Source organism: Crinia signifera, chromosome 3, assembly GCF_055691185.1.
Source record: "Crinia signifera chromosome 3, ASM5569118v1, whole genome shotgun sequence".
NCBI lineage: Eukaryota > Metazoa > Chordata > Amphibia > Anura > Myobatrachidae > Crinia > Crinia signifera.
This window is the reverse complement of record NC_139219.1, coordinates 254,640,464-254,712,552: the sequence shown is the minus strand read 5'-3', so window position 1 is coordinate 254,712,552 and position 72,089 is coordinate 254,640,464. Positions and strand designations below refer to the sequence as shown.

Below are 72,089 nucleotides of genomic sequence, written 5' to 3'. Positions count from 1 at the left end.
CGGGCGCCTGCGAAAGTGTGATTGGGGGGCTGAGCGCAGGGTTGGCAGCCGGAGGCAGCGGGCGCTCTTGCGGGGCTCAGCGCAGGGTTAGCAGCAGGAGTCAGCGGGCGCACGACTTTCTCAGCACAGTGTGTGTGTGCTGAGCGTGTTCCCATGAGAGTTTGTTTGTGACGCGACACTGACTGCCCTAAGCACAGGAGCCGGGGCACAGTGGGACCGTGTTGGTGGCTTTTGGTGCATTGCTGGTGTGCGTTATTGCGGGGGTTAGGTGGGCATAGGTGTGTGTGGCATGCAGGGTTCTCTTCTTCTGTTATATATTTGGCTATGATTTTGCAGGCTGGGTGGTGTGTGACCCCGCCCAGCGTTACAGCCGCAGATGATTGACAGATGTAGCCAAATATATAAGAGATATTAGAACATTAGAGATTTATATAAAAGCTGTATTTTATTACATGAAACTTCTTTTATTAACTTCAGGTTTAACTACAATTTTTGAATGCAAAATTATTTTATTAACAATCCATTCCTGTGCGAGGAGTGGAAATAATGTAGGAGAGGAAGTCTCCTATGCACAACAATGCAGTATCCGGTAGTATTGAGTACTACCATCTAGTATTTATTACTTGTATACCAGCTGTGTTTATTACATGCGGACAAATATATATTGGTAAGACGAAACGGGTCCTTAAAATAAGAATATTAGAACATACCAGGAACATCAAAAATAAAATCACAAATCATAGTGTACCGCAGCATTTCCTGCAATGTCATGGAGGGGATGCGAGCGGTCTTAAGTTTAAAGGTATTGAGTTGGTCCTGCCGGATAAGAGAGGCGGTGATCTTGACAGACAACTACTACGAAGGGAAACCCATTGGATATTGACTTTGGACACTATTATCCCCAATGGGTTAAACGAAAATTGTGAGATAACCCCCTTCATTGATAATACGTAAAGAAAGCTGTCAGAATAAGAAAATATCTAGAATGCCTGCTTAGAGTAAATCTACTGTCCCTGTAAGATAGCGGAACTATAAGAAACCGCTTTCAAGTTCTATTCTTTTTCCCCTTTTTTTGCTGTGATCGGTCAAAAGATGTTTATAACAACACTCATTCCTGCTCAGTGCAGGTGTAGTTTTTATCTGTTTTGCATATATATGCATGATCCTATGATGTAAATATATCTGTCCTGTCTTTTGGTACTTTTTTGATGTGAAATTGAGGGTAAAATTCTAAAATTGCCTGGTGTGTATGAGTCATGAAAAAATTGTAAAGTCTCGCTGACCCAGGACAGGGTAAAATCATTAGCAAAATGGCTTTAAATAATAGCAAGACACTGACACCTCGATCTAACTGGAAATATCCTAGTAAAAAGTAAGCGAGTCTGATAAGTACACTTGAGTGCAGTCCATAAGTGACTGATTGAAACTAAGTATACAAAAACCCTGTGTATAGGGTAATTTGCTGTTTTTTCCTCCTGCTAACTATATTTATTCGAAAAAACCTTTCCCGCTTCTAAATATTTGTGTGTATTTTGTGGTTGTTTTTTGTTACACGTTTTTAGAGTAAAGCTTTTACAGGCTAAATTACACACAAGCCGCAGTCACCAGAAAGTGATTGAGCCGTGTCCTGAGTGAGCGGGGTTAACGTAACAGCTGTAACTAATTGTGAAGGTAGAAAAGGACCGAGATAGCGTCAGGTAGGACAGCCCACTGACGAAGCCACAGGCGAAACGCGTCTGGGTGTGTCTTACCTGACGCAAAACCAACACACCTAGCCTCAGTCCCGCTGCAGAGAAGGAGAGGGTAACCGCTGACTTGTATCGTGGAGCGCTGAGCACGCAAGCGAGACAAAGCGGACCCTGCCAGGAGGCAGCTTCGTGGATAGACGGTGACCGGGTGACCGGGTTTATTATCTAAAAACCATGTGGTATTTTTAGCCCACAGAGTTGAAACTAATGGTACGAGCACTGTATCAACAGCTCTATTTTTATTGCCTTGAAATAAATTCATTTTTATCAAAATAATATTGCACTATATAGCGCTTCCTTCCATCCCCTTTCTAGATACAAATTGGTTCTGTTTGGATCCCAGGACCCCATCCCGGTTGGAAGCAGCGGTCAATTAAACTATTGATCTAGTGCCTGTTTTATGAAATAAGTGGGACAATCTTGTCTGGAGAACTGACTGACTTAACGTACTGGTTACTTTGGACTTTTTAAAAAAAGAAACCCAGGCTGATAAGCTAGCGCTCCCCCAAAGTCTTCTTGCAAAATATATATATATATATATATATACAGAAGCGGGGGTGGGATGGCGACACTCGGCAGAAAAAACTCACACCACACCGGGTTACCGTTCCTGAGCACCTGACGGTGATGTCACTTGTGAGGGTGCTGCAGGACGCACGAAGGAAGCCCATGCTGTGCAGCTCCATGGCAACCTATCATAACAATGTTGTCATAACAGGAACCCAAAAGCGGCCTAAACAAGTGAAAAAAATACAAATGAAAAAGCATTCTGTACATAAAGTACTGACATACAAACAGCTAACTCATTGTGTCATTATGACAACATTGTTATGATAGGTTGCCATGGAGCTGGACAGCATGGGCTTCCTTTGTGCATGAGTCACATCACCGTCGATGGAGACGGCGGGCGGCACGAACACCCTGATCAGGTATTTAAGGTCTATGTTAGTATGTTCTTGTTGTTCTTCCTACACCTTGATAAAAGATCCAAGGAGCTCAGAAACGTTGGTAACCTTGTGTGGTGTGAGTTTTTTTCTGCCGAGTGTCGCCATCCCACCCCTGCTTTTGTATTACAGCAATTTGATCTGCACAAACGGAGGGCACCGGATTGTAAGCCGTATTCAAAGATTGTTCATTGCAAGAGTGCCTCCAGCACAAGAAATATATATATATATATATATATATATACTGTCCAGAAAGGGATGTCACTCGGAGATGAATCAATGCAAAAAGAATATGCGACAACAGTTGTCGCGTATTCTTTTTGCATTGATTCATCTCCGAGTGACATCCCTTTCTGGACAGTGTATCAATTTATTGGATGTGCACCGGAGTCAGTTGTGTCCTATCTAGGAGTGCCGGTCTCCTTTGACTCGTATATATATATATATATATATATATATATATATATATATATATATGGAGAAAAAGGAGTTTCAGAGTGCGCCAATTCATTTACATATACAACAAGTTTGTTGAACCAACAATACAATAGTCCGAAATAAATTTATATAAAAGTTTATTCAGGAGTCTTCCAAATGATGATAAAGGCCCAACGCGTTTCGTCAATCGCTTGACTTCATCAGGGGCATTGGAAGTAGAGCAGTACAAAGCAATTTCACACTATAGATTTTCCATTGTTTAATTTAAAAAAACAGCAGAAGTTTTCTTGCGAGAAACAATACTGGAAATGGCTTATGCTGGTATCACTGAAGAACAGCAGAAGTAGTAGAGCATGGTATAGTAGCAATCCAATGATCTCCAAAGTGAATCACAGTTTAGGTGTTACGCCACCCCACGATCAACGTGAACCCGAAGCGTGGCGAGCGCAGCGAGCCCGCGAGGGGCGGCGGTACGCGTCCTCCGACCTTTTCATACCCCCACTATCCACGTCGGCGTGGAGTTGAGAATAGAATAGTGTGGCGAGCGTAGCGAGCCACTGAGCCCGAAGCGTGGCGAGCGCAGCGAGCCCCGCGAGGGGACGCGGATACCTTCACAGCTAGACGCGTCCCCTCGCGGGCTTCACGCGGACACCTGTGAAGCCCGCGAGGGGACGCGTTTACCTGTGAAGGTATCCGCGTCCCCTCGCGGGGCTCGCTGCGCTCGCCACGCTTCGGGCTCGGTGGCTCGCTGCGCTCGCCACACTATTCTATTCTCAACTCCACGCCGACGTGGATAGTGGGGGTATGAAAAGGTCGGAGGACGCGTACCGCCGCCCCTCGCGGGCTCGCTGCGCTCGCCACGCTTCGGGTTCACGTTGATCGTGGGGTGGCGTACAAAATTGGGGGGGCCATTTCAGAGTTCAGGGTAATTATTTGGGCTCTAAGGCCCATTTAACATTGTTTCCTATGCTAAAATCGGGTCCATTGAGCCATTTAACATTAAAATCGTGTCCATCGGGTCTTTTAACATTAATTCCTATGGCAAATCGTGGGCATCGCGGCCATCGTGTGCACATTTATAGCCGGCCGCGACCGACACGATGTCCATGTTTAACATGGGTTTCAATGGGAAATCGTGAGCATCGCGTCGCGTGCGGGCATGTTTAGCCCGCATACGACGCGACCGACACGATTTTTTACCTCACGATGCCCACGATCAAGATCGTGGGCGCCGTGCTAGGTAAAGAGTACCAAACTAACTTTCCAGACGACGTATATTTACTCTGCATTATTGTGATTCTTAAAAGATTGGACCCCAGAATGGGCCATTTTTGGCCTTCTACCTACAGGTACTAGGATTCCTCGAGAAGTTCAGAAATGATTATTGCTGGTCTCATCTGTTGCCCGTAAAACCATATTACAAATGTTGATTCAAAATACTCCTCCAACGCTAAACTTTTTAAAAGATTTATTTTTTTTATCATATTTCGTATGACTAGCTCAAAGCTTCTCTTCAAAAAAGAAGTTCATACCAAGAAATTTATAGCCACTTGGGGAAGTTATAGAGATCTTACCACTTTCTACTAGAAAAGCCATATTTCAATGTTTTAAAAATACTCTACGGTATGAGACACATCTTCTCAATGACCTTCCAATATCTCTTGTGTAATAATACCTATGTGATCTGGATTAGAACAATGATTGTAAAAAAAATTTGTCATTATGACTTTGCATATTTGTATTGATTGTGTGATACTTATACTGTATTTGTTGTACTGTCACACCTTGAAGCTTTAATAAAAGAAAGTGATAAAAATAAATAAATAAAACCTTTACAACTTGGTGGAAGTTCCTTGACCACCTATTTGCATAACCCGAATTAGTTCCTGCTATCAAAAATATCTCTCAAGAAGCGCACAGTAGCTTCCATTGCAAATCTATTGCATTACTGAACAGTTTAAGACTCCTCCCCACAGCAGGTGATCTGTGAAAACAGAGGCATTCTGAACAATTTTTTTGTCCACTCCTGAAGCCAGTATCGGCTCTAATGGGATGTATTTAGCATCTTGACAGCGGGACGCGCTTGACTGGAAGGAGACTGAACACAGTCTCCTATGCAGCTGCACAAATGTGGCGGGGCCACAAACTTTGGGTCCTACTGCAGCATGCTGCGTTTTGACAGGATGGCAGGACAACTGGATTTTAAGGTGAACACATATATTTAAATTTATGTGTTCGCACAGCGAGGCTATACCATACTGTGTTCTACTTGAAATGCAGTCAGTAGTGAGGAAAAGAGTGGAACTTACAGTGGTGGTCTGGTGCTCCCAGCAGCCGCAATCCGGGGCCCCCAGCGGCAGTAGCAGCAGCGGTCGGAGCCTACCATCATCTGCCACGGAAGTCCAGGTCTCCCATCATCATTGGTGGCAATGGTCCAGGTCCCCTTGCGATGTAAAGTGTGGCAACTTTTATTTTGTTATTTCAAAATGGCCATGGCCAGCCAATCACGGCTCGCCGCATCATTTCCCTACCCCCTTGAGCTGGCTATATTTACTGGTGCTGGTTTTAGAAATATGCGAGAACCTGAACATTTTTGGCCCCTCAATTTCTAAGACTAGGACCGGCTCTTTGAGCCCGGGGCTGGTTATAGAAGTGGGGGGACCCCACGACTTTTTTATAATTCATTTATTTTTATTTTTTTTGTTACACAGGGCAGCCTGCATGGATTTGACTGATCCATGCAGGCTGCCAAATAGGAATATGAATTGATCAGGGAACAGGGGTATATTACCACTAATGGGGTAAAAATGAAATTCCTGGGGGTAATGGACGGTTGCGCTGCCGACACACAGCTGGGCATACATATGAATCTATATGCATGGCTGGCTGTGTGTGTTACAGTACTGTAGTGTACAAGGACCTGACGCAGTGCAGTATGTCAGGCCCTTGTGTATAACACGCTTCCCTGCGTGAAGCCCCGGGCCCCACCTCTAAGTCCGCCCTTGTCTTTAGTAGAGTCAACTAGTTGCTGCACCATCTCAGCAGCGCACAGTCTGTACTCCCACTGAGCTGTAGAGTTTCTTTGCCTGGTTATAGGCTCCTGTCAAGGTATACCCATCTCTGATAGGGTTAGGTAGTCAGGATAATGGCGTTTGTATTCTGAATCCCATCATCATAATGGCAGCTATCCCATACCCAACCTGCACTGACAAATACATGACTTAGAAAATATGCATAGAAGAAGGATATCCTGCTGATATTGATGCAACAAAAGCTCACAAACGCTTCTGCATGTGTAAATCCTTGTGCATTTACATTATAAACAAGCATCAGTGATCTTAAAAATCTAACAGTAACAATCACTCTAAAATACATACCTAATAAATACCTTAAGTCAGCTGGACAGGAACATAACTATGGATTTAAAGAAGAAAAAAATAGGCATAAGCTCTTGTATGTTCTCATCCTAAAGGTGGTAGTCAATGCTGCTGGCGAGGGGTTTTCTGCGGTGATAGTGGTTTGTTTTCGGCGACGAACGCTGAAAACATGCCATCCTCCCCGTCTAACCCCCTCACCATCTGCTCGCCCTATTCTATGCCCTGGGGAAATCCACACTTTCAGAGGACATAGAGGATTTCCCTGAATGGCGATGTTCGCCGCTAATGTAGTGAGCCTCGCAGTTTTGGCGGCCGCCCTTGCCGTTTCCACCTCGCTGAAAAGAACCAGCAAGGTGGAAACGGCAAGTGCAGGGGGGTCAGTTGAATACTGACCCATGAGCTATGACGGCGAGCTATCGGCATTGCTCGCCGTCATAGCTCACCATGTGCCATTAATACCCTTAAATCTAAGCCAAAAACAAACATGTAGAAACAGTATAGAAGCTAAAAAACCCAACAACATTAGATAAAATACTTTTTATACAATTTAGTGACCTAAATAAATGACTAGTCTCAAAAAGATAGATTAAATGTAAAGTTCATACTGAAAACCTTAACATTTTTTATGTCATTTTTTTAATCGATATTTCCAAACTGTGGTTACAAAACTAGATGCACAACTAAAATGTTCATACAGGAAGCACAAAAGGCAATATACATTGTTCAATGCAGTCCACATGGGCCTTTAGCTGATGTGTTTATGAAGGCCCTATAGTATGCCACTGATCAAACCTGAGGCGAGTTTTCAGGAGTCACCTATAACAGTGAGAATCCCAAGGATCTAGCCAGTGGCTGGAACCGTTGTACTGTAGGTAGAATCACACTAGGGATGGAACCTAAGGACATGCATAGTCCGGTCCCACCCCTATAATCGCCCACCTGCAATTTATCCCCGGGCTTCTTCCAGAGTGGGAATTAAAAAGAAAAGTCCCCCACACACTTATGTGATTTCTCTGACGTGAGAACTCACATACAATCTCCATTGAACTGTCAGGCAGCTTCCCAAGGATCAGGATGGCACACAATACACTGTATGTGGTTCTGTTGCATTGAATGTATTGTATGCGACCCCAGCGAAGGCTGCTGAATCTGATAAATCTATAATGTAGCCCTTGCGATCTCTGGCTAGGATGCTCACGGACTGTGCATCAGATCTGTGCTAAAACACATAAAATTTGAAACAGGAGACTTGACACTTTTCATCTGATAATTCAAAAAGCAAAAATGTTTGATTTCAGCGCAACCCCCTTAAAAAGATGTTAATACACAATCAATGATATAAATTGATTTATTGTGACAGAACATGAAACAAGTAATAAAAAACAGATGATAGTTACAATAATTTCCACTGACAGGATTCAGGGTTTCTTGATCACATCAGGCACAACAATTAAGAAGACTTTCTCTCACCATATATTGGGATTGCGGTGGGCTAAACTTCCGTTTGAAGATCTGCCGCCACGACGCAGATGGCTTGCTATAGGAGAGTCCTCAGATTAAAGTGCTGGTGCGTCCATAAAGTGTCCAGTGGTCAGTGATCTTCCTCAGGGCTCATCTGCGAAGCGTACGCCGGCAATGCTAGCCGTGCGGGCGCTCTGCATGTATCACTTGACTCCTGTCACTAGTCCTTTTAAGGACTTTAATGTATTACTGTATGAAATAGTGCTCTAGATTATTGTTGCTCCGCGGACTGGGTTGTTAGGAGATCTGTGAGAGCCTCCCCACGGAAAGTGGACTGCCAGAGTCGGGAATGCTTGTAGATACCCACCTAGCAGCGGCTTACACTCAATTTTACACAGAGAATCCCACTAGATGGTCCTGTTATATTTAATCCAAAGGATCCCGTTACTCAGCATGTGCAAGCTGGGGCGTGACACAGCATATGTACTACAGAGTGACATATCTATATAAATATACAGTATTGCTATGTGAAATTGCTACAAAATAAACCAAGTATTAAACGAAATTGCAACACTGTTTAAACAGCTACACTGCTCAAATACGTTGAACGATGCAGGGAATGTATGTCAATTCACAATCCTAGGTCCTACAAAGGACCACCATATGAAAAATAATATGTGTCATTTGTGCCCAGTAAAATGTGCTATACACTCAGCCAACTATATATTTAAAGACCCCGCCAATACACAGTAAACAAGTGAATTATTCACCTCTAGATTCACTTGGAATCCTACTGAGCAGGCAATAACTATAAGGACTAACAGGGGATATCAATCCTGAAATAAAGTACACTTCCTCATACCTCCCAACTTTGGCCAGTTAGTAGGCGGGACGCTGTTGCTGCGCGCTGAATTTTTCAGGGGGAGTGGCCTAATTGGGGGCGTGGCCTATACTCTCGGCTCCCCCCACGAGGCCACGCCCCCATTTTGACGCTATGGGGGCATGACCCAGAGGCTCTGTGAGCCTCTAGCCATGCCCCCAGCCCCCTGGCTGCGGGAATAGACGCTGTGCGCATGCGCACAGCGTTTATTCCCCGCTGCTTAGCATCTGACGGGGGGACTCCCAACAGCCCCCCCACACCGCGGGACACTGCCGCCCGCGGGTGGGACAGCGGGACAGGCCCTGACAATCGGGACTGTCCCGATAAAATCGGGACTGTTGGGAGGTATGCATCCTAAGAGCTGAAACACTGGATGCGGTATACGCAACAATATCAATAACCGCGGACATCTGGTGACATAATCTGATGTGGGGTTAACCTCTACCTACTGTACTACCCAAATAACTAATCCTTTGAAGGGAAGTAAGCACAATTGGAAATTGCCCAAGTAACGTACACACTGGGAGATCTAACAATTGGGACTTATCTGAAATAAGAACCGACATATAAAAGACAAAAATAGAGTAGAGCGCCAAAGGGATTGAGTTTCCCTAAAATTAATTAAATCTGAATAAAAATTGGATCAATTGGGTATCACAAATTAAAAATACATTTAATCAATCAGAACATATTCAATGTAAATACACATTATTACAAATTAATTATTGCACTTGTAAGAAATATGGCATACAGTAAACCACTTCTCAGAGAATATAGTTGTGTTGGATACTTAAGTGAGTCCCGCTTGTTCCAGGTTCTGCTACCTTCTCAATGGAATTGGATGGTCCCCAAGGTGGAGGGGGACAAGGAGGGGCAAGATGGAGGGAATCCAAAATGGCTTGATCCTGCTGGAGGCCTTGGTCTCTGTTTCCACTGGTGGGCAAGATGTAAAATACCTCACTGCTCGGATGAGAGGCTCCAAATAGTAAGCAGGTGCTGAGTCCCAAATTTGTACATCCAGGTTGAGAATAATTAGCACAGTGCTGGGTCCATGGGAAGAGAAGTTGGTAGCTGGTTCAAGGGGTGATGGTGGGTATCCAAAGTGATAATTCACAAAGTGCAGACAAGGGCTAACTGACGCGTTTCGTTGCGCTCTTGCAACTTTCTCAAAGGTAATACCCATGGACCCAGCACTGTGCTAATTATTCTCAACCTGGATGTACAAATTTGGGACTCAGCACCTGCTTACTATTTGGAGCCTCTCATCCGAGCAGTGAGGTATTTTACATCTTGCCCACCAGTGGAAACAGAGACCAAGGCTTCCAGCAGGATCAAGCCATTTTGGATTCCCTCCATCTTGCCCCTCCTTGTCCCCCTCCACCTTGGGGACCATCCAATTCCATTGAGAAGGTAGCAGAACCTGGAACAAGCGGGACTCACTTAAGTATCCAACACAACTATATTCTCTGACAAGTGGTTTACTGTATGCCATATTTCTTACAAGTGCAATAATTAATTTTTTATAATGTGTATTTACATTGAATATGTTCTGATTGATTAAATGTATTTTTAATTTGTGATACCCAATTGATCCAATTTTTATACAGATTTAATTAATTTTAGGGAAACTCAATCCCTTTGGCGCTCTACACTATTTTTGTCTTTTCTGTGTACCTACCTACGTGTGAGCTGCCATACAACACACCCCATCTCTTTAGCGCCTTTTATCACCTGGTGGTGATTAAATTTTTTCATTGTAAGAACCGACATATCCCTTAGATTGCGTTACTCAAGTAAGCTGTTACACGCAGACTTGATCCTGATAATTGTAAAACCAGCATTATTTAGCCCTATCAGATTGAATATAGGCAGATATAGCCATCAATAAGAATGCGATTTAAATAATAGCTTTGAAACAATTTAATCAAGAGATCTTGCAGACAGGAGATCAATACATGCAGACACCGCAGGTGCGTCTTTTAACATGCACTGTATTCACCTTGTTTAATGTTTTATGTAGTTCGTCATATTTCGCAGTTTTAGTTAAATCCCAATAAAAGGTAAATTTTATTGTGTATCATTTTTTCTTGAAAGGTCCCCCACACATGTGACACACTATATTCTTTCCCCAATTTCCTGTTGATTCTTTGTCCGTGGTAGCACACCCCTGAATGTCTATGAAAGAAAACATTCTTAACAATACATGCATTTACAGGGGGCCGGAGATCTATATAATTGTAATTTAACTCCTGTAGTCTAGTGCGACTGAACCCCCCCCCCCCCCCAAAAAAAAAAAAAACACTTGTAGGTGACAATATAAGCAGGGACAGTACAGTTTATCACACAGGGAACACATACCCAACGAGCTGCACATCGCCTAGGCAGCCATCCATGGCACCACTGGTCGTTGCAGCTGCCAGGTAGGTAACAATATAAACAGGGACAGTATAGTTATCACAGGGAACACATACCCGCCAAACTGCACAGCGCCTAGGCAGCCATTAGCGGCGCCACTGGTCATTGCAGCAGCCAGGTAGGTAACAATAGAGCAAAGACAGCACAGTATAGCAGAAACCGTACAGTTATCACACAGGAGACATGGAGTTACATAGGCTGAGTGCACATTTCCTTGACAGGCATTTGCAGCACCATCTTGAAGGCCTCAACAGGCCATCTTCCTGTAGAAGAACCAGCTTGTGCGGTGGTGGTGGTGGTGGGGGGGGGGGGCTGGGGGGGAGAGAGAGTCAGCTGAAGTTATTTGTGAATTTTTCTTTGCATCCCGAACAATTTTCCTATCAGTTGTGGCTGAAATTTTTGTTAGTCTACATGACCGTGATTTGGTTTCCACAGAATCCCTCATTTTCCACTTCTTAATTAGAGTTTGAACGCTGCTGATGGGCATTCTCAATTGCTTAGATATCTTTTTATATCCCTTTCCTGTTTTATACAGTTCAATTACCTTTTCCCGCAGATCCTTTGACAATTCTTTTCCTTTCCCCATGACTCAGAATCCAGTGCAGCACTGGACAAAAGATGCAAGTGTCTTTCAGGAGACCAGAAACTCACTGACCTTTTATACACACACACACACACTGATTACAAGCAAACAGATCACAGGTGAGGATGGTTACCTTTAGTAGCCATTCAAACCCGTTTGTGTCAACTTGTGTGCATGTTAACAGGCCAAAATCTCCAGGGTATGTAAACTTTTGATCAGGGTCATTTGGTAGTTTCTGTTGTCATTATGATTTAAAAAGAGTAAATACAGTTGTTTGACAATAAATGGCTTTACCCAACCACTAACCACGAGTGAAAGAAAAGTTTGTGAGTTATCATTCCTATTCTCTGACAAATGGCCAGAAAATCACAAACTCTGCTAGGATATGTAAACTTATGAGTACAACTGTATATAAAAATTGTAGGCAGGACTTCTGGGACAGAGCTAATTAACTCTGAAACAGCAATGGGTGCACCGCAAAGTTCCACTGGAAGTTACACTTGGATCCCACTGTGAACCACACAGGTGCTGCTGTACATGCAGGTGCCCCAACAGTGCTTGGAGCCCGGAGGCAGGTGTCTCCATTACCTCTAGTATTTTCACCTCTGCCTTTCTCATTACAGACATAAGTCGAAAATAAAGAAACATGCCCTTACTCCAGATACCGTGGACCCTACACCACTGTCTGTATTGGAACCTTATTTATTTATTTACAGTTTCTTATATAGCGCAGCATATTCCGTTGCGCTTTACAATTGGAAACAACAATGATTAAATAAACTGGGTAGATACAAACCGACATTGAGTTAGGAAGGCCCTGCTCGCAAGCTTACAATCTATAGGGATACTAGGAGGGATACATAGGGGGAAATTTACTAATATGAAAAACTGAGTTTTTCGTATTAGTATTTTCCCTACGACTGCATACGACTGTTTCAGTCGTATGCAAAGTCGTGTTCCGGAGGATCAGTTACAAAGCAGTCAGATACGACTGCTTTGTAACCCTCCGATGGTGTAATGATTCGTATTAGCGGCCGTATATACGGCTGCTAATACGAATTATTTCTAGCAGTCTGCACGGATCAGTCAGATCCGTGCAAGGTGTAAAAAAAAATAGGAAAATAAATAAATTTAAAAAAAAAAACGGTGTGGGGTCCCCCCCACAGCCGAAACCAGCACCAGGCTGACGGAGCCTGGAGCCGGTAATTAAAAATCAGGGAACCCGACAAATAGGGTTTCCCCGATTTTTAACAACCAGCCCCAGGATCCAGGTCTGGGGCTGGTTCCCAAAATACGGTGGACAAAATGACTAGGGGTCCCCTGTATTTCAAGAACCAGTCCCAGGCACAACCAGCCAGCAGGGTAATGTCACAGCCGGGGGACACTTATAATATAAGGTCCCGCGGCCAAAACATTAACCCTACCGACCAGTCAGCCTGGCCAGGGGCCCTGGGGGAGTGGGGACCCCCCCAATGAAGGGGTCCCCCCCCTCCAGGACTTACCTGACCAGGCTGAAGCCTGGTACTGTCCCCGATGCCCCTGGGCGGTGGGCATCGGGCTGATAAATGGTGTAAAAATAAGGATAAACTATTGTTTTTTACTGTGGCACTACAAGTGCCAGCAAGCTGGGACTTGGAGAACCACAAGTCCCAGCCTGCTGGGCATTAAAGGGCCCGCTGGCACTTGTAGTTCCACAGTTAAAAAAATAGTGCACAAAACACACTGACACACTTTTTAAATAAAACTTTAATACATACATTACACACATACTAATACTTACCTATCTTCTTTCCGTAGGTAGCCCTGGTCCTGATGTCATCCAGTCCTGTGTCGGTGTTCCTCTTCATGTCGACGTCCTTCTTGAAGTCGACGTCCCTGTCGGCGATGGCGTCCGGTGTCCGGGTCCGACGAAATCCATTTGGGAAGCTGTGGAAGGAAATCCTACTCATTATAAGTCTCCTACCATACCCACTAGGCCACAGCCATCTGCATCGAAGGAAATCCTACTCACCTGTCCCAGCGCGACGTAGTCCAGGTAAGGGTCTTGTCAAAAAAACAAACCGAACACCCGAATCCAGCCGGACACGGAGACGCACGGTACTGTGTGTACATTGTGCGGCTCCGCCTCCCGAATGCCGCTATTGGCCGCCTTGCGGCCTAGCGGCCAATCAGGAGCCGCTAGGCCGCAAGGCGGCCAATAGCGGCATTCGGGAGGCGGAGCCGCACGATGTAAACAAACACCGTGCGTCTCCGTGTCCGGCTGGTTTCGGGGTGTTCGGTTTGTTTTTTTGACAAGACCCTTACCTGGACTACGTCACGCTGGGACAGGTGAGTATGGTTTCCTTCCACAGCTTCCCAAATGGATTTCGTCGGACCCGGACACCGGACGCCATCGCCGACAGGGACGTCGACTTCAAGAAGGACGTCGACATGAAGAGGAACGCCGACACAGGACTGGATGACATCAGGACCAGGGCTACCTACGGAAAGAAGATAGGTAAGTATTAGTATGTGTGTAATGTATGTATTAAAGTTTTATTTTAAAAGTGTGTCAGTGTGTTTTGTGCACTATTTTTTTAACTGTGGAACTACAAGTGCCAGCGGGCCCTTTAATGCCCAGCAGGCTGGGATTGTGGTTCTCCAAGGCCCAGCTTGCTGGCACTTGTAGTGCCACAGTAAAAAACAATAGTTTATCCTTATTTTTACACCATTTATCAGCCCGATACCCACCGCCGAGGGGCATCGGGGACAGTACCAGGCTTCAGCCTGGTCAGGTAAGTCCTGGAGGGGGGGGGCCCCTTCATTGGGGGGGGGGTCCCCACTCCCCCAGGGCCCCTGGCCAGGCTGACTGGTCGGTAGGGTTAATGTTTTGGCCGCGGGACCTTATATTATAAGTGTCCCCCGGCTGTGACATTACCCTGCTGGCTGGTTGTGCCTGGGACTGGTTCTTGAAATACGGGGGACCCCTAGTCATTTTGTCCCCCGTATTTTGGGAACCAGCCCCGGACCTGTAGCCTGGGGCTGGTTGTTAAAAATCGGGGAAACCCTATTTGTCGGGTTCCATGATTTTTAATTACCGGCCCCGGCTCCTTCAGCCTGGTGCTGGTTACAGCTGTGGGGGGGACCCCACACTGTTTTTTTTTTTTTTTTTTCTATTTTTTTACACCGCAGCCTGCACGGATCTGACTGATCCGTGCAGGCTTAAAGCAAATAGAACAGAAAAATGGTGTTCTATTTTCCTGTCGTATTTGCGTGCCTGTTTTACACCACTAAGCAGCCGTATTATCAGTACGGCTGCTTAGTTAATCAGAAACCACCATTCTTTTGAATGGTGATTTCTGTCGTATCCTATCGATGGTGTAGACATTCGTATTTGTAAATACAAATACGAATGTTCCATCTTTAGGAATACGAATTGTTGTATTTTTGGGATTGTAAATCCCGAAAATACAAATTCGTAAAAAAAAGGTGTATTTCTCCCTACGAATACACCTTTTTTCTACGAATCCATTTTGGTAAATGTCCCCCAATAGGATAGAATTCCATAGCATGGTCCTGATGGGATGCAATTAGATATGAATGCTACTGGAGGCAGGGGCGGATCCAGACTTTTCTTCTAGGGGGGGGGGGGGGGGTTTACTGTTTAATTTTGCCCCTCCCCATCCAGTCTGACTCCCCTTCCTTCCTGACCAACAAGTTTAACTTGTAGGACAGTAAGTTGCACTTAACCAGTTGCACGCAGATCCCGGAGATGCCCTTCCATACAATACACGGAGCGCACAGCAGTCAGCCTCCCGGTGATGAAAGGCTTGCTGACATTCGTCACACAGGGCTGGACGCTCCGGGTCACTGGGAACTCGTGTGCTGCGGCTGTCTAGCTGCCACCCAGCCACTGACACTCACTGGCCGCTCCGGGGCTCCCAGAAGATTGTGTGCTGCAGTTGTCTGACTGACACCCAGCCGGCCGTTGATGTGCTGCGGCTCCCTGGCTGACACTCCGCACGGGGCTGGGGCTGGCTGCTCCCGGTCATCTGTAAACTTGTGTGCTGTGCAGACTTTCAGGGGCAGATATAGACTTCCTAGGGGGGGCGATCACCCACTTCGCCCCTCCTCTGTATCCACGCCTGACTGGAGGTTGTGTGGGGGTCCTAAATATGATAAGCTAGCTTGAATAGGTGAGTTTTCAGGGAACGCTTGAAATTTTGGAAGCTAGAGGAGAGACTTAATGTGTGTGGAAGGGCATTCCATATGGTGGGTGCTGCCCGACAAAAATCCTGCAAGTGTAAGTGGGAGCGAGTAATGAGTGTGGATGAGAGACGCAGATCTTGTGTCGGTGTAGTCAGAGTGATGGCTTTGTATGTATGTAGAAGTATTTTATATTGAACCTTCTGACAGCATTGCAAAGGGAAGCCTACAGGATTCTGCGTTACCCTCCGTGACAGGTGCAGGGGCTTTGGAGCATGAGAAAAGAGTTTAAAAGGGTGAAAACTGTTTTTTTTTTTTTACCGTATTTTCACTATAATGCATCCCATCCCATGAACAAGCCATAGGGGGCGATTCTCTAAACTAAAAATGCCGTAAAAACCCTGTTATTGGGTTTTTACCGAATTTTGGGATGCACTAAGCATCCCCCGCCGGGTTACCGCGACAGGGGGCATCACCAGAAAAATCTGGCGATGCCCCATAGAAACCTACGGGCTTCTAACGCGACCCACCGCCGCGCCGCACCGACCCCGCCTCACCTGTGTTCTAGATGGCGTAACCCCATGGAAGCCTATGGGCTTCCCTTCGCGTCCCACGGAGCCCTAACTGCCGTGTGAGGGTTCAGGGAGGGAGGGGGGACCCGCTGCACATCGCCAGCCATCTCTTTTGAGTTAATAATCGCATATATTACTGCAGGGGTGGCCAAACCGGTCCTCGAGATCTACCAACAGTCCACGTTTTCCACATTACCTTAGGGATGGCCATTGTCCATCGATGATTCAAAATCATCTATGGTTCATGGCCGATGTCGAATACTTTTGCCATCGATGGGGGAGAACCACATGGAATAGCAAAACAATGTTTTGCTTTTTTTTTTTTTCAAAGTGTCGGGACACGGAGCATAGCTCCGCCCCTGACAGCCACGAAGCCCCGGTCCTTGCGTTTTGATTGGCCCACAGGCCAATCAATCAAACAAGATATACAAAAAAGATTTCAATCCAAAAAATCGTGCGCTTAATTAAGCAGCCCTAGTAACCACTTTCACGGATTTTGAAGAACCACTTCAAACAAGGGGGTTAACATACAATACCAATAGATTGTGAATAGGTCTCCTGGGCGCTAAGGCAAACATCCAATTGAGTCCAGAAGATATACCCAAAAAAGAAGAAATGCTACAATAGTGTGATATTGTTTTAACATAAATTCAATTCTGGCAGTAATCAGATGCTGGACTCGTACCCTAAGATGTGGTCTACATATGGTGTAGACAACTGCGCATATGGGGGGCGACACACGTCACACTGGATAGGATCCTCTCCTTTCCTCCTCTGCAGTATGCGATATTTGTCTCAAATATATAAAAGAGACTTCATGGTGTAGTATGTACACACTTTAATAAAACAATTTAAAATTACATGAACAATGAAAAGGGAAACAGGTGGACTCTCACCAAATGGTTTTGTCTACAGGCAAAGTGCAGACAAAAAAGCATAAGATGTTAAAGATTCCAATGCAGGCGTCCCTGGATCCGGAAACTGGTTAGTAGTCCCACTGGGTCCCCTTCTCTTGTTCCTCCAAATGGCCCCAGCCGACCGGTTTCGATATCCTGCGATATCTTTTTCAAGGCATACAAAGTAAGGCCACTGGGAGGGGTATTTATACGTCATTGCTGAATTCACAAAAGAAAGTCCTAATTCCAGACATAGAATAGCTAGCCTCTACATTCACATTAAACATAGGTATAAACATAGCACAATCCAGTCCATATTTTCAATGTGTTGGAAACCAGGTGCTTCTCCGGCACCTGTATTTCATTTGCGTTGCTGCACGAGTGTTACCGCGACTTCCGGGTGGTAGCGTCATCACCGGAAGTGACGCGTGCGTTCCAATGTTCGTACTTCCGGTATCGCAACACGGAAGTGAAATCCTCCACCGAGTGGAACAACGGAGGTGATTAAGTGTTCCTTTCGTCATTGTTGTTCATTCTTTAAAGTGCAAATGCATGTAATTGCACAGAATCCTCGGGAATAAATGGATATAGTCAATATTATGAAAAAAATACATATTTATAATGACGCATTATGGATAAAAAATTCAAGATAACAATATATTAAATAAAAGCAGATGATAATAAAAACAAATAAAAATGAAGTCATATTATAAAAACCATTTTGTCTCAAAGTCCTTATTCAATCCATTTGGGACTAAGGTATTGTAATTAAAAATGGTAGACATTTCGCACTTAGCTAATTTTTTGGCCAAATCACCTCCTCTAATACTAGGTACAATTTTTTGTAAAATATAAAAATTCTTTATGCCAGATACATTGCATTGATGGTGTAATCTAAAATGATCCGACAGGGCATGTACTTCTAAACCTTTTTTTATGTTTCTTAAATGTTCTCCCAGTCTTACCTTAAAGGCTCGACTGGTTCTGCCAATGTAAAATTTATTACACTCACATTGTATGGCGTAAATTACACTGGTGGAATGACAGGTAAGGAAATCATGTATAACGGACATTTTTCCATTGATATCAATTTTGTCCACCTTCATCCCAAAGTTATTAGGGATGTTTTTACACCCCAAACATCCTCCGCATCTGTAGAAGCCCTTAGAGGTAATTGAGGGTTTGTTTGGTGAAGATGGACACAAGCTGTTAACCAGTTTATTTTTTAGGTTAGGTGCCCGTCTGAAGATCATTTTAGGAGTTGGAGGGATTTTTGTACCAATAACAGGATCTTTCCTCAACAGTCCCCAATGTTTTTTGAGGATTTTAGTTACTTCAGAATGTTGGGCTGTGTAATTGGTAGTGAATGACCATTTGTGGTGTTCTGATTGATTTTTTAGGGTTTTATCTTTAGGAATTAATAGTTCTTCCCTCGTTTTATTTTCTACCAGATTTAGAGTCTTGTCCAGGCTTCTCTTGTCGTATCCGCTCTGGACAAAACTTTTACTCATCTCTTGTATCTGTTCATGAAAAACAGGGAGGTCAGTGCAGTTTCTTCGTAGTCTCTGGTATTGGGAAAGTGGGACAGTTTCCAACCACCTTTGGTGGTGGCAACTGTCCTTACTTATGTATGCCCTTGAATCGGTGGGCTTAACATAATTACGTGTCTTTATTTTGTTGCCTTCGATATAAATCACTAGATCCAGGAAATTTACTGTGGTTTGACTAATATCAAAGGTGAGGTGAATACCCCTATTGTTATTATTTAAATAAGAACAAAATTGGTCCAGAGTGTCTTTGTCTCCTTTCCAAAAAAACAAAATGTCATCAATGTAGCGCCGCCATGATACCAGGTTCGCCCCATATGGGTGGTGGGACCAGATGGTATCGGTCTCCCACTCACCCATAAAGATGTTAGCATAACTTGGGGCGAACCTGGTACCCATGGCGGTCCCTCGCTTCTGTAAATAATAATCATCTTTAAATAAAAAGTAATTATTATAAAGAATAAATTCAATACCCTCCACCAAAAAATTTTGGAGATTTTTTTCCACATTTGATTTCCCCAGGGCATTTTTAACAGCTTTGATTCCCTGTTGATGTTCAATAATAGTATATAACGTGGACACGTCTGCAGTGATTAAATAGCAATTTTCATGCCATTCTATTGTATTTAAGAAATTAATCACATCCAGCGTATCTTTTAAATGTGACTTGTTTTGAAGAACTATGGGCTGAAGGTGGAAATCGATGAACATAGACATATTAGATGTTATGGAATCCACTCCGGCTATTATCGGCCTCCCGGGTGGTTTGAGGGGATTTTTATGAGTTTTTGGGAGGATATAGATGGTTGGTACTATAGGTTCATCTATATACAAAAATTTAGACTCATTTGTAGTCAAAGTCCCATTTTTCTCATATTTTTCAATTAGGATTTTCATTGTGCTATTAATTTTTTGTGCCGGATTATTTCTGATTTTTTTATATGTAATAATATCAGATAATTGTTTTTTTATTTATTCTTCGTAATCCTTTTTATTTAAGAGCACAATCCCCCCCCCCTTATCTGAGGGTTTGATTATTAAGTTCTTGTCTTCTGTTAGACTTTTTAAACCCTTTTTTTCTTTTATAGTTAAATTGTGTTTGATATTTCTAGGTTCTAACTTTTTAATATCGTCCATAACCATGGTGTTGAAGGTTTCCAAGAAACAACCTCTTAAATACGTGGGGTTGAACTTTGACTTGGGTTTAAAGGGGGATATAGATTCCATAATTACTTCATCTGATTTATCCCCTGTTTTTATTTCAAAAAACTTTTTCAAAGTCAATTTGCGTAGAAATTTTTGTAGGTCAACAAAAAGTTCAAAATGGTTGACAGGAATGGAGGGACAGAATTTTAATCCCTTTTCCAGGATGGATCTTTCCTCCTGGAGTAATAGGTGGTCACTCAGATTAAATATTTTTACTTTTTCAGATTTTTCCTTTTCGTTTGGGATCTTTCTTTTACTGATTCTTTTATTTTTCCTTTTTTCTTTTGAATAAGTCTTTTTACTCTGTTTACCACCTCTGGTACCCCTTTTATGTTTTACCTCCAATTCCTGGGGTTTCCCCTTTGCTCTAAAAAATGCTGATTAGCATGGGTTCTCGGTACATAAGTGTCCTGTGGGTCTGTATGAATATTATCTAATACAGCAAACCTGTTCCTCCACCTATCGTTATCAAACCTTCTATTATCTCTTTCTTCTCTATTTTTTAGTCTCCAGTTTTCTTTTTGGTTTTGGTAGGGTTTTCTATAATTATTGATCTTATGAGGATTGGGAGTGAACGATTTTGTTTTATTTTTGGAAAACACTTTTTTTGTGGGTGTCTCAATGGTAGTATTAAGAACCTTGGGTTTAGATTTATGCAAGACGCCCATAGGCTTAGATTGTGGTTGTTCATTTAATATCTCGGGGGGTTTAGTATCTCTTTGTAATTTTTTCAATTTACGATTGATAATGGCATTTTCGTTTTTTTCAATTTTTTGACAAATATTTGCCTCCCTTTCTTTGTAATCGGGTAGGTCTTTGAAAGGTACTATTTAATCACTGCAGACGTGTCCACGTTATATACTATTATTGAACATCAACAGGGAATCAAAGCTGTTAAAAATGCCCTGGGGAAATCAAATGTGGAAAAAAATCTCCAAAATTTATTGAAATTATATTGAATTTATTCTTTATAATAATTACTTTTTATTTAAAGATGATTATTATTTACAGAAGCGAGGGACCGCCATGGGTACCAGGTTCGCCCCAAGTTATGCTAACATCTTTATGGGTGAGTGGGAGACCGATACCATCTGGTCCCACCACCCATATGGGGCGAACCTGGTATCATGGCGGCGCTACATTGATGACATTTTGTTTTTTTGGAAAGGAGACAAAGACACTCTGGACCAATTTTGTTCTTATTTAAATAATAACAATAGGGGTATTCACCTCACCTTTGATATTAGTCAAACCACAGTAAATTTCCTGGATCTAGTGATTTATATCGAAGGCAACAAAATAAAGACACGTAATTATGTTAAGCCCACCGATTCAAGGGCATACATAAGTAAGGACAGTTGCCACCACCAAAGGTGGTTGGAAACTGTCCCACTTTCCCAATACCAGAGACTACGAAGAAACTGCACTGACCTCCCTGTTTTTCATGAACAGATACAAGAGATGAGTAAAAGTTTTGTCCAGAGCGGATACGACAAGAGAAGCCTGGACAAGACTCTAAATCTGGTAGAAAATAAAACGAGGGAAGAACTATTAATTCCTAAAGATAAAACCCTAAAAAATCAATCAGAACACCACAAATGGTCATTCACTACCAATTACACAGCCCAACATTCTGAAGTAACTAAAATCCTCAAAAAACATTGGGGACTGTTGAGGAAAGATCCTGTTATTGGTACAAAAATCCCTCCAACTCCTAAAATGATCTTCAGACGGGCACCTAACCTAAAAAATAAACTGGTTAACAGCTTGTGTCCATCTTCACCAAACAAACCCTCAATTACCTCTAAGGGCTTCTACAGATGCGGAGGATGTTTGGGGTGTAAAAACATCCCTAATAACTTTGGGATGAAGGTGGACAAAATTGATATCAATGGAAAAATGTTCGTTATACATGATTTCCTTACCTGTCATTCCACCAGTGTAATTTACGCCATACAATGTGAGTGTAATAAATTTTACATTGGCAGAACCAGTCGAGCCTTTAAGGTAAGACTGGGAGAACATTTAAGAAACATAAAAAAAGGTTTAGAAGTACATGCCCTGTCGGATCATTTTAGATTACACCATCAATGCAATGTATCTGGTATAAAGAATTTTTATATTTTACAAAAAATTGTACCTAGTATTAGAGGAGGTGATTTGGCCAAAAAATTAGCTAAGTGCGAAATGTCTACCATTTTTAATTACAATACCTTAGTCCCAAATGGATTGAATAAGGACTTTGAGACAAAATGGTTTTTATAATATGACTTCATTTTTATTTGTTTTTATTATCATCTGCTTTTATTTAATATATTGTTATCTTGAATTTTTTATCCATAATGCGTCATTATAAATATGTATTTTTTTCATAATATTGACTATATCCATTTATTCCCGAGGATTCTGTGCAATTACATGCATTTGCACTTTAAAGAATGAACAACAATGACGAAAGGAACACTTAATCACCTCCGTTGTTCCACTCGGTGGAGGATTTCACTTCCGTGTTGCGATACCGGAAGTACGAACATTGGAACGCACGCGTCACTTCCGGTGATGACGCTACCACCCGGAAGTCGCGGTAACACTCGTGCAGCAACGCAAATGAAATACAGGTGCCGGAGAAGCACCTGGTTTCCAACACATTGAAAATATGGACTGGATTGTGCTATGTTTATACCTATGTTTAATGTGAATGTAGAGGCTAGCTATTCTATGTCTGGAATTAGGACTTTCTTTTGTGAATTCAGCAATGACGTATAAATACCCCTCCCAGTGGCCTTACTTTGTATGCCTTGAAAAAGATATCGCAGGATATCGAAACCGGTCGGCTGGGGCCATTTGGAGGAACAAGAGAAGGGGACCCAGTGGGACTACTAACCAGTTTCCGGATCCAGGGACGCCTGCATTGGAATCTTTAACATCTTATGCTTTTTTGTCTGCACTTTGCCTGTAGACAAAACCATTTGGTGAGAGTCCACCTGTTTCCCTTTTCATTGTTCATGTAATTTTAAATTGTTTTATTAAAGTGTGTACATACTACACCATGAAGTCTCTTTTATATATTTGAGACAAATATCGCATACTGCAGAGGAGGAAAGGAGAGGATCCTATCCAGTGTGACGTGTGTCGCCCCCCATATTGTCTACACCATATGTAGACCACATCTTAGGGTACGAGTCCAGCATCTGATTACTGCCAGAATTGAATTTATGTTAAAACAATATCACACTATTGTAGCATTTCTTCTTTTTTGGGTATATCTTCTGGACTCAATTGGATGTTTGCCTTAGCGCCCAGGAGACCTATTCACAATCAATCAATCAAACAAACACAATGGATGACCATCGATATGTAAAAACATCGATGGACATCCATTGCATAGTTAAGCACTATCGATGGCCAGTTGCAGAATTGCCATCGATGGCAACCATCGATGGCAATGGCAACAATGGCCATCCCTACATCACCTAGCTGCTGCACAGCTGCAGTCAATACTGTCACATTTTCAAACATGCTGCATTCATTCCTACTATAGACTCAGTGCAGTGCCAGTCCGGACGGGACTCACACTTTTACCCTCACATCACTGCATGCAGCATACACACATTCATTGCGTGGACTGGATGTGAGAGCCACCTGTCCTCTATCACGATGCCGCTCTGTGACCAGACGGTGGCAGTACATCCCCTCCCGGTGCGTGTTACTTTGCTGGTGATGTGAGTGCAGCCTGTATGCCCTCACACTGCTGCAGATTATCGCTTCCTGCCCGGCAGATGCTCCTCCCTGAGTCGTGCAAAGCTCCTTTGGGAGTGGCTACAGGAAGCGATATTTAAAACAATCTAGTACAGTAGTGTTATTCCATGTGAAGGTGCAGGAGGTGAGGCTGCAGAGCAGGGATGATGGCTGGCTGGGCACGCACTGAGCAGGAGAGAGCCGGCTAGAAGCCCTGCCGCCTATTGTAGGGATACCCAGCAGCTGCATACCCGGGCTGCCAGGAACCAGCAGCAACTCCTCAGGCAGGTAAGTCGTCCTGCCCTCCAGCACCCACTCTTCTACCTACCGCACGTATCCCGGGCTGCGCTTTGCGGGCGGAGTTTGCGCCAGACGTACTTGCCTGCGGACTTGGTGCTGTTGCGGGGCGCTCTTGCAATGTGCGGGTACAGAACAAAGGATAATACTGTCCGGATCACGTATAGTGGAGCCGGGGTGCTGCTACTCCTTGCACCGTGCCGGCTTCCTATGCGGCTGCTAGGGACTGTCACTGCCCGGCTTCCCCTGTCCGGCTTCCCGAAAGCTCGGGACTGTGACTGCCCGGCTCCCCCTACCTGTCCTGCGGCAGCTCGGGACTGTCACTGCCCGGCTCCCCCTGCCTGTCCTGCGGCTCCTAGGGAATGCAATGCCCGGCTTCCCCTGCCTGTTCTGCGACTGCTTGGGATTGTCACTGCCCAGCTCCCCCTGCGGCAGCTAGGGACTGTCACTGCCCTGCTCCCCCTGCTTGTCCAGGGGCTCCTAGGGACTTAACTGCCAGGCTCCCCCTGCCTGCTCTATGACTGCTTGGGACTGTAACACTGCCCGGCTCCCCCTGCTTGTCCAGCGGCTGCTTGGGATTGTCACTGCCCGGCTACTGCTCCAGACTCCTGCCCAGGCTGCACTCTACAGCGTTCTATGGCACACAATGCAGTCATCTCACTGCAGTGCTGCCTATATATTGTTTCACAGCTAAAACTTTGATAGTTTCTATAATAATCAGCTTGAGGCCAAAGTGATGTCTCCGCTGTAACCAGTCAGCGCTATAATACATAGTGTATATAACGTGGCAGTGGTGAATGTATATTACATTGTGGGGTACAGTATGTGTGTGCGGGATAAGCAGTGTGCAGTATGTGTGCGGGATAAGCAGTGTCCAGAATGTGTGCAGGTTTATCACGTCCCGGCTGGTAGAATAATGTATACTTAGTAATAGTGTACATCTGCTGTGTGGATAGAAGCGCAGTAGATTATCTCATTTCTTATTAAGGCGTTTGCAACTCTTGTGTCATGGCTTTGTCTACTTTTAAATGGAATCATTTGCTTTTGTCATACATGAAACATACTGGATTGTTTTTATTAATATTTATTGCAATATAGTCATAGCAAGTCTGGAAGTGGGAAATAATTCTAGCAGAACATATAGAACCTGATGTCTTTACGTATTCAGAACGTGTCTATTGTTATGTTCCACAGACACACCATGTATGCACATGGGAGTGTATTTTAATGAACTCATGTTTTTTTTTCTTGTCTCTCTTCCTTGATGCAATTCCCATAAGTAATAGTGTAAAAACAACCAGAATTACCTCATATATGCCTTTCTGTGTAGCTATAGCGTGCCCGGGGGTGACCTGGTCTGCATCTTAGAAATATGTTGTACAGTAAATGTAATTCTTGTAGAACTCTTCTAGTGGCAAAATAAGTTGTTAGACAACCGTATGAACCCTTCTGTTTCCTGTATCTAACCACTACTCAAGCAAATAAAAGTATGTCCTCTCTGTATTGTTCATTTCTATGGACTTCTAAACATGGCAGGCTTCCTTTACAGGACAGTTGCATTTAAATCTGTACATTTTTCATATTGTGAATAATATACTTCAAACTATTACAGAACATGAGATGTAAATTATGTATTTCTTTAATACATGGATACGTGCTGGGTATTGTCTATTACCAGCCGGTTTACACAGAAATGTTCTCTGATCTGTATATAGTGGGTTATAGGTAGTCTGGTGTGCCAAGTCCAATCTCTCAGCCTCATCTCAGATCTCTTTAGAGAAGCATATAATTTATTCCTAATACTGTAATAATAATAATAAAAAGCCTTTCCATAGATTGTAAAATACGATACACTAGCTTGGTAATTTTTGATCAAATTGGCCTAATATTGTATAGTGCTAGAACGTATCTGCAGTTAGAACCAAATCATTTACAACTGTTCACTGTGGTAATGTGGCATACTTTGGACATGGGGAAATGATGGCACAAAATATGGCAGTAGAACGGAAAACCATATGGATTTATAAGGACAGACATCCATCATTTTTATCTAGCCTTATACTATTTCAATTTTACCAGTACTTGGTATATTCCATATTACAAAAACAGAAAAGGTAGCACACAATAAAAGTGGGGTTTGGAGTGTGATGTGTGGGCATTATTGTTTGCCTTAATTATCATGCTAATGAAAATGCTCCCTTCATTTAAAAAAAGTGTTTGGCGATCATTAGAAATAATCACTTTTTATAATAATAATGCTTTAAAAAAATAATTAACACCAATATAATAGAACTGAAATAAACACTTTTTAAGTATACTTTTGTTTATCTACTTTTGTAAAGCCTGTTGTTCACATTTGACCATTTTATAGTAGACTATTGTGCCTTTCAGCTTGTTAATGTTTCAGCCCTTCACTTTGGGTATGGCTGAGAATCTTGACCTACAGTAGAGGTTTGTGTGCAGCAGGATGTGTGAGGTTGGGTGTGTATGGCACCTTAAGGCTGCATACGTCTCACAGTTGGCAAAGAACAAATGGACATGTGAATGTGTCAGACTGGGTGTGTACTAGAGCACAAGATAGTGTGTGAGACAGGGTGTGTACACGTGACCTTAAGGCTGTGTTCTAGTCAGCTTGTGCCTGTCTGTTTTGCTGGGCTTGTTTGTGATACATTATGAACTTCTTTTTTTTTTTCTGTGTTCCACTGTAGTGTAAATAAAAGGTAAAGACGTGTGCAAAGATCTGACATAGTTATGAGCTCAAAGTATTTATGACTAAATACTAAAAGTCTAACCACTAGTGTGTCTGCGTTCTTATGTGTGGTGGGTGATTATTATGTGTGGGAAGTGTAGAGGAAGGCTGTTTATCCGGACACTGGTAGTTGCTTGAACCAGAGATAATATTGAATTAAGATGTACAGAATTTGGATGTTTTAAACAACAATTCAATGTGGATCTGTCTTCTGTCTTTTCCAGGTCAAATTGGGAGTCCACGGTGAGCAGCATGGAAGATTCCCTGCAGCTAATGGATACAGAAATCGATGATGAGTGTTCATTAAAGGGTCCAGCGATGACGAGCAGATCGTTCTCCAGGCATTCTGATAAAATTCCTCCAGTGAAGCCTTGTTTTAAAAAGAAACAAACCCAGAAAATCTTAGACGCTGAAACCCTTCACGCTCTTAGGCCAATATTTACTAGTTTTTTGGGATCTGGGACTCTGAATGGAATATTTGTGTCAAATGATCAATCTGGGAATAATAGTAATTTATGTGAACCCCTTGCAAAAAAGACTCTAGACATTGACCAACATTGCCCTCCGACCAGTGGGCTGATATCTGGGAATCCAAGTCTTAGGCCGGTGACAGAGCACACAGCTTCTGTTCACACAGTCCAAGAGTTAGATGAAGACCAGTCCAGTGTCATAGAGAGCACAGAACCAACCTTTTCCTCAGAAAGCACTAATGGAGCTCTTCCTAACACTGCCAGTGGCTCCTTCCAGGATCCTCTTTTACAAACAAACTCTAGTGATTCTACCAGCCCAATCTGCTTGGACAAGATTTTAGAAAATTACTCATCTGGGTTATTCCAGGACACCAGCTGTCTGGACCAATACAATGTGAGCCAAAACAATAATCCAAACCCTGGATATTTGAGGACAAAACTGAGGAAGCCTCTCTACTGCTCGTGTTTGAACTTTTGAATCAGTTGCAATATCACGTCCATCAGAAGGATGAGATTGACATTTGTGTGGAGTTTTTACAAGGATTATGTTTCTATGGTAAAGATTGCCAAAAACATCACACAGTTCTGCCCTATCACTGGCAAGTTAGGAAGAGCGCTACTGGCGTGTGCAAAGCGTGAATGACGATTCGCAGGAGCATTTAGGAAAGACTGTACTGTAGCCCAGATAGCGATAGGATCAAAATGCGATATCAGTAAGTATAGCATTTATTTATTTAAGTTTCTGTGTCCTATCCTGTCCTCTATTAACTCTTGCTCATTAATATCCTTGATTGTTTGCTTGCCCTGAATGCTATGACACTGAAGCCAAGAGAAAACTTTTTTTCTCTCTCAAATCTGTCACATTCCCCCACTTAGGCCGTGTGATTATGAGCAGAGAAGAAATGATGAGAATGTGAATGTGCTAACCCCTCAGGTGCTTTGTAACCTTTTTTTTCTAACGTGAGCAATGTTCAACTTTTCCTACTCGTAAAAATACCTTTACAGAGCTTCACTGATAACTAAAGAATTCGTCAACATTTGAAGTGGGATGTTGACTGCTTAGGGGCCAAATGAAATCATCGCCTATAGAGGTGCAGCCGCTGTTGGGCTCCTGTAAGCCTTGGGGATATATGCAGCCTGACAAAGCTACAGCACTTCGCAGACCGCACTCTCCCCAAATCTGTGCAAATTTTGTATGATGCCCTATAAGACTGCAAACAAAATTGTGCAAGTCTGAGGTGCCGTAAATTGCAGCACTATCTCGCGGGCGTATGAACTATGCCCCAGAATGTTTTAAAATGCTGTTTTATGTGTGATGTTAAACTGACTTTTGCTATTGCCTCACAGCACATGGGTTTGATTCCCACATGGCCCTAACTGTGTGGAGTTTGTATATTCTCCCCGTACTTGCGTGGGTTTACTCTGGGTACTGATGTGAATGTTCAACTATACTCTGTAAAGCGCTGCGGAATATGTGTACGCTATATAAGAAACTGTTAATAATATAGCTATTGTTGGCGCTCGCTGGCTTTAAAAAAAAAAAAATTCAGTATTACTACTGGTGTGCATTCATTGTAGTATTTGTTAAACAGTGTTGGGTACTGTAGTATTTGGTGATAACTGCTATTCGGATTCTTTGTTTTAAAAATGGTCTTTTCAAGAGCTGTTCTTTCTTCATTGGGACTCAGCAGTAAAGTCCCATACACAGTACAGGATATCGGCCACTGGCGGCATAATATTGTGAGTACGCACTGAAAAATCGGTAAATGATATCATTCAGTGACATCACTGGGATCCACTGAACATGCGGGTTGTTGGCTATATAGCCAAATTGACATGCATGTTCATCCGAGAGGGGGAAGTCGTTAACGATGCGCGGGAGCATCATCGTTAACGATATTGAGAGTTCACACTACAAGATATAATAAAAGCCCTTTCTGAGTGATATATTTTTACTGTATCCTCTAGTGTGTATGGGGCTTAAGTTTTGAACAATGCTTCATATTCATGTTGAGAAAGCAATTAACAAGTCTTTCAAGTTCTATAGATTTAAGTAGTTTGTTTTGTGTAAATGGCCTTGCAGGAATACATATGTATTTTGAGAATTATAGAACATGTCATGCAATTTCTTTGTATTCATGTGTGTCTGGAGAGAAGCTTCTCTGCGCTGTATGAAGTGGATTCAATTCTTATGATGTTTAGACCATCGTGAACTAGTTAGTAAGCACTGTAGAAGTTTCAGGAGACCATTTAGTTTTAGGTTTCAGTTGAATGAATCAATAAATAATTAGTTCACAAATGTCAATGTGAGTTCTTCAGGAAGAGGGATCAATAAAGTTTGTTTGTGGTCACAGCAACCTGTTACTCAGAATTTCAAGGCAATAGATATTCTGTTGCCAGGCAACAGGCCACAAATATTTCAGTATTAAGCTGTTCCAAGGAGCTCCCAAACAAGCCACAGGTTGCACATGGCTTGCATGGTTACCATGTTATTTGGCCAGGTCTCTACTATCTCTTGCGGTCAGACTGGCTCAACAATCCTATCAACGCAAACAAAACCAGGAAGATCCTGTTCAGCGCTTCACATGATCCAGCAAGGCCAAGCAGGAGCCAGCTTCACTGGTAACCACTGGCTAACCATTGCATGCTCCTTTTTAGTTTTAAACACTGTTTCCTTGGCATTGCAAGCAGTTCCCAGTACTCAGTAACTGTAGTCATTGTTCTAGTAACTCTAGTCATTGTTCGATGTTGTCAACTTGTATAGAGTGCATTTAGAATACCCCCCTTGGTTTATTTTAGCCTCATCACTTGTTATTGATTTTGCTTTATAGAAGATGCCCAAAAACATGAACTGAGAACTTTTATAGGTGGCAGGAATTTATGGTTTACACTCAGTAATGTTTTCTAATCATTGTCTAGATCAGGGGTCCTCAAACTGTTTTGCTTTGGGACCCCATCAGACAATAACAAATAATTACAAGGCCCCAGCAAGTTACTGCAGGATGTCATCACATCACATGTGTGGTCAGCAGACAGCACATACATGGCAGCATTGTGGATGGGTGTGGATTGGTTGGTCGACCTACAGAGGGTCGACACCACTAGGTCGACATGGCTCTAGGTCGACAGGTCCTTAGGTCGACACAAGCATTAGGCCGACATGGTCTAGGTCCTTGATGGCTAACCTTGACACTCCAGCTGTTGTTGAGCTACACATCCCAGCATGCTCTGCATCAGAGTTAGCATGGCCAAAATAGCAAAACTGAAGCAGAGCATGCTGGGATGTGTAGTTTAAACACATCTGGAGTGTCAAGGTTAGCCATCAAGGGTCTAGGTCGACAGTCAAAAGGTCGACATGGGGTTTTTCACTGTTGTTCACCTGAATGTCAACATGGACACAGGTTAAAGTGCACCGCGTCCCCTCGCATGGCTTGCTGAGCTTGCCATGCTTCGGGCACGATGCCTCGCTACGCTCGGCACACTATTTTATTCTCCTGCTACGCCCTAGTGGATGGTAGGGCATGAAATACCGCCTGTCGGCACATGTCGGCTCAAAAAACAGTGAAAAGCCCCAAGTCAACCTTTTGCCTGTCGACCTAGACAATGTCAACATAATACTTGTGTCGACCTAGACCCCTGTTGACCTTGCAGTATGTCGACCTAGTGGTGTCGACCTAATGACTGTCGACCAACTTTAGGTTGACCAACCGTATCCCTTGTGGAGGCACAAAATGATGTGAGGAGTCTAAAATAACAAACAATTCAACAGATTTTCCAGACTCCTTGAATCAGTGACTGAGATTAGAAAGTCATCAGCCTGATGGTCAGCAACATGGAGTCGCGACCCCATGCTGAGAAGGTCGGGACCCACAGTTTGAGAACCACTGGTCTAGATATGTATAAATAAATAGATGATTGAAAGTACAGAGCAACAAATGTACTCACTTGTAAAGTCTTATTGCATGGTAAGTATTCTGTTTCTAGCACAGTGCAGTTTCTATACACACATCCCTGAGTCCAATATCACCTCTCTGGATTGAGAGTAAAAAAACAGCGACGTCTGTAAGGTGCCGGTGCGCCAACTGCCCGCGCTGTGGAGACACTGTGCAGACACTGGCGAGAGTCGAATCCACCCTCCCAATGTCTCAATGTTGCTTATCCGATTTAAACCTTCACATTACCTGAGCATTAATATGTATTGTTGCTAAAATGGTTTTAAGACCGCATCAGTTAAAATGTGTTAAGAAGCTGAGCTAAAAGCAGTTTATTACCTTCAATCAAGGTCTTAACTGTCGGTGAAGTGATTATTCTCAACGGAAGGAATGCACATGTGCACACTGTGACCTCAGAACATTTCAGCGTGCCAGAACCGAGGTCTTTCAATGACTTTTATTTATGTTCTTTCATTCATAATGCTTGCTTTCTTGAGATAATCTGCATCACTGTATTGTTGAATACAGTGATGCAGATTATCTCAAGAAAGCAAGTTTCAGTTCGCGAAATAACCTCAACATGGCATGAATGCTTATGCTTAAATCCCACAAGTCCAGGGTTCTTTGACACTTCTGATATTTAACCATAAATTGATTGTGACCTGTTTGGAAACCTAAACCTATGTTTGCAGATTCCCTACTTGCTCCCCCCCCCCCACCAACATTTTCATTTTTGCTTTGGGGTAACTGCTGCACAAACCTTTGCTCCTTCCTGCTGTGTTTGTGTTTTCTGCAGTCCTCACACTTCTACGCCAGGCTTAGTAACGGATCTAAATGTTTTGTGTTGTTGCCCCTGGAGAAACAACAATTTGTGTACACAGCTATTACCCACGCGCTGTTCATTTTCAGCAATTGCACACATTTTCCAGGCTAATTTGTTTTGGCACAGTTCGTTTTTGAGTCCGCTGAGGTAGTCCTTGTGATGTGCAGAGTTTGTAGTGAGGAATAACAAGTGTAATTGTGGCCTTTAATCTATACTTTATTGTTTAAGCAGTAACATCACTTCCATATATACCATTTTTGGGGGTAAAATACTTGGGTTGATCATGAAGTACTAATCTATATGTGAATGGGCACTGCAGACTACGTTGGAGTTTTATGTTTAATTAATTTGAAGCTCTCCAGGACTTGGCAACAGAAATGACAAAGCAGCAGTGTACTGGGAATGTCAAAGGGGTTTTAAATGCATGCTTTGAGCAGTCTGGGTACTATCAGCTGCATGTTTTCCCATTTCCATATGAAATAAAACTAATTGGTTTCTACTCCAGCGATCCAAGAAGCTGTGAGTCTTTTGAAGTGCGGTCCTGGAGATTCTGTAATCACAAATGCATTCACTATTTGTTTAATTGAATATACTGTTTAAAGTATTGGGAGCATCTGTCACCTGTAAGTCAGCAACTCATTCTTGCTTTAAAAACATGGATTCTTTAACCCATTCCTCTTTTCTGTTTCCTAAAGGATGTGTGGCTCATTTCTTAGGCTGCACAGATGGTATAATGCTTAGCATCTCAGAGCACTGAAGTCTTTGGTCTACAAAACCTTGGGGTGCCGCAGTGAATGCAGGCGTTCCCCCTGCCCTCTTAGGGCTGTTGGTACCCACCCTGATTTCATGTCGTTACAAGCAGCCGCCAGATAATGTGGTGGCTGTCAGTGCCAGGCGGAGGAGGCTGCTATGCTAGCAAATGGATGTGTACCCGTAAACAAACATTCACAGCCCTGCAAAAGGGATTGAAACAGGGTTTGGGGGATGGGGTGGGGGGGGGGGGGGGGGGGGGGCGTAAAGTTGGTGGGTCAGTGTTAACCTGCTTGCTAGTCACACGCAGCCTAGCAAGTAGGTGTGCATTGGCACCCACCAAAGTGCCAATCTATCAGCTAATCTATTCCCTAACGCATATACCATTGTATTTGTCTGTTTTTTTTTGTCCATTGCCCGCAAGTTGCAGGTCTTTATTCCGTGTGGGTGACTGTGCAGTAGGAATCTGCTGTGAGACATCTCCGCTGTGTGAAATATTTGAGCTGTATTGTCACATTTGACCTGCGCCGCTGTATGTGTAATTCTATGCACAGCGAAATAAGGGCCGCTTTTGTGGTGTGTTTACCGAGGGTGGTGCATGATAACATTCCTGCATTTGTGCTATCAGCACACTTTCTGAGCATGTACAAAGCGGTTTAATCATTCATTCCACCAGATTACCTAAGATGAGAGCTATCATGCCGAGGACACATTATCTGTAGTGGAGTTACACGAGAAAAACCCTCCTTATTTTGTCCATGTATAAGGATACTGACACAAAAACTGGATTGTCTTACTCATACATGGGTGTTTGCTGAGGTCTTTTAATTTCCTATAGCATAGTGAAATGGTTTCTTTCTCCAATGGTTTATAATCTATACAGTATGTAGCGTAGATTATGTACCAGTTTTCAGAATCCAATACTTCCTGTATTTATGGACACAAACAGCCTCTGCATTACTATTATGAAGCCTGCGTTTGCTGGGGACAAGGTGCCCTTGCCTGCTATTATTGCAGGGACCAAAACAACTGCAGCAGCTCATTGTGGGGGTAATGAATGGGCAAATCAGACCCAGGAGCAGTTGTGTTCACCTGACCCAGTGCTGCTACTGGTAAATACGGTCATTCTCATGTGTCCTTCTGGTGACAGGGGATTTATCTCATTCTGTTCTGTGTCTTGCCGGTGATTTACTGAATCTTGTTGCCATGGAATGTAATATTAGGGCCTTAGGATTACTTCTCATCATCATTCTCGGGATCGCTGTAACCATCTAGAGAGTTTTCTTGTCCGGGAACAAAGTGTATGCAGAGTTTATAGTCCCATGAATATGTTATACTGCATTGTTCTGGTTGTCCGGTTTGTAAAAAAGTGTGTTTTATCTAGCACCTGTGTATGCTTGAAGAAATGAATAAGAACCTGCCCCTTTCCTGTGTCTGGGAAACAGCTGCATATTTCAATATATATGTTGGCGTTTGCCATACTGGCACTTCAGTTCTGCGGTAATGCTTTTTCCCAGATGAATTCTACTGAGAGTATTGTACTTCTGAGATATGAGAGCTGTTACGTGAAAAAGCTGTCTAGATGTCACACACTCATGTGACATTTGCAATATCTAGTGCACATATGGGCCCTTATTCTGGTTCACTCGCAAAGGCAATTTCCTTCTCAAATGGACAAAACCATGTGCACTACATGAGGGGCAGATGTAACTTGTGCAGATAAATTTTGGGTTATTTTGTTTCTGTGAAGGGAAAATACTGACTGCTTTATTTTTACACTGCAATATAGATCTCATTTAAAATAAAACCCCACCCAAGTCTAATTCTCTCTGCACATGTTACACCTGCCACCCCCCCCCCCTTCCAGTGCACCTGGTTTCGTCCATTTGAGAAGGAATTCACCTTTGCGGGTGAACCAGAATAAGGGCCATTGTGTGTCCTCACAGATAGACAGTATTGGTTCAGAACATGAACAGGGAACTGCCAAACAGTCTTTTCTTCAACAGACAGACTTCCCAGCTATTGTAAAGCATGAAACTTTAGAGGGCGCAGCTGCTACAAACCTAAATATTTATTTTTTTAATCTAAATATACATGTACAACTTTCTGCTTTTCGCAGTGTGATAGTAGTATGGTTTACACTTGTTTCTAATTGCACAAACCTAACCAAAGCTAGATCATGGATATTAAAAAATATGCAAAAGATCACAGTTTAGCAGAAGGTAGATATAATAAAAGCGGAAAGCGATACAGTTTGTTTGCACATTATACATTGCATTAGGCTGAGGGGAATGCATTCACAAGTTTGCTTAGGAGAAGTAGAAGGAACATCCAATGAGATTTATAACAAATGCCACACTATGCACCCCGTTCAGTTTGGGAGAACACACTCTTGCTGCAACCATTCTGATCCTGGGCTGACAACTAGGAACCATTTAAGTTCAAAGAGGAAATTTCAGTTGTTTTTGGGACCTATTCAATTGCTTGCCAACTGGACACAAGTGGCACAGACGCCCATCATTTCTGCTCACTTCTTCCGGAAGTGACGAGCAAAAGTGTGTAAAGAAAAACCACATTTTCATGCCCAGTACTTTAGATTGGTTTAGCTGCTTCATGTGGTTAAACTCATTTGGATGCAACAAGCTTGATAAGTCATGGGTGCCCAAAACAATTGAAAAGCTCCACTGATTGCCGATTTCTTATGGGTGTTCAAAAACCAATTGAATTCCCCAATGCATGCTGTGTTCGTTTGCCATCAGTGTGTACCAGCCCATCAAAATGAAGGAAGAACATAAAAGTAATTGCCACGCTGGTGGCTGTCGCGCCCAAATGGAGAACACATGGGGCCAAATGTAATAGGGTCAGAGAATAAGGAAGTGGGAGTTTTTTTTTGTTTTTTTTAAAGCGACAATCCTTTACACTGAAAATCAGGTTGATTTTTGCCATGTAAATGATTGCTGCTTTAATAAAAACTCTCCCAAAATCTCACTATGGGCGAGATGTATCAAATGGAAAATGCGGTAAAACCCCGGTTTTACCGCATTTTCCAATGTATCAAAAATGATACCGCAGTGTAGGGTATCGCCTATACCCTATAGAAGCCTATGGGCTTCTTTTCGCCGCCCGCCGACGCAAACCCGCCGCCTCGCCGCCCCCCCCCCCCCCCCCCCCCTCTCGCTTACCTTCCTGAAGGGTCCTCCTGGACCCTGGAAGGTAAACCCCTCCTCCCCCTAGTGACGCAGCCGGACGTCCTTCCAGCTACAGGGGGGAGGAGGAGGTGCCGGGGACAGCTTGCTTAGCTGTCCCCGGTGTGAGGGATGCAGGAGCCGGCTGGGAGGTGACGGAGACCCCCCGCACACCACATTCCAGGTATCGCGGGGGGCCTCCGTCACCGCATTGCGATGCCAGCCGCATATGTTAGTACATATGCGGCGGCGGGGGGGCGCGAAGGGCGGCGATGTATTTCAATACATCCCTCCCTATATGATTCCAACACCTTATTACATTTGGCTCATGAATTGCTCCATTAAAAGTCATCTAGTGGCCGTGGGTACAAAAACACTTAAATTCTCCCCATGTAGGTGAAGAGCAGCATTTGCCTTTTCTTATATAGGATTAAAAGTGACTGTTTAAGTCTAAGCCGCCCATATATTAAATATTATGATAAATCCCTTACCAGAGGGCAATATGATGTAGTCTCCTATGTCATGGGAGAGTGATTGCCCAACAGACACTGTTCCCAGTTTGTAGATAAGAGGCTGCTGGTTTCTAGGAGGGAGGGCCGTGTAATGGAAACTAAAAACTGATTATTCTAATGCATTTAGAAGCCATATCTACAGTGCCAAGCACTTCAACTGCAGATGGCTCGGACTGCTGCTGACCTGCATTTTACATAAGAGACTTATATTCTATGTAGGTTACATCTCTAATCAAGTGCTATATGTTGATGCACTCATTTATCTTAAAAGGAACCAATCCACATGTCCACAATGCACAGCTGATTATGTGCGTATTTGTGTGCAGTTACTTTAATTGATGACTTCTCCTTGGCCCACTTAGCAGTTACACAAAGACTTGCTTGCAAAAGGATAATCTTGGTTAATGGATTTCACTTTGCTTATCTGGAAGTCTTTATCAGCAACCCAGGATGTACAGAGCACAAAGCAAATCCACATGACCTGAACTGTGCACCTCTCTCACTACAACGCAAGCTTTTGTTGTGCTGCTGCTGTTGTAAGGTAAAGGCACCTGCATATAACATGAGCATTTGTCTCTCCTAGCACATGCTCCTTACAGCGCACATGCCACGTTGCCACAGTATGTGAATTCAGTGTCACAGACCAATGTTCATCTCACAGCACATCCTAAGCAGTTCATTTCAGGGCTTTTTAGACTCTATTAAGTTCATTACCGTAATTTCTTGATTGGATTGTCTCCATTGAGATAATGGAGCCCACATAAGCCGGTTACACTGCAGAATATAGTATCGAGGTGTATCAGACCACTGGAAATCACTGGTGTAGGAATGTTTTAGGATATGATAGCTTAGTATTCCACATTAAGCCTGAATATTACTACACTTAGTATTTTATACAGAATGACACTACTCCAGTGATCCTCAGGTACCTCCCTGAACTCTGAGCATAATGAACATTTGGCTTTGTAATGGAGATACTGTAGCCTGATTGTTATACAGTGTTGCGTGTAAACATTGCTGATAACAGCAGTTTGGCTGATTAAGGTCAGTGACTCATTATGCGGGAATGACAAACGGATATGCTAAGGTGTCCAGTACCTTTTGCTGTAATATTCTGGTTGAGGAGCGCTATTGAAGCATTCATGGAAAGATTAGTCTACAGCAGGGGTTCTCAAACTATTTTGCTCTGGGACCCCATCAGACAATAAAAATAATGGCAGGACCCCAGCAAGTTACTGCAGAAGGTCATCACATCACGTGTGTAGTCAGCAGTCAGCACATACATGGCAGCATTGTGGAGACACAAAATGTTGGGAGGAGTCTAAAATAACAGACAATCAAACAGATTTTTCAGTCTCCTTAAATCACTGACTGAGAATAGAAAAGTCATCAGCCTGATGGTCAGCAACATGGAGTCGTCATGCTGAGACTGTCAGGACCCACAGTTTGAGAACAGTATGACTGATTCTGGTCTATCACTGTCATGTGTAGGCAGTGTGGCACCAGTACACACAATGTACACAAAAGCAGGTCAATTGGTTCATATAAAACAGCTTTACAGTGTTTGAGGTATGGAGGGGATTGTGTGGCAGATCATAGCTCAGGTGACATGCATGTATGTAGCACAGATTTATTTAGGAAATATCACAGTACACTGATGCCCCTTTACCACTGCAGCTCAAAAACGGTAAATTGCCGATTTTTCAGTGCAAAATACCGTTAAAGGCTGCAGTGGGAATGTGCCAGAGTTGAAATACCGTTTAAAGTTAAATGGTATTTCAACCCGTTTTAAAAGCAGAGTCCTACACACTAAAATAACTTTTGAGGCAGTGGGAATGCCCCTTAACCCCTTACCGACGCAGCATGTTTTTGCCTTCCTGACAGAGGCCTTTTTTTTTAAATCTGACAGGTATCACTTAAGTGGGGATAACTTTTTTTGCTTTTACTTATCCCAGTGATTTTGAGATTGTTTTCCCGTGACACATTGTACTTTAAGTTAGTGATAAATTTTGGTCGATACAGTTTATTTTTTTTTGTGAAAAATACCAAAATGTCGTAAAAAATTTGAACATTTTGCAATTTGCAAAATGTTAAATTTTCTGCTTGTGAGACAAATAATCATACCACTCAAAATAGTTAATAACTAACAAAGACCATATCTATACTTTATTATTACATCATTATTTCAACCTGCTTTTAATTTTTTTGGACACTAGGGGGCAGCAGAGTCAAAATTATGCACATCACACAGTAAACGCTGCTTTTGGCTGTTCACGTTTGAACAGCCAATCGCAGCGATCGCCCATGGCGGGGGGCATCGCTGCCCCCCCTGGGCAATGAGGGAAGATGTCTGCTGTCAGGGACAGCAGACATCGTCCCTCTGTCACCGCGTCTCTAGACGCGGTGACACTTTGAAGTCATTACGTACATTTACGTCATGTGTCGGGAAGTACATCCCGACCATGACGTAAATGTACGTCAAATGTCGGGAAGGGGTTAAACATTATTTAGTGATAACAACAGGCTACAATTCAGTGATAGGCTGTTGCCTGTGTTCTGACCCTTCCCACAACCAGGAAGTTTGTGGGGAGAAGATTTTTGGAGCATTGCTGGTGATATTTAATTAATCAAACAGCAGAATGTAAGGAGCTGCAAGACCCTCTCACATGCTGAATCAATTAGCATTACAGCAGAAACAATGACAAAATCCACAGAGACATGTGCTCTGCCAGCCATGGTGATTGTAGGGATGGCCATCGACCATCGATGATTCGAAATCATCGATGGTTCATGGCTGATGTCGAATACTTTAGCCATCGATGGGGGAGCACCAGATGGTTTCCCTCCATCGATGGAACAGCAAAACGATGTTTTGCTTTTATTTTTTATTTTTTTAAAGTGCCGGGACACGAAGCATAGCTCCGACACCCGCGAAGCCCCGCCCCCGTGTTTTGATTGGCCCAGTCTCCTGGGAAATTCCACACTTACTTTTACAAGTCAGACAGAATGAACGTTTTGCACAAATTTCAGAGATCCTTCCAAAACCTGTTTATAGTCACTGAAAGACCAAACATCTGATGTAGCGTTTACTGATATGTATTACATACAGACTAAACACTATTGAATTGTGTTAATTAGCCATGCCATGGTGTGGCATATCTATGATATTTCTACGAAGTAACCTAATTGCACTTCTGTATCTGCCATGTCCACTTTAAAATGGCACAAGTAATGTCACAAGTTATTAAAATTCAGTCAGTGACCCAGCATTTCTTTCCATTGCTGCTTCTGCTTTTTTTTTTCACCTGCTTAAAATTCATCTGTCCTTTTTTCTTCTATAATCTCACTCTGCAGCCTGGATAATTATGGTCTGTAGACCTGAATATGATCTGTGGGTGTTAGTGCACAATGCTGTAATTAAAATCTGTGCTATAATATCCCTTCCAATTAGGCTGTCAGCTTCCCTAGCGGGTAGGTGGGATGAAGTCCTGCAGTAATAAGGCGAGATCGTGTAATAAGGGTACACGGCATAACCTGCGATAGAAGGGAAAAACAGGTAAGGAAGGGATGCAGCTGTAAACCATGGAGGCCCTTCGTGCTGATCTATTATTGGTGCCTTTATTACCCAGTTCTTGTTCTATGAGAGTTGATTAAGACAAAAATACTGTGGTGGACTATTTCCGTTTACAGCTTTTAGTAAGAATAGGATAGCATATATTTTATTTTACTTTGCATAACGTTTGCTATAAAACTCAAAAAACATTTTGTTTTCTTTTTTTCCCCACCTGTAAGCTCTCTCTTGCCACCCCAAATAGTAGTGGCACCTTTCTGCTAACTACTACAGGCAGAGATAATGATTAGGTAGCCTCTGGTAAGGACAGGATGTGCTGTAGACAATATTGAGTGGCTCAGGGGTACAAGACCAAGCACCCAACAAAGCAAAAGTCCATGGAAGGTGTTCTGAAGCAAATTTTTGTCTGTACGCTCTAGAGTTCCACAGATGTGAATGTAAACACATGACTAAATTAGAAACTAAAACACGCCTTTGACTCCTTGCATGACAGTTAAAAGGATGCCATTTTTAGTCAGGTTCTGAAATCTCACCGTATCGCATGTTTTAAAATCGATAATTTTTTGAAGAAATCGCCAATTTAATGGAATGCAAATTGAGGCATGAAAAATGTGATGTGATGCGATTAAGTGCGAATTTTAGTCATGAAAATGAACAGAATAATGCACATGTGTGATTTTATTAGACATGGTAATGTGAGATTTAAAAAAATAAATAAATAAACAGCGTGGGGCCCCCCTCCTGAGCATAACCAGCTCAAGGGACAGTCCTGGTTCCCAAAATACAGGGGACAAGATGAGTAGAGGTCCCCCATATTTTGGAAATTCCAGCACCGGGCCCAAACAGCCAACAGGGTAATGCCCCTGGGCTGTGGACACCAGGCTGATTGTTGTGTAAAAATAGACAAAATTATTTTACAATGTTGTGGAACTAAAAGTCCCAGCAAGCATGTACTGCATGCAGGGACTTTTGCGAACATGAAGTCCAAGCAGTCGGGGCATTAAAGGGCCCGCTGGGTCTTTTAGTTCTACAGCAATGGAAATAGTGTAAAAAAAAACACACACATAAAAGTTAAGTTTTATTACATGCTACAATCACACATACAAATACGTACCTATAGGGTCCACTGCCGGTCAGTCCTCTTCTCCAGTAGTATCCATGGGTACCTATTAAAGCAAATTATACCCGCATGCCCTCTGGTGCCGGAAGCTCTGCTCCTCCGGCTGCACATACCCCCGGCAGCACACAATTGTTTACAATCTCAGCTCCTCCCACATACCGGGAGTTAAGTCCGCACACCAGCCAATCAGGAACAGCCATTGACAGGTCAAATGTGCAATTTTTACCGCAATTTGCATCCTATTAAAGAAGGAAAACGTGCAAATTCACACATTTTTTTGACTAAACAATTGCAAAAGTCGAAATATCTCCTCCTAATAAATGTTACCCTCATGTTTATCTAGAAAAAGTGGTCAGAGGGTTTAAAAAAAAAAATTGGGGGCTTGTTCACAACATGTACATTTTTGTAAGCAGTTTTAACATTTCACTATACACTGAGGGTAAATGCACCATTAACTATCCTATCTTATCCTATACTAATGCATTTTATTAATGTGAACAAGAACAACAAAAAAGCAGATGTGTGAAGAAGCCTTAACAGTTCTGTGACAACCACACGGGACATGAACCTCTCACACTTCCTGACTACCCATCGTGACTGCTTTATGACCGATGACAAGAATCTTCTGATATTCACATAACATTACAGTTGTATGTTTAACTGTTATGGTTCTATACATAAACTGTACCGTAAAGAGGTCAATGGCCCTGCATCAGTACAAGTGCTGCGATAAAGCACTTCCCTGGTGTACAGTGTGCATGAATGTGTAGGGGCTGCGATGCCAGCTCTGAGTATCTATAGATGCGGCAATACTGCATGGTGTGTCTCCAGATGCCACCATTGGTTGCAACTTGCACCTATGTCAGTTGCAGACTATCCGTCTTAGTATGGTATCCAGTATTAGTGAGTGAACGTCTATGCAGGGAAATGCTTTAGTGAAATGCAATTTATGCCCAGCGTGTATGGACAGTGCACCCGCTTATCTATATACTCATTTACAATAGCCAGTTCCAGTTTCAATAAATCATTGTTTTACTTCACAGAATTTAAATTTTAGTCCTGTAGTTCTTGACCTGAAAACCGGGTATGTGTAATAATCATAGATGTGATGACGTATGACTTCTAATTAATTTGTATATTTTATTTGCCTGGAATCACAGCTGCATTTAATTTCCTGTTGGGAACGGGAGATCAGTAGTGTACTTTTATCCTTTGATCAACTGGATTTAGAAAAGTTGCTTTTGTTTCTAAAACTTCCTACAAATATAAAACAATACATTTTATGTGAATTTGCTTAAACCGCAAAATGTCGTTTTTAATGATAGTCGAGCTGTGATGGAAATCTTTAAGTAATTTCCAGGTCACGATAATGATACCTATTCTAAGAAATCTGTATTGCAAAACGTTCAGCTTTAGCAAGATAGCGTGAGAGAAACTGGTGTAGTCTCTTTCTTTCTCATGCAAATTATTATTTATAGTTGTGCTAAGCACATGTTTAGATAGCTGTAGTCTGCGCAGTTACACATAAACCAGGAATTCCTTCTCAGCTTGCACACAATCTCATACGTTCTCTGTGTAGAAACTGCTAATTCTGCACTGGAAAGAGAAATGTTTCTGTAAATGAAGGTGTATATAATCTATGATATTAGTTTTACAGGTGCCTAGTTTTCTGTGCCTTTTTATTAATGTACTAATATTAAACTGTAAAACCGCCTTTATTCCTTATACTGATTTGGTAAATAGTCCATTGTGTCCTCTTGTCTACCTTTTTTAGACTTGCATCCATTTGTGCTTGGTGAGGGTGGATCCTGCCAGTCAGGTTGCCCCCTCTGTGTTTTCTCAAGGCAGATACTGCTCCTGTCATACTTTCTAGCTTGCGTCAGCATTGGCCCATTGCCCCCAGTACATCTCTGATCATGGGGGCCTTCACCTGGCAGAAGCACTGGTGTTTCCAGTTACCCAGATTTGCAGTGATTTTATTCTTAAGGCCCCCCATACACTCTACGATTTGGCCCGTTTCGGATGAATCAGGCCGTGAAATCAGCCCAAATCGCATATGGAGCCATCCCCGCCGACCCGGTCCCGTGTGCATCGGATCGGAGTCGGGAGGTCGAATGGGCTGCACTTAAGATTTGCTAAATCTTATATGCTGTCTGGAGCCGTGCGGAGGACTGCAGTTGGTGGGGGAGCTACCAGAGCCGGGCGGGGGGAGCAGGGGGTAGGGTGGTGGTGCAGGGAGCTTACCCAGTAAACCAGAATAGGGGTCCAAATGTGTATTGCAAGCCAACCTGAATCACCCCCTTTGTACACAAATATGCACTGAACATTTACAGACCCTAAACTATAAGGTTTTGAAATCGATGCAGACTCTCCAGCGTTGTACAAGACCAGCCCCTACGGCTTTTGTTTTTTGTTTTGCTGGTCTTTAATAAAGAATATGTATTTTGGATTGTTTTGGTTACATGTTGAAAGGGTAACGAGTGTCACATGAATCATTAGTGCACTGGAGGGCTGAATGTTTTCGGATCTCTAAAGAGATTTATGTTTAGAAACATCGTCCACTTTCAGTTTTCATTCAGGTTTCTGGGTTTAGCTGTGGAACAGATGATCCTATTTAAATCTTTAATTCCTTTGTTTTCATTCCCAGTTAGACTTGTAGAACAAATTTGCTCATGAAAATAGTAGGGAGGGAGCAGACAGCCGGACTGAAAGCCGCGCATCTTTCAGCCCGGCTGCTGTATACAGATTCAGCGATGATGGCTCAAATATGAGCCATCCTCGCTGCATCTGCTGGTAAAACCGTTTAAGAGGCATTCCCATTGCCTCTTAAACGGTAGATTACCGGCTAAAACCCTGCTCTGAAAACGGGTTGAAATACCGTTTAACTTTAAACGGTATTTCAACTCTGGCGCTTTCCCACTGCAGCCTTAAACGGTATTTTGCCCTCAAAAATCGGCAAAATACCGTTTTAAGGCTGCAGTGGGAAAGGGGCATCAGTTTGTTCTGTTATCTGTTGATGTTCTGCCTGTGAACAATAAATCTGCCTAAAAAACAAAGTGGCTCAGCAGGCTGGTTGCAGTTGTCCATATTGCAGCTGGCACAGTATTTATAAAAATGCAACGTTTTGAATTCACTAGTGCAACAGGGAACTAGTTCTTATAATGTCAATGAAATTTTTTTTTTTGGGGGGGGGGGGGGGGGTGCACTAATGTAAAAATGCGAAATGCATTACCGGGTTTTTACTGCATTTTGGGATGCACTAAAGCCCCACCGCTACTGGGGGCATCCCCAGCAAAGGCTGACGATACCCCATAGAAGCCTATGGGCTTCTACCGCGAACCATCTCTGCCTCGCCTAGACCCCCGCCCCCTCACCTTTGTCCAGGCAGCACAGTGCTGTGCTGCCGGGACCCGTGACCTCCTGCTCCCTGCACTGTACATCCTCTTCCGGGTGCAGGGAGGAGGAGGAGAGCCCGCCCTGCAGCAGCAGCATGATGGACCTCCAGGTCTGATAGGTAAGGGAGGGAGGGGGGAGCCTCCGGGGACCTGCTGCACATCGCCGCCGCATTGCAAAGGACAGCCCTTAATGCAAGAGCTATCCTTAGCGATTATTATCGCATATGTTAGTGCATATGCGATAATTGTCTCTGCGGCAGCCAGCGATGTGCGGCGAAGTAGGGCCGTGGATGTAAGTGCATCCCGCTCTTTGGCCCTTATTCTGGTTCACTCGCAAAGGCAATTTCCTTCTCAAATGGACAAAACCATGTTCACTGCAGGTGGGGCAGATGTAACATGTACAGAGAGAATTAGAATATTGCTTAATTCATATCTTCCTTGCATGTACTGAAAGGGTTTTTTTTTAATAGACCAGTGATGCACTAGATATACTATAACAAGCTCATGAATTTTTCCTTGTACTGTATATCATTTTGCCCATTCCAGTATTAACAAATTACTGTATATCACAGACAGGGATTGCTTGAAGCAACTATTCCATGTATTAAAACAGAACTGTATATATATGCTACATTCTATAGTGTTGGTTTTCCTACTTGATAGCATTGTGCTGACCTTTTTAGATGCACTTTGCCTAAAGAACAACTGCAGATAACTTTGGGTCCCTCTGTTTGCCTCCTTTCTGACCATCTGTACACATACTCTATGTACACTAAGGTGGAGATTCATTTACGATTTGTCATGCTGCCTGATTCATTAAGCTGTAAAAACCCCTCACTCACAGGGACAAGGTTTTTCCTTACAACCGCAGTTGCCTAGAAGTACATTTATCGCATAGTTAAAACCATTAGATTCTGCATTTTATGTGGAATTAAAGTGTTTCCTAGCATTGGTTTACACACTGAATAGTGCCAAATAATTGAATAGCTCCTGTTGTGATACCAAAACATTTCCCTGGATGGCCTTAACCGAGTGGTTTTACTTTGCATGCATGTGTGTAATGAATCACTAAATGCAATTGAATGACCCCTCTTTTGTTTTGTATTTGCAGGGGGCATGATTTTTTAGTAAATTTGGACTGTATGGCTATTTATGAAACTCACGAATTTGACCAAATCCGAAGACTTTCTACCCCATCTACCTCTGGCATTGCCACTAATTACCACACTGTGTGGAAGTACTTCTGCAGAGATCATTTTGGATGGAGAGAGTACTCTGAGGTAAGAATCCTGTTTGTTTGTTTTTTCATGTCTTCTAGCAATGTTATTGTGCACACAATCCGTGTGCAGGCAATATGAAGTAAGAGGCAGTAGGTTACTGCTACAGAGATTTCATTATAGCGTGTATTATTAGTTTGGTAGTCCACCTCTAAAAATCCAGGGAGCTATTCGATTGTTTTGTGTGCAAACCCCAAAGGCTGACCTTATCCTGGATCCTGCCTTCCCCCATCCGCTGTCAAATACACTGTCAGATGGCTTAGTGAAAATCACCTTTATAATTTTTGGTGGGCACCATAACAAAGTGATATTATTATTCTTTATAAATACATTTAATTGATTTATTAATTATTGGTCATGTGAATTGATACTTGGTGTGAATATTTAAATTCAGTGCAGTGCCTCCATTTTAATTTTTCCAATTCTACAAATTGCATTTTGTTAAGAAAATAAACTATAATGGTGAAATATGAAGAAGAAAAAAATACGCATTGCCACAATTTAAATGATGTACAGGTTGCAATGATTACTTTATTTCTTAGAAGTGTGGTGAAATTGCTGTATACAAGCTTTCATGATGAGAGAGAAATCTGTGTTTTCACCTTGCTGACCATGTTCTATGTACAACAGCCTGTGGTGAAGCTGATTGAGGAAGCCAACTGCCGCGGTCTGAAGGAGGTCCGTTTTGTTACATGGCACAACCAGTATATACTGAATATCAAAGACGGCTTCCAGCAGAATGCCTGCTTCAGGAAAGAAATCAAAAGGCGACCCCACTTCCGTTCTCCTGTAATGTTATCGCCACATCTACAGTAAGTAGCTCTACTCATCTTTTCTTCTTGCTGTAAATTCAGGGAACGCTTCATTGAAAGGGGTGAAGAAATTGTAATGGTCAGAGTGTAAAGTGCCCTTTTAATAAGTGGACAGGAAGTTCCTACCATCAGTGCACAGAAGGGCTGAGCCTTTCCAGTACTCAAGAGATTAGTACCACAAACGGCCCAGATTTCATTCACATTTTTGTGATTTGTGTTTGGCTGCCCATTTTGGGCCAGATGTACTAAGCTTAAAAAGTGATAAAATGGAGAGTGGTAAACCACCAGCCAATCAGATTCTACCTGCCATGCCACAGGCTGTGTTTGAAAAATGACAGGGAGGAGTTGATTGGTTGGTGGTTTATCACTCTCCATTTTATCACTTTTCATGGCTTAGTACATCTGGCCCTTTGCCAGCAGCCAAACACTGCTGAAGATGAAGCCCACACGGATCATTCAGATGCTTGTGATGCTTCTTTTTCACTGTACTTTTTCAGCTTTGGACTCCGGGTAATTTTTTTCATGATTTTAACTCTTTCTTTCACATTTTACACACCGAAGACCATTCTGCTTCTGCAATCTCGACAGCCAAAAGCAAGTCTATTTGAGAAGTACATTTAAGCTGAAATCACAGTAGAGTTTGCTGATACGAATGATAGTAAATTGCCATGTAGACCTGGTGCTTATGCCAAGTCCTGGCCGAACATCTATGGATTCAAACATGTGTTCTGTGTGTTTTTCATTCGGATTTGAGAAAACTGTCAATTTTTGGGTTTAGTAAATTTTGCATATGGGTTTACTGGCCAAGGTTGCCTCATTCGTAACAATTCAATCTTAGTAAATTTGCCAAACTAAGGTGCCCATACGCAATCTCGGGAAGCTGCCAGGCGGTTGAAGGGGGTTTGCTGCCAACTTCTCCCCTCATAGGAGTCGCAAAAAAAGTGTATGGCCAATGGACAAAGATGCTGCCCAGCGCCCATATGCAGAGATGAACATGTAATCTTCCATCACATAGTTAAACCAACCAACATGGATGCTAGCCTATATGCAGAGTGGATCATATCTGTGAACCATCTCTGTCTATCTGCTTAGCTGTTAGTAGCGCCGCTGTTCTCACTATCGGCACACCCTATTTGTGGTGCAAGAGATCTGTCAAAAATCAGAAGGGTTTCTACGTAAGCACAGTGCTACATAGCCCACAATTATCCCCACACACCCACCCACCACTTAGCTACTTCGTTACCTACTTCATCTGCAAGTGGAGCTGTGACTGGCATACATAGGACTCTTATGCTCAGCGCAAAAAAAGGCAATGACCATCCACAAAGTGGAATTCAGCTCAACGCTGCATCAGCCATATCGTCGACCGGCACAGTTATTATGAAAATGCTAATTACACATTTTGGGTTGCTGTAGTCACCAGAGCACTGGTTTCTTAGTATTTTTTTGGCTGTGATCTTGTTATTAAGGTGTTTTTGCCTATTTAAAGTTATTTCTAAGTCTTGAATGTGAAGCTATAGGCCATACACATGGGGAGATTTCTGCTTAATTTATAAGTGATTAGGCTAATTCGTTAAAAATTCAGCACAAATACTCAGTTTTTATGCCCAATGGTTATGTGCGGCCCCACGCATCGCTGTCGCCGATCTAGATCATTCAAGCATATGGTATATATCTAATCTAAGCTATCTTGTCTGTAAAAAATACCCATCCACCCTCCTGTAATACCAACCCATTATTTAATTATTATTTTTTTTGCTTAACACAAATCTCCCATACTAAACCGCTTACCACAAATCTCTCAGTGTGTACGGGAGATCTAGACTATGGTAAATCTCCCACACTAAATTGCTCAGAACAAATGTCTTGCTCAAATCTCCTTGGGTGTATGCCCCATAAATGTTATCCTAATCATTATATATACACATATATATATATATATATATATATATATATATATATATATATATATCTAGTCCGTGAGTCTCCGAAACACTGCCATCTGCTGGCAGAGAGCAGAGACATCTCTTTCTCACGCATGCACAAAGACAGAAGGTAGCAGGCTAGCTTTTCGAAGCTTTTGCTTTGAGCGGACATATATGTGTCCTCATACATAAAACCTCAATACGACATGCAGCAGCAGATACTTATTACTAATGAGCTCTGTGCAACTCTGCTAGTGGCAGGCATATTTTTTGCCAAGTCGCAATGCAACTAGGACACTCCAGGAGGCTGGTGATTAATTTGGTATGCAACACTTGTATGTCTGTGTGTGTCTGAGTCTGTATATGAAGCACTACAAAACCTCCCATGGAAAAAGCCAGGGCTGCTACAATGTAGCATTTGCTATGGAGAATCGTAGACAGCTGCACACAATTATGGAAGTGTTGCATATTAAATTTATCAGCACATTCAGCTGGTGGGCCCTAGTCACATTGCAATCTTGGCAGATGTGTCATCTACCTCTCCAAACAAGAAACTTGTCTCCTAAAAAAAGGATTGAGTTGGCTAAGGGAGTGATCACTTTCTCCTCTCACTCAGCACCAATGGAATTGTTAAACACTGTTTTATGTTCATTATTTTTAATTCAACCTATAATGCGAAATCATCATTTAAAAAAAAAAACAATTAGGACTCAGAGAGCCAGGTGGGAGGCACACTAGTGAACAATGCCATAACATTCTGCACTGTGAACATCAAGTGCATTTGTGAGAACATTCCTCATGTTCCACAGCTTTGTTGACATGGGCGGATGTGCCCGTTTATCAGGCAAGTGCTGCAGCTTTTAATCTGTTTTGATTTGAAGCCGTATAAAAGCTGTCTGTGGCATCTCTTGCACAGCTGGAAGCAGGATTGCACAGTCCAGTATTTGGAACATGCTGTCCTCCTTGGGTAAGGCAGGAAGCTGTTAGTCTGCCTGAAGGCTTGACATGCAGGGTCTAGTAAAAGCTTACCACGTCACACATTACAGAATAAGGCTTTCTGAGCAGCTAAGTATGTTATCACAGAATACACACTCTCCCTAAATGTGGCAGATTGCTGCCTGTACGAACAAAATGAAAGATTACAAAAAGCATGTTTTCTCTGCTATTTTTAGTGTTTGGCGTAATATTCCACCATCTGACATGCTCGGGCTTGAACGCCCCAGCTACCAAGATGCATGCAGCACTTTCAGAAGTGTAAGGACTAAGGGCCTAAATCGCACATGTTTGCAATGCTGCAAATTTTGCAGATGGCCTAAGCCATGCTGCACTGCAGGTGAGACAAATGTAAAAAAGTGCAGAGAGTTATGGGGCGGGATGTACTAAGGGGAAAATGCGGTAAAACCCCTGTTTTACCGCATTTTCCTATGTATTAAAATCCCGCTGCCACGATAGCGCATAGTAGGGTATCGCCACCTTTGGGTGGCGATACCCTATAGAAGCCTATGGGCTTCTTTTCGCCGCCCGACTGCTCCACCGCAAATGCACCGACCCCCCTGTCCCCCTCCCTCTGGCTTACCTTAGTCCAGGTCCTCTGGCTTACCTTAGTCCAGGGAGATAGCGGAGACCCCCTGCACACCACAGTACAGGTATCGCGGGTGCTCTCCGTCACCGCACAGCAATGCCAGCCGCATATTTTAGTACATAAGCGATGGCGTCGCAGCGAAGGGTGGCAATGTATTTTAATACATCCCGCCCATGGTGTGTACACACTGTGAGATTTGGCATGAGATTTTGACTATATAGTTAAAATCGCATCGGGCTCGCATGCAGATCGCACAGGTTTTCTTTACCCTTGCGATCCCGATGCGCGCTCCTGCACAGCACAAATTGAAGCCAGATAGACATGGCTGCATTGACTATATAGTACAGATCTGTACTGTATAGTCAAAATTGCATGCATGTCTCATGGCTTAATGTGTGATTTGATCCCGATGCGATCCAATCACATCAGGATCAAATAGCAGGGCTGTCGACCGTGTGCACACACCAGAAGATTTAGAAGAGGTGTGTTCATACTAAAATCTAAATTGCAGTGTAATATTGTGTACACACGGTGAGATTCCTTTTCTATTCGATTGCTATACAATCTTTGCTAACTCTGTGCTATTTACATACAATTCATGCTATCTGCATTAGATTTGCACTATATAGTCATTGCTGCCCTGTCTATTTCGCTATTCGATTTGTGCTGAACAGGAGCTCGCATCGGCATCAAATCGGGATTGAAAGGTTAAAAACCTGTTCGATCACCATACGATGTGTATGCTATCCCGATGCAATTTTGACTATATAGTCAGAATCTAATGTCAAATCTCTCCGTGTGTACACAGCATAAGAATAAAGCAGCCAATATTTACTCTGCACAGAAACAACCCCCCCCCCCAAATCTAGTTCTCTCTGCACATATTACATCTGCCCCACCTGCAGTGCACATGGTTTTGTCCATCTGCAAAAATTGCAGCCATGCAGGTCTGAATGAGGCTCTCAGTCACTGAGGCTCTTAGTCAGGATTTACATGCAAGAATTTAACAACATTTCTACTAAACCAACCTCTAGTAACAATTTGCTCCCTATTGCAGCTGGACGGAGCCCTGCGTGCCCATTATTTGGTGCTGCAGTTTAATTAAAAAGAGCCCAGGTGGAAAGGCCAGGGAGGCTCAAACATGTGTAACGCCGCCGTGGCATACTTCCCCTGCACAGTTTGCCCTTCATGTAATGTCCTCCCACGCAGTGCCCACTAAGCCCCAGCCTGATTGACAGGATGAGGGTGTTTTGTGTTTGGAGGAAGGGGCAGCAACCGGGTCCATTCCCATGTTCCCTCTGTTTTGTGGGAGTGCCGATGTCTGCGTTTGACGACACAGATTTGCTGACCTCCTCTCCAGATTTGAGAGGGTAATCTTGAGTAACCTGAAGGTTACTTAATTGACTTATGGTCATGCCGAGTGATCAGATGGTGCATCTTGGGACACAGCTGCCTATCACGGAAGCAAACCGGAGGCGTCTAGTGCATTAGCGTATTAGCTGTATAGTGTTGCGCAGCCACTTCCTGCAGCTGTACAATATCTACAACTGTTCCCAGGAAACTCTGTGGTCAAGCATTATCTGAATAAATCAGCTCTCTTAGCATTAATAAAATAAGTGAATTGCATTAAAACCCCATTCTGATACGTAGTCGCTAGGGACAGTACTTTACAAACATACTTTATGGGTGCAGCCTGTTGCATACATCTGGTTAGAAAAGATAGCCTGCAATAATGTTTAGAACTTGTCCTATAAACATGTTATTTCACCATGAAATACTTCTCCAATGACCTGTTTTCTTCTGAAGGGATTGCATTTATCACAAATGATTTCCTGCAAGGCGCTATGCAATGTATGCTAATTGTACCAGCATGTTAAGCAAGCCTCTCCGCCTAGCTGTTGGGCTGCTGTCATGTGTGCACCGTCTGATCTTGCACCTCATTAACCCTTTCTGCTTTTCTGTAATCCTAGGACATTGAGTGGCGTATCCCCAGCAGCTCCCTCATTGACTCAGTCAGCATCTTTGCACGTTTTATCGCCTGGTGCTATTACAGCCCCAAACTTTTATCCGGAAACCTGGATCCCCATGGACCCATCTCAGGAGTTTATCCAAGTGCCTATGCCAAAGGAAGACAAAAGTTACAGAACAGTCTATACACTCTTTCATAAAACTGTGCCCGAGACCAAGTTCCGCATTTCAAAGATAATGCGAGTTCAGAACCTCTTCCTGTGGGAGAAATACAAAAGGTAATTTGTGCTTTATGACTTTGTTGCTGTCGGCATCCGAGTGCACAGTGATGATGGAACCGTTACATAGTCACACTTCTTCCAATAGAAAAACACATCCTCTGTCACCTAGAATTATTTTCATGAAAGTTCCCAGACTTTCAGATGTAACCCTGTTATCTCCCATAAGCTACATATGTGTCCTCCCCATGGGTATGGGTCATTAGGGTGACAAATACTAGGTCAACATGCAATAGGTTGACATGGCTAAAGTCGACAGGGTTGGAAGGTCAATACAAGAATTAGGTTAAAAGTCAAAGGTCGACATAGATTTTTCGCGGTTTCTATCCCGAATGTCGACATATGCTCGCCAAAATATACCTGTCGGCTCAAAAATATATATAAAAACCCCATGTCGACATTTTGAATGTTGACCTAGTGATTGCCGACCTAATGCTTGTGTCGACTTTTCAACCCGGTGGACCTTAGCCATGTAAACTTATTTCATTTGTGGACCTAAGCCACTTCAGTGGTCGACCCAATGCATGTCAGTCTTATATGTGTTGACGTAACAACCAGATACCCTCCTCATACACTTAACCTCAATCCACTATAGAGCGCAAGACGCAATGTTACAAGAGGTGTGCCAATTTTGTTACCATTTTGTGTCTTTTTGTGTCTCAGCGAAGCACCACTCACAGTGTACTGCAAACACTAGGCTATGACTGTAACCACAGCGGTATTAGTTTTAAACATGTAGATGAAGTACAGCAGAACTTGGCATGAGAATAAGCTGTGGCCCCTGCATCGGGGAACTACTTACAGATTCCGACTCGTTTTGGATTCCCATTGATCAGTGGCAGTGCAATATAGCAAAGTCATTTTGTCGCTTCTAGTTGTTTTATTAATGCAAAAAAGATGCATAGTTTTAGTGTTGTGCTGGCTGGACAACCCCCAGTCCTGTTTCTTGGCCCAAATTATATTGCCCGAAGCGTGGTGAGCGAAGCGAGCCTGCAAGGGTCCGTTTGGGTGCCTTGTTCCGACCTTGTTCCTCCTCTCCTCCCCTGTCAGGTTAGGAGGTCCCTTAGCCCACTTGAATTTAGACCTAACCATTTATTTATTACAAGTTATTTTTATAGTACATGAATATTCTGTAGCACTTTGTGTCATTCACCTCATGTCCCTGCCCTAGTGGATCTTCCTATCATATGCACACTAGGGTTAGGTGTGCCACACCAGCAAAGGAAGAATATACAAAATATGCACAGATAGGGCAGTGGGGGGAATCAAACCCATGACCTCAGTGCTGTTAGGCAGTAATGCTAACCATTACACCATGCTTGCCTACTCTCCTGCAAGTGGCGGGAAACTCCTATTTTTCAGGCAGTTACTCACACCCACTGAAAAAGTGTGGTCCACAAGGAGTGGGTGGGGCTTAGTGATCTGTAAATAATAGTATTTGGGGGTGGGGCCTAGTGACTGACCCCGCCCCCTTCCCCAACGGTGCAAGCATCATATCCTCTCCGTGTTTGTATTCCAATTCCTCTGTTTTTTGTGGGCTCACATTCTGCAGATTTTTCCTTGCACTCCAAAGAGGTGATAAGGAAAATATGTGATGCTAATTTATCATAATTCTTGGATGTGTGCAGGTGAATATTTATGTATCCCCATGTATTATAATACTGACCATAGAAGCTAATACCCCACTTTGTGCCACTCTCCTCGTGAAGTTTTTGTGCATCACAAACAATGGGACAGCAAAGTATTTGGCATGAAAATAATTAATGTGCGTAAAATCCTTATTATGTACTGTGAGATTTGACCAGATACTGCAAGCATTAGAAAGCAGCACTGGTCACATTTATGACACTTGTCCTCTATTATGGATGTGTGAGGTACAGTTGATTTCCATGTATCCATACTTACAGGTTATGTTTTATTCCGTCTTCTAGGAAGAAAGAATTCATGACAAGAAAGATGACTGGTCTGGACAGGATTATGAATGAGAGACATCTGTTTCATGGAACCTCCCAGGATGTTGTTGATGGGATCTGCAAACATAACTTTGACCCCCGAGTCTGTGGGAAACATGCTACCATGTTTGGACAGGGCAGTTACTTTGCCAGGAAGGCAAGTTATTCCCACAACTTCTCCAAGCGCTCACCAAAGGGAATTCACTACATGTTCCTGGCAAAAGTATTAACAGGACGATACGTTGTGGGGAGTCACACCATGAGGCGACCTCCGCCACTGAACTCGGGGGACTTGACCAGCGACCTCTATGATTCTTGTGTAGACAATTTCTTTGAGCCTCAGATCTTTGTGATATTTAATGATGACCAGAGCTATCCCTATTTTATTATTCAGTATGAAGAAGTTAGTAACACGGTTGCCATTTAAACCTAAAAAAAATCTGCTGAAGTTGTTATTTAATTTGGAGAAAACAAAAAAAAAAATAGAAGAAATACCCAAAACTTCCAAGCTCTATAACAACCAACGGTGCACTTGTTGATAATTTATGTGCATATTGTAAATATTTTTCATTGTTAACAGTTTGTGTGCCTTTTTGTTAATAATAAAACTGTTTTATTTATGTGAGTAAATATTCATGTGTTTGAAATATACATTCGTTTTGAGGCTTTTATTTAAGATATTTAAATTCCACACATTGAAGTCAGGCCAAGGGTACCCCCAGATAAACTGCCAGAGACAGATGTAGAAATACATAAATACAAAGCAGTCACTACATTTTATAGACATGATACAAAGGTGCAGATCTTGGTGGTAGTAGCAAATAATCAAACGAGAATTGCATTATCCTAAGGCGAACTCAGGGAGGACAGAAACCTCCCCTGGAGCAGAAGAGCATTAGATTGCATTATATGAATGGTCCGTTCTGTTTTGTTGCCAGTTTATCATGCTCTGAATCATTTACTCATGAAGATCATAAAAAAATTGTGTTTTATGATAACCACGAGTTATATTTTGCTACTATTAAAGCAAAACCTAAAAGGGTCCCCAAATAGCAAAGTTCTGTACAATATGTGTTACAATACTGTCCATACCTCAACGGGCATTAAAGACCAGTTAAGTTGGCCATACATCAGAACGATTTCAGGCCCCGAACGCACGATTTTGAAAGGGTGGAGCTATGTATTATTTTTTTGTGCACATCATTAGGGGTTTCTGTGCGGTGTGCTTTCCCGCGGGTCGTGAGGTCGATCCTCAGATCTTATGTGCTGCACATGAAGCTGCTAATGACCAGTGTGCTGGGAGTTGCAGATCTTACAGTAGATCTTATGTGAAACTACACACATAGTCAGTATTGCACATTACTTACTGTCTCTGACCATGAGAGAATACAGTCAGGAAGCTGTGTGCACTGGCATTAGACCAACTACAGGTAGATGCAGCAATACACACGTCCTCTCCTGTCTATAGCACTGTAGGTCAGAAGTAAGTGGCAAGTTGGTGGTTGTATCCAGTAGCTCTTACCTTTTTGATAGAGCAGTGCATTAAGAGACAGCGAAATGCTTCAGAGGGCAGTGGATATGACCACCAACGTGACACTTCACCATTGACCTCCCAAACCAGTCTCCTACACAATTCAATGTATTTGCTTGCATTAGACTTGGACTTATTCTGAAAAACATCACTGCACGCACCACTTCATTAATTGTGGATTGACTGCTGCTATGCACTACAACCAGGATACTTACCTCTAGCATTGTTTTGTGTGGTAACAATATCCTTAGGGGATATACTGTATCAGCTACTTAGGAACTGTCCCTGTCTTTACAGTCTGTAATATTGGCAGCATCTTCGGAAAGGGGCGCTTTATTGCCACTGACATCTTATGGTACCAGGCTAGTGGTCGTTTATCTATTGTTTCATGCCCTATATTCATGTTTTATTGTTTTTACATTAAATGTTAACATACCCCTCTCCTCCATCCTTTATTTCACTTTCCCTCGGACACACTACACCCCCCCCTCCCACACCACCACTTTATACCCCTTTCACACTCGCAGAGCCGGGTCATACCCGGGATTGTGTTCCCGGATGCTTCCCGGGACTCTACCAGGGAATGTACCCTTTCACACTGCACTCACACCTGGGATTGACCCGGGACAGCCCCATTCACACTGATCCCGGGTAATCCCTGCAAATACATATGCATGTCATTAGAAATGGACTCCAGGGCTCTGAAAGATGACATCAGCATTTGTGAGCCCAAGAAAGCTCCAATCAGCAGCTTTTTTAAAGTCCTGTGTACCCAATCCCGGGTACAGGACCATTCACACTGACCGCATCCCGGGTCAATTCCGGAATCTACCCAGGTCAGGCATATTCTTTCAAGATCCTTTCACACTGAGCTAAATCCCGGGTTGATGCGCGTTCATGTGCAAAAACCCAGGATATTTTTGCAAGTGTGAAAGGGGTATCATTCTCCTTTCTTACTCCCATCTTTCTTTTCCTCACCTGCCCCCCTGTGTCAGTTTCACTGCTGAGCATCTGTTTCTATCCCTTCTTCTTTTCAGTTTCAAATCTTGAGTCAGGGATCCTTCATTGCAGTACCCCAGGACACCTTATTTCACTCCTCCTTCCCTGACCATGAAGTTAGAGGCAGAGTTGTAAGCAGGTTGAGTGAAGGAGTCTAAATAGAAGGATGGGGTTACACAGCAGTAGCAGCATGATATATAAGAGAGGGAGGAGACATTGAAGAAACATTGGTAGTATCAATGTAAAACCTTGTATAGTCCTACCCATTGATTTGGTTTCCAATATTTGTACTTGATGTAAATTCGCTACACTCCAATAGACCTTCTATACCGTATACATACCCTTAAGTTGTGATCCATTAGTAATAGCGCCATTTTTTACCACAACGATTCACTCATCCCTTACAGCGCTGCTAAAATTCTGTGTTTTTTTGTTTTATATCCATTGTGGGACCCGACCCTCCCACCTTAGCAGCTGCTCTTTTCCAATTAATTAAACAGCTCTAACCAAGCGCTCCTAGGGGACAGCAATCATTGCTGACCCCTTAGTACATTCCTTGGCGCCATTTGTGTGAACCTGTCATTCACCTAAATCCCCCTGTATTTAAAAACATGCAATTCCTAGCATACCGAACACTCTGCGAGATTTCCCAATCTTGTATAGTCAAACACTCAACACAGAAGCTATTGGCTCTGGAAATTTGCCGTTTTTTGCCCATGTCTCAAGTCGTACAGAGTATGCGTACCAGTGTCTGCACACAGCAACGCACACCCCTTGCATGCCGCGATTCCCCCGCATGGCTGCGAATGGATGATTTGCATAATCATCCATTCACAGCCTTGGGTGCGGGGAGAAATCATTCCATGGTCGGCGACCATAGAATGATTTCTCCAGCGCTCGCAGATCAGAGACAACTCTGATCTGTGAGCGCCTTGTGCGGGAAGCAGACGGGCAGCTGATGTCACAGTCCATCTGATGGGTCTTTTATGGGCGTGTGGCAGTAGTGATTGCGGACACCTAGTCAGATATGGGTATGGGTCATTAAGTCAACCAAATTAAAGTTAACATACATTGGGTCTCTCTATATGCAGATGACCTTCTGGTCGGCCTGGCCAGGCCAGAAAGGGACCTGCAAATGGTAGTTGGACAGATTAAAATATTTGGGGAATTTTCTGGGCTCACTGTCAACTGAAGCAAATCCCACCTACTGGCAATAGGCAAGGATTGGTCAGACAATGAACATCCCTGGAAAAAGTAAACTGCTTTAAATATTTGGGGATCGAAGTGTCCAGACAGCCAGAAGAGTATGGTAAAGGGAACCTTCTACCAGTGTTGGGGGAGGTAAGGAATAAATGTAAATGCTGGGTAAAACTTCCACTGACACTAATAGGCCGGAACAATTTGGTAAAAATGGTCATATTGCCTAAAATCCTGTACATACTCCAGAACTCGCCAATATATATTAAAGACAAATTTTTTAGAAATTTAAATAGCATAATATCTGCCTTTATATGGGGTAATAAAAGACCCAGAGTTAAACTAGCTACCCTTTGGAGAACAAAAGAAAAAGGGGGACTTGCACTACCGAATTTTAAAAACTATTACCATGCAGCCCAAATGGCTCAGTTAAAAACCTGGGTTATAACAGACGAAGCAACTAAGGAATTAAATAGCTTAATAAAAAGTGTTGATAGGAGGGTTACTCCGCTACAGATGTTATCAAACAGCATAATCGGAGAACACCCTCCTATAATTAATCAAGCCACCAGAATTTGGAGAATAGTCTGCAAACAGGATAAATATATGGGGGTGGACCCAGAGACCTCTTTCTTATCTATAACGACAGTTCAAGCAGTCAGGAAACAGCAGGGTGGGAATATATGGTCAAATTATGGCATATGTACAGTTGGTCCATTCTATCAAGAGAAAAGTTTTAAATCCTATGAGCAGATGCAGGTCGAATATGGACTACCCAGAGAGATGTTTTTTAGATTCCTACAAGTTCGGAGTGCATTGACCCAGTATAGCGGAGGACGGGAAGGGTGGTTGGAGGAAACCCCAATTAAAAAATGTATTCAACAAACATCCCACCGGAAGCAGATCTCCAAACTATATGGTTATTTGCAGATAACTATCGACGATATAGACCTACTTCAGCTCAGGCAGAGAAGGACTGGGAATATCCCAAACCTAGATGTAAACGAATGGCAGGTAGCTCTAGCCTATCCAGGTTGGGCGACAAAATCCACAAGGACACAACAAGTCCAGTTTAACATTTTACATAGGACATATATAACCCCGGTTAGGCTAAATAAAATGAATAGCTTAAAAAAAAGATAAATGTCCAAAATGTGGGGAAAATGGGGCCACTTTTTGGCACTTGTTGTGGGCCTGCGAAAAGGTGAGATATTTTTGGGAAAAGATATGCCAGGTCATTTGTGACTTAGGGATATCTCGGAACATTCTCTCAGAGATAAATTTAGCGTTGGGGGTAGGGCCTAGAGGAAATGTTGCTAGAGAGGTAGCAGCTTTGCTCCTGAACCTCACAGCATTGGCCAAGCTAGTCATCGCACGTAATTGGATGGCAACGACTGGCCCAGTAGTAGAGGAATGGATCAATCAAGTGAATGTCACGTATGAACACGAAAAATTTACTCACGCTTCAAGAGGCACTAGCACCAAATTCTATGCTATTTGGGAAATATGGCATAGATCTGAATACTTTAAAGTACAAGGAACAGTCACAATGGCACGTTAAGAAAAGCACAAAATATAAGATATTTAAAGTAAAGGGGGGGGAGGGGAGGGGGGAAAAAGAAGGGAAAATAAAAAAAAAATAAAAAAAAAATTAACAAAACAAATAGATTAAAAAATATAAAGTAAATTATTTTTGGTTTTCACGCATAGACTGTAAGTGATGAAATGTAAGGTCACAGGAATTAATCAAGAAATATTGTGAGGGGGGTCGGGTGGGTTGGGGGGGGGGGGGTTAGATGGTATAGGTTGTATTCACTTATTATTGACACTGTCTAATATGTCTGAATATCTATATTTCCTCAATGTGTATTCCTTATATGTGAATAGCAAGATATGAAAGGTATTATATGGGCCAGGTCTAACGTTAGGTCAATAAGGTGGAACACTCCGATTGGGCTACCAGGCCGCTATGCACAAACCAGCGTGGGCCAGTAGCCATGTAGTGTTCAAACTATTTCGAGAAGGTTTATCTACATACTCAAGAAATAAGAAATCAACAAGGCAGCTTAGAATGAGCGTCCTATCTCACCCCGTTAGGAAAAAGTTAAATAGTAGATTGTCGTGTTCTCCTATAGTTATCAATACACTGTCTCCTAAGATGTAGTGTGCTTATGACGTACGACGGGGGAAAAAAACTCTATATATGTTTTGTTTGTATTTGTTATGTATGTATATTGATGTCTTAAAAATGTTTGTCTTTTTCATAAATAAAAACTCAATAAAAAAAAAAACATACATTGGGTCAACCACTGAAGGTCGACACAGACAAAATGTCATGCCTAAGGTCGACATTGGGAAGGTCGAGATGCGCGTACACACCTATACAATTTTACTTGCGACGTCCGATCTACTCCCCTCCAAACAATTGCAAGAAAAAGATTGTACCACTGTACACACTCTCTCGATTGTCATGGGGTGCATGTCTACATGTAGTCAGCCGGCAGGGTGACTAGAGACAGACATACGGCAAATAGCTGGGGTGCGCATCTACATGTAGTCAGCTGGCAGGGTGACTAGAGACAGACATACGGCAAATAGCTGGGGTGCGCGTCTACATGTAGTCAGCTGGCAGGGTGACTAGAGACAGACATACGGCAAATAGCTGGGGTGCGCATCTACATGTAGTCAGCTGGCAGGGTGACTAGAGACAGACATACGGCAAATAGCTGGGGTGCGCATCTACATGTAGTCAGCTGGCAGGGTGACTAGAGACAGACATACGGCAAATAGCTGGGGTGCGCGTCTACATGTAGTCAGCTGACAGGGTGACTAGAGACAGACATACGGCAAATAGCTGGGGTGCGCGTCTACATGTAGTCAGCCGGCAGGGTGACTAGAGACAGACATACGGCAAATTGCTGGGGTGCGCGTCTACATGAAGTCAGCCGGTTTTTACGTGGCACTACAAGTACCTGTGCAGCAGGGGTGTTAACCATCATGCAATGACAATGACAGTCGAGATAGTGACTACATGCTGTGCTGTAGGAGAGATCATGCAGCTAGTCAACGCCTACATGGGCGTTACAGCTTTGGGAGTATAATCGCAAGAACGGGCAGCATATCAATCGAACGTGCATACACACTGCACTTTTGTTCCGATATGGGCCCGTCCGGTCGGATGAATATTAAACAGCACTGAACCTTCGACCGACTGAGCATGGACAAGACCGTTTTTGGACGTTTATCGAGGAATTCGGGACACACCTACACAATCGAACGGCTGTTTGTCCCAGAACGGAAGAACAGCCCGATGATTGTATATATGTGTACCCAGCTTTAGACTCAGCACCTAGACGTGATCCTGTGCATGATTGTTTATGTCTATATGTGATCAGCGGCGTAGCTTTGTTTGGGGCGCCCCCCCCCCCCCTCCCCACCCATCCGTCCGGCCCACCGTGCCCCCGTGCTTACCTGTCCGTGCGTCCCGGCTCCCCTCCTGGCTTCAATAAATTCTATGCAGACGAACCACGATAAAATGGCCGCCCCCATACCGCAGACAGTTTCAGAGAACAGTCTACTTTATGGGGCGGCCATTTTATCGTGGTCCGTCTCCATAGCATTGATTGAAGCGAGGAGAGGAGCCGGGACGCGTGGACAGGTAAGCATGTGGGGCGGGGGGATTACTATAGCACTGCAGCCCCCCCCGGTGCCCCCATATGCACAGCGCCCCCCCCCCCCCCCCCCCCCGCGGGGGCTGCGGTGCTATAGTTACGCCACTGTATGTGATTGTTCATGTACAGTATGCGTGTTACACTGCATATCTGACTGTGTTAGAGGTGACGTGTCTATCTCTGTGTATGTGTGTAACAGCATTTTGTTGTTTGTAACTGCATGTCTCCATCCACATGACACTGTTTCCACATGACTGTTTTTTTGTGATTCTATGTGACTCTGTTTATGTGTAACTAAATGTATGTACATCTGTGTGTGACTATATTTGCCTCTGTGTAACTGTGTGAGACTCTGGCCAATACACGAGTTACTATCTTAAGTACCCCCCATTTCTGTAATCCATCTGTGGAAGCCTGTGTAATGCTGGAGCTCTCTAATACCGCTTTCACATCAGAAAATGCAGGGACTTACCCAGGAATACAGTCCAGGGATCAAGCATGGACATTCCCGGGTTGGCCCCTTTCACACCAGCCTAGTCCCTGCATTTTCTGGTGTGAGGGCGGAGAGACAGCACTGGGAGGGCGCCTATTTGCAGCAGCAGGTGGCGAGCAGCGGGGTCCTGGCAGTGGGTTGCGCGCATTGGGGTCTGGGCAGCGGGTGGATGGCAGCGGGGTCCAGACTGCGGGGATCTGGACAGCGGCGGCTGGGCACTTGTAGCGCTATTTTCCAGGCAGTGGGGTGGGAAGCGTTGTTGAATTTTAAAACATTTTTAAAAGACTGGCTGGACGCTGATTGGCTGAGAGTGTCTGGACCCCGCTGCGTGCCACTGGCTGCCCGGATCCCACTGCCTGCTGCCCAGATCAGTAGCTTTTACACCAGCCAGTAACTCAGGCTGGTCACGGGAGCAACCCTGCTCACTAGCAGGGTTGAAATCCTGGCAAATTATACCAGGAATTTGGCCCAGGAACCTTGCATACCAGCGCTAGTCGTAGGTTGTTCCCGGGACCAAGCCGGGAATTTTGGCTGGTGTAAAAGGGGTATAAGAGTGACACTAGTGGGAGGAGTAACAGTTACTATCAACTGCAATATCTATATAAAGTAATCAACTGCTGATAAGAAAATGATGCATCGGAATGTAATGACAGTTGGTCAGAATGGTGAACGCCTGAGATGCACAGGTGACTGAGGGGAAATTGATAGGGACAGGGAGGGGAAGAGAGATGAGCCTGGGCATATATATGTGTACATTCATGCTTATTGTCACATCTCAGGCATCACCCTACTTTTGCAGAAAGGCTGTTTACATGTCAACCAGATGCACAGTGACAGGTGGAATGCTCAGAGGTATGTCTTTATGGTTCACTTCTGTTTATGCTGCATAATGCGGCATTGTATTTTGTACATACAGACATTTGAGCTCCTTAATAGTAGGAAAGCATATGTATAATTACTGTGGATCTCTATGATGGGAAGGCGTGCAATCTCGCTGTGAGGTAAAATGGCTCTAGCCACCTGATTGGTTGGAAGACTGTTTTCCACACACATTCGTGGAACTGTTCCGCAAGTTATTTGAGGAGTTGGAACATGCTTCATGTGGGACTGAGAGGAAGCTATTCAGTGGATGCCTCACACTTATTAAATGTTTTTTTGTCAGTTGCTATAGTCTCTGGTATCTCACTGCATAGTTCAGTGTACATTACTTTTATGGTTGGTCAACTTGATTATTTAAATGCACGTATACCTTTCCAAATCCTTTATTTTAATGTTTTCATTTATTTAAAGAGTTTTGTAAAGTTTGGCTAGAGTTAGTTGCTGTAACCAGTCCAGTGACATTTCTGATAATGATCCTATCCATTTTGAACTTTTGAACATCATCAGTTATCACTGGTTGTTTTGAGGGTTGTTATCAGTATCGCAGCACATGCTTTAGGCTGGTATGTAAAGTAAAATGCTTCCACCACAATCAAAATTGTATTGAGATTCCTTTTCAATTCACAAGCTTCTGTAATATGTGGTGTGGTTGGAGTCACTGTCCCTGCTACTTCCTTGGAAGTAGAGTGGCCAATCCCAGGAATAAAATCCTGGAGATTTTACCTCAGAATCCTGGGATCCTGCCGATCAAGATCCAGGGATTGTCCACCCTACTTCGAAGCAACAGTGATAGCTCTGTGTGGTAATGCCACAGGAGGCGTTTATTAAAACCAGACGCCTCCTTCTACAGTTGTCAGGCGACCTGCATCTGACTTACCATCATGGTGAGTGCTGCAAGATATCTCTTAAGGTGGCCATACATTAGAAAGACCGGTCTTACAATCATGATTGTGTCCAATTTCCCTTCAATTCCCCAGCATTCCTTGGTGGTTTTTGGACACACAATGTACTCACAATCTGTCATACAATCCATCTGCTGCGTAATTGTATGATTGCAGCTTCATTTAAATAGGGGGCTGGCCTACTTGGATCAAAAGGAAAGCAGTACCAAAAATCTATTTTTTTATTTATAGGTTGCCACAACTACCTATATGCTCACATCTGCTGTGTTATGCCATTATTAAATAGCCCTAATGAAGCAATCCTCTGAAAACTGTTTTCAGAGTAGTGACAGAATTGTACAAAAGAATGTCCAATGCTCTCTTCTGCCGCCCGCCTATCTGCCGCTTGGATTCATCTGCGGCCCCCAGTGTCTTCACTGCCACGGGCTGCCCGGAAGCTGCACCTCTCTTCTCTGCTAGGGAGGGAGTGTCACATGACTCTGGTTGTATGAGCCATCTAAAGACAGATTGCATGTGCTTAAAAGCACATGCAATCTGCTCCCAATCCCAACTGATCTGACGTTCAGCACATCAGATCAGAGGACCAGTCCTCCAATCTCCCAGGGCCGGGAGATTGTGTGATTGTATGATTGTGTACACACAATGTGCATACAATCCATTTTACAATGCATTGAGATTGTATGATTGGATGCAATGTCTTTCTGATGTATGGCCAGGGAATTAGCATCCAACAATGGAGATCCTGGCCTTTTGTATCCCCCTAAATCAGTGGTTCTGGAAAACGTGCACTGTGTGGGGGTCCTGAGGACCGGGGTTGAGAATCACTGCCCTAAATGGTGATAACACACCTCCATTTTCAGGAACAGAAGCTGTTTTGTCTCCCCCCCCCCCCCCCTACAGATGGCAGCAGACTGTCAATCATCCTGCGTCCAACATTGCGGGATCAATCGATAATCGGTACTTAGCAATCACTGCAATATCTGAATTAGCCCCACTGTGAATTGAGTAGTAAAAATCTGCAGCTCTCTACTCGGATTCAGTATTGATTCCCGGCGGTCGGGATCCCGGCGTTCAGAATCCCGACGCCGGAATCCCGACAGCCGAAATGCCGACAAGGGGGGGACGTGGATCGCCCCCCCTTGCGGGTTTGCTGCGCTTGCCACGCAGCGGGCCCGGTGCCTCGCTACGCTCAGCACACTAATTTATTCTCCCTCCAGGGGTGTCGTGGACACCCCAGGAGGGAGAAAGTGTCTGCATTTCGGCGGTCGGTATTCCGTTGTCGGGATTCTGAACGCCGGGATCCCGACCGCCGGGATCTTAACTGCATCCCCTCTACTCTGCAGTAGACAATCAACTAGCACAGATGATTCCGATGTTAAGCAAACTGTCGGATTTGGCTGTACTGCAAACCTCCTTAGCCTTAGCACATCTGATCACTGCCAGTTTTACTCTGGACCATAGAGTTTAGTACCATATTTTGTGTCACACTTTGTACATTGTACTTTTTTTGTACATTTGTGACACTTGTCATTTTATAGGATGTGTTTATGTTCCTGGATCCTTACTTACATGTTATGTTTTAATCTACAGTATGTTTTAGGAAGAAATAATACATGACAAGAAAGATGACCGAACTGAACAGGATTATGAATGAGAAGTTTGTTTTCATGGAACCTCCCCAGGCTATTGATGATGGGATCTGCCAATTTCACCCCATGTCTGGAGGCACAAGTACTGCATTGTTTGGACAGGGTAGTTATTTTGCCAGAAGGCAAGTTGTTCACCAAAGGGAATTCACTATATATTCCTGGTAAAAGTAATAATGCAGAAGATTCCTTGAAGGGAATCAAACTGTGAAGAAAATCACTGATCTCTAGCTTCTTAACCAATGTAGTCACGTACATTTTTATTATTATTATTATTTTTTAATTGATAAATAGAAGAAGGGAAACGACTAGGTGTTGTCATAACAACCAGAGTGCATTTGCACATCATCTCTGTGCATACTATGTGTGTGTGCCTTTTAGTAAAGGCCCCCTTACATTTGTCCGACTTGTCATAACGACAAGTCGGACCCGATTGTCCCAGCAGCTCCCCGAGAGGGATCACATGCGATGGCACTTCATGTGCCAAGTTTTGCATGTGATAAATCGCATGCGATTTATCACATGCAACTCCCGGGGAGCTGCAGGGACAATGGGAGCGGGGGACAGCAGCGGGGATATGCCCGCAACCAGAGAGCGGGCGGGGGGGGGGGGGGAGGGGGCGCAGGGAGCCGGGCAAGAAGCCGCTGGGCAGGGAGCAGGGGGGACGGCGACGCAGAGTACCAGGGAGCCGGGCAGGAGAAGACGATGCAGCAGCAGTGCGAGTGGCACGAGCAGCAGAGCACTTCCAAAAAAGAAAAGCCTCATACAAACGCATAGGAAGCCATTGATTGGCTGAGACCTCTCTCAGCCAATCAGTGATTGGCTGAGAGAGGTCTCAGCCATTGAATGGCTTTCTATGTGTTTGTATGGGCTTTTTTGTTTTGGAAGTGCTGCTGCTGCAACGTCTTCTCCTGCCCGGCTCCCTGGTACTCTGCGCCGCCCCCCCCCCCCCCCCCGCCCCCCCTCCTGCTCCCACTGATGCTGCCCGGCTCCCTGCGCCTGATCCCTCTGCTCTGGTAGGTACCCCGTTGCGGGGGAGCACGGCTCCGGGGAGCACATAAGATTTAGCAAATCACGGGGCCGCGCATCGGGTCGGAGGGGATGTCTCCATATGGGATTTGGGACGATTTCACGGCCCGATTCATCCGAATTGGGCAAAATCGTGCCCAAATCGCATAATGTAAGGGGGGCCTTAAGTTATATAGAACTTTTTATTTACAGTATTTCAGTAAATATTCTTGTGTTAAAATCGATTGAACGGACAGTGGGGGTGATTCAGGTTGGTTTGCAAAGGCAAACTCCTTTACTGCAGGTGAGGCTGATGTAACATGTGCAGAGAGAGGGTTACATTTGGGTGAGTTATTTTGTGGAATTACATGGAAACAATGTAAAGTGAAATCAATGTAGATTTCAGTTTGAACACACCTCACACAAAATGTAACTCATAACATGATTGGCTTATATGGGCAACTTTCCTTTTTTTCACCTTTAGAAGCATTTCATGCAGGGTCGCCGAGAGTGGGGTGTGGAAGTCTAGGTACACACACGCCATTTTGTGATAGTATGGCCGCCATTTTGGTTCGCAGAGTTGCGCAAATAAAGTTTCCATACCCGAGTATGTGTGACAATGTGGACCAGAAGAGTAGACATACTATCACACATAAATTCATAATAACACACTTACACGAAAGAAAATATAGTTAAAAGGTTTAGAACGCCACACATAGCTTAGTTAGCCCTGCACACATCTGTCTGTATCGTGTTTAGTATCGTTCCGCTCAGCTCATCATGCAAAGTATTCCGGTCATTGCGAATATTTCGCAATGTACACTGTCCGATAGTTATGGACATAATCCATATCCCAGAGACAGTTTCTGTTGTAAGTAGTTAACAAAGGAAACTAGCTCAAACCGGTTCTTATCCTTGCTGACGCCGAAACCACCAAACAAAGGACTCTTAAAGTTCACTCCCCTGCACCTGGTCAGACCAGGTACAGCGTCTAACCTCCAATCACAGTGGACCGGACATATGATCTCTGGCCAATGAGAATGGCCTTTTGACCTCCCCCTTCTGACCCTATAAGATAGGCGACCCAGAGCAGCCAGGGTCTCTTCGGCACAACTACTTTCCCTGGACCTTCCTACCGGACTATCGCTCATTCCTGAACGATAGTGAGCTCTGACCGGACTGCTTTTCACATACTAGATGACCACGGTAAACGGTTGCATTTTCACGGTATTTATTCTTAAAGTATTGTTGGCTGATTGTGTCTTGTATTTGTATTCTTTCCCCTTAGCAGAGTTTGTTTAGTATTCATTGTTATTGTATTGTATCACTTGTTATACCTGTTTATTCTTATTATCTGTAACCCCCTTTTGTCCATTAGGGACTTTAATACAATCTTTTTACGGAGTTCTAACCTCCTTACTTCTATTCAGTGGTCGTGTCTAGTTATTCGCATAATAGCGATAAGGTACATTAAGGACTCTGTCCTTACATTGCGGACTCTGTCCTTTAAGGTATATTCGCACAATTGGAGACAAAGTCCTGCGAAAGGATCTCTTTTTAAGGTATCGGTTCTTGGTGTATAACATACAATAGACTGTACGCTGCGCTGCGCTACGTTTTGTTCGCACGCAGTTAGGTATAACGGGTAAGCAGGTTACGGACACATTACGTAACCTGCGCTTTCCACTTATTGTCTCCTTGGTCATATCATATCAACATTAACAATTGAGGGCTCGTCCGTCCGCTCCACAGTCCAGAACTCAGTACCAGGCGTGCGAATCGACCTATACCAGCAAAAGGGTGGAAGTATTTATTTGTTTCCATTGCTGGATAGGCCGATTCCACGGCGGTGCGGGGTTCGGGAAGTGCTAGCGCTGAACCCGGAGTACAATAAGTGAAAGCCACATGTTTTAAAGCATATCATACCTAAGTGTTTAGTAAACTGTACTTCTGCCTGCCACAAGTAGTTTAACGGGGTATAGTGTCTTGGGCTGCTTGTTTATTATAGTATATGTACCACGTGCGATAAGGTTCGCACACGTGGAATCTGTGTTTATTATAGTACATAGAGGATCCCCTCTGTGCAAAACTATAATTGTTTATTGTTAGCTACCGCAAAAACAGGGACTCCGCCACGTGGCGACAAGTCCTGGGCCTTTTGCAGTAACGTAAAGCGTCTATTGTGTATTACGCAAGGTGCGCGCGCACGTGCCCACATCGGGAAAGTTTCGCATCTTTGTACGTGGTTTACGGATTAAGTGCGGGATTTATTTCGCATCTTGATACGTAACTCTCGGACAGAGTCAAGGGATTTATTCCACATTTAGGCGCAATTACTGCGTATAGCGAAACCCGAGCGCAACCTTGCAAATACACTATAGAACACGTGGGTGGCCGATTCATCGGCGGCCTGTGAACAAGCGCACGTACACACGTGGCTGTTCATTGGTACTGCACACGCAGCACACATAGGAAGAAGTGAACAGTATTTAAACCACTAGCTTTATTTAAACAGTATAGTAATATACTGCGAATGAAGCGGTGATTAAGAAAAGAAAATAAGGTTTTCTTTTTGTTCATTTTCTCATAAGCAAGCAACTCAAGCATTATTTTAATAGATTCCTATAGCTTATTATAAGGGATTTATACCTGCATAAGAATCTAGTGAAAAGCTACCGGCCTGGGAAAAATTTTCTGTACAGAAATATTTCAAAAATAAGCATAAGACCTAGGTGTAAATAGCGCCCAGTGTGAAAAAGAACTGAGGCGGACGGGTGTGGGACGGACACAACCCAAGCGCAGTGTAATAGGACAGGTCCAGTTAGGACAGGGTGTACGTGCCGACGTACACATAGGAACTGCCCCTTCAGTGGAATTAATTCCGCTAGGAGGGTACAAGAAGATATATCGGAACGCACTTGTTTCCGATTAGCTACTTTAGAAATCCGATTTTTGGGGGTATAGGAAAACAAGTTTGTTATACCCTGGAAAAATTGTGCCGCATCAAGCAAGTTGGCTAGAAGTTCGCTGCTAGTTGAGAGCTTGGTGATTGAGTATAATACCTCGTATCCTTCGCACCTGCTTGACCGTGGGATGTTCTAGGAAGCTGTAGAAGTGAGTGTTTGGGGAGCTCTCAGATAAGTAATAACCCACCGATATCTATTAAGCTGTGAACGTTTATTCCTGTAACTATGGGTAATAACGGGTCACGCTGTGATAACGTGCATGTTAGGGAGGAAGCAAGCCAGCCAAAAGGATCGGCTGCTTTTATTATGTGCAAGAAGCACGGTGAACTCGCAGTTGTTTACCAAAATAAATGGAGAAAAATGACACAAGGCAGCAAGTTAGAATTTCCCAGTGTTGGTAGCTTCGATCCAGAAATCTTATCGGCAGTAAAAGATGAAATATGCCTACTCTCCAGCCGTAAGGAGAGAGTGAAGCATATAGATATTCTTAAATTGTGGCAGAAGGAAGGACAGGAACAATGGGGAATCAAAGGTCTGGCAATACCGGACACAATCAGCCACAATAAAAATGCAACCGTTGCCGCAATAGAATCAGCTCCCCCACCCCCATATGTGCCGAAGGGGTTAATGACTTATAAGAAAGACATAAGTAATAATGTATCCATTGCTAACTTGTACCCTGTTTTTACCCTCTATAAGCAAGATACAGATCCACAAGGGAGATTCCTGACATCAGCCATCCCTTGCGAAGCTAGCGGAAAGGAGAGAGAGGCTGAGACAGCCCAAGCTGCTGTTGCCGTTCTGGTCGAGGAGATGGCTGATGCCAGGAACACGATTGGAGACACAGGTAAGTACACACAACACAGCACAGAGATAGTTGCTCCTGAGATGTTGTCCAATGGTGCAGGGGGGATACAGATCCGCCCTCTGCACACAGTGGAACCTCCTTGTGGACGGGGAGACGGGGATGAGGTAATGCCTGTAAAGGATAGTAACATGCACAATACATGGACACGATTGGAACGTCATTCAATCATCAAAAATTTCCCTGATCCCAGCAAAGATCTGGCAAAGTGTCAGAAATTTGTAAGGGAGCGAGGAAATTCAGATGAGCCCACCAATAAAGATTGGCGATACATGTTGAGAGCTTGCCTCCCTTCGCACATAAATGTCCAGAAGTTCATTCGAGACAGTGGTGTGGAGGGCGATAAGATTTTAACTGAACAGGGCAACCAGGAAAATATACGCCTAATAAATATACAATTGGGTGTATATTTCCCAGGGACAGTTGAAAATACCCTAGGGTTCACCATCACACAGAAAGATGGTGAAGTAGCTAGCGAATATTTCAACCGGGGTTTGATGGCGATATCAAAATACACTGGTGTCTCTAAACCTAAGGACGACCCCCACTTGAGGGAGCTGATTGTGTCTGTGCTGGTGGAAGGGCTTAACAAAAACCTGAGAGCCAGAGTCCAAACTTCCTTTCCAAATTGGCGTGGAATGACAGTAGACGCCCTACGGAAATCTGCTGTGGACCACGACCGCAACATTAAGAAGCACAGGGAACTGCAAACTGACAAACTAATGATGGTTAGCATCCAAGCCCTTACTAATGCCCCAAACAAAGCTGCCTACCAACGAAACACCAGGGACACAGGTAGAAAGCCAATTATCTGTTACAACTGCAATAGGGAAGGTCACTACTCAGCTCATTGTAGGTCAGGAAACCCCAGGAGTTATCAAGACACATAAGCGAGAATAGGAATCTCACAAAGGTGAGACACGGAGATACCCAGCCCCTAGACAATGGGAGGAGACAGACAGGTCACGCAACATGCCTCCTCCCCATCTGATGGCTGACACTGTGCTAAGGGCAACCCAGGTCAGACAATAGGAAGCAGGTCATACCTGCATCCTACAACCAGTTAGACTAACTCAATATCTTAGGGAGGAGCCTCAGATATGGGTAAGTGGAATAGTTTAAATATAAAGTTTTTTTTGTATCAAACCAGTTAACAACATTCCCTCCTGGTCTAGGTTGTGTCAAGCAATTAGTAGCAGCAAGTGGGGTAACAGGAAAAATACAGCATTACCCACTGACGAAACCAGCAGATGTTACAAGCGAGCCTCTGCATACCAAACACTCTTTTCTGTTAGCTGCAGCGGCCCGACTAACCTCCTGGGTAGAGATTTACTATGCAAAATG

General features: G+C 43.5%; 1 protein-coding gene across 1 annotated transcript; it reads left to right on the top strand.

The window, feature by feature from the left end:
• Positions 1-24,024: 24,024 nt before the first annotated feature.
• Positions 24,025-55,239, top strand: TIPARP (TCDD inducible poly(ADP-ribose) polymerase). Its single transcript, XM_083177889.1, is given in 7 exon segments — positions 24,025-24,278; positions 27,261-27,925; positions 27,928-28,219; positions 45,906-46,074; positions 46,702-46,883; positions 52,361-52,636; positions 54,568-55,239. Coding segments are annotated over 6 exon segments (2,004 nt in total). The 5' UTR covers positions 24,025-24,278; positions 27,261-27,288; the 3' UTR covers positions 55,016-55,239.
• The last annotated feature ends 16,850 nt before the right edge of the window (positions 55,240-72,089 follow it).